The 72,089-nt window shown below is 33.0% G+C and overlaps 1 protein-coding gene across 1 annotated transcript; it reads left to right on the forward strand.

The window, feature by feature from the left end:
• The first annotated feature begins 5,429 nt into the window (after positions 1–5,429).
• On the forward strand, positions 5,430–53,958 carry LOC133201911 (secretin receptor-like). The gene is made up of 13 exons (XM_061337703.1): positions 5,430–5,501; positions 26,622–26,721; positions 39,196–39,306; positions 40,484–40,620; positions 41,971–42,065; positions 48,249–48,417; positions 48,916–49,072; positions 50,305–50,365; positions 52,298–52,367; positions 52,657–52,748; positions 52,889–53,030; positions 53,241–53,282; positions 53,568–53,958. Exons 1-13 carry the CDS (start codon positions 5,430–5,432, stop codon positions 53,880–53,882), a joined length of 1,563 nt encoding a protein of 520 aa, XP_061193687.1. The 3' UTR covers positions 53,883–53,958.
• The last annotated feature ends 18,131 nt before the right edge of the window (positions 53,959–72,089 follow it).

Here is a 72,089-nt window from a genome sequence, read left to right on the forward strand (position 1 = left end):
GCACTTTATTGAGCAATACTAGTCTCTTACCGGCAAGTATAATCTGGTTCTCCCAAAAAATGAAAATGCCGTTATTCCGTCAAAAAATCATCGAAGGGGAACCTTATGCAAACTTGACCTCTAACTCATCAAGGCAGACCCACATACCAAAAATCAGCTCAGTATCTGCAAGCTTTTAGAAAAAAAAGTGCGGAAAACCAAGTGGGACAGACTGATAGACAGACGGAGGGACAGCTAGGCGTCCAGACAGACAGCCATACACACAGCTAGAAATAAGAGGAGGTAATCTATAGTCTCCTCCGATTTTGGCGGACTAAAGATACGTACAAATGTTTATAGGTAAACTGTAGAACCGTTTAATGACATATGGTTTATAACTTAATTTCAGCTTATTTCATGAAAATCCTTTTCATCCTCTTAAAGTCTTTCCTCAGCTTGTCCAACGGTGGAATCTTTCCAAAAATTTGTCACTAGATTTTTATGAAATTATATAAAAGTGCGCTCTTGTGAAACTTTTTAAAGACTTTGTTATGTCCTTTGATGAAATATGGGGATGCTGAACATCTGATCAAAGGCAATCGTATGACAATTGATAAAACTAAACGAAGCCCACTTTAATTTAATTCAATGCAATGTGATACTCTATATTTAATAATTTTTAATCAGCTACCTGTCTAAGGCAAATCTGGAAGTTCATACGTCAGTTACTAGTATCCCATTCTTTGAAGAGATTTTGTGAAACATAAAAAGGAATCTGATACAGTAAAAATACATGTTTTATCGATCAAAATTTATATGGCTCCAAATCATTTAGTACAAAAAGGTTGGCAGTTGATCAGCCAGTAAAAAATAACAAATTCAACCAAATAATAAATTCAACCAAAAAGGTCCTTTTTAATTTTTTTTTTTTACAAGTTACGTTATGATTATGTGATGATTGCAGTATAACCATTAGATAACCTACATTGAATGTATCTTCCTTAAACTAAATATTATTGTTAACCATACACTGTACATATATACGAGGGTTGATCAAAAAAGTAAGGTTACAAGTGTTATAAAACCTTTTATAATCAAATGTTAACAATAGAATTTTACATACTAATACCTCTATATATTTTGACTTATGCCTTAAAATTTAGTTCAGATACATGTGCATATGAAGTACTTTTTAAAATATTAAAATAAACACAACATTAGGTCTATCTATCGCCGCACAGCAAGAATGTAATTGACGTCGTTATGACGTTTTTCTTCGACATTCATTCTCAGTTCATCCACAACTAAGATCTATCCAAAAAGAATGATTTTAAAATAACATGCACAAAGTTCAAACAATTTTAATGCACCAACTCAAAACAAGAGGATTTATAGCAAAATTGCAGTTAAATTATTAAACAGAACAACGTGAGATGTTAAATAAGATATGCCGATGAACTGAAAAAGAAGTGCCGAAAAGTAACGTCATAATGCCGTCGGTAACATTCTTGCCGTGCGGCGATAGACGAGAACCAGCGTTGTATTTATTTTAACATTTCAAAAAGTGCTGCATATATCTGAATGAAATTTTTAGGTAAAAATTAAAATAGATAGGGTATTTAGTATGCAAAAATCTGTTATTAACATTCGATTATTACAGATTTTGTAGGAGTTGTGACCTTGCTTTTGGATTAACCCCTCGTACATAATACCCTTAATACCCTGCAATTGTAAGGTTAGTCAATAATCCAAATAGACTTGATCCTTAATTGTATACCAGATATATGTTACACGTAATTATTATAACACCACAGGGAACTCTAGATATTTTGCTACATCATTATACTGATTTTGTGGCGATGAATGATAAATTGACTTCGTTATACATGCATGTATGTATCCCATTACGAAAGTTCGGGAATCTTACTAATGAACTTAAACCTAATCGACTGCTCAGAATCTCGATGAAATCAAGCTGCATTTATTTCATCTTTATATATTAAGGAAAAAGTATATTGCATTTTGATATCCGGTGACAGAGTTCCAACACCTGCAGTTTTACCTGTTTCAAAAAGATTTGTGGTATACATTTCAATCATATTATTCAAGTGGTATTTGATATTGCTGTATGAATATATTTCAAATCCTGTGCTTGCTTGTAGTGTAATAGATATTAAGAGTCGATTACAAGTTCAAATCTCATTCTCCTTTAAGATGTTTACACGATCAGTTCGGACCGAAGTGATTTTATAACTTTAAATAAGATGCAATTATTAGAACGTAAAAATTCCTTAAAAAACGACGATTCGAACTTTATCAAATGGTTCCAAATTAATGGTACATGTATGCAGGGAAAGACCTCATCATAAGAAATACACATACAAAAAATAAAAGCCCTAAAGGTCTAAATTGTTGGTATCCAAACAAAGGTCTCGCTACAAGGAATATACGTGTGAAAATTAAAAGCCCTAGTGATAATTTTTCCAAAGTTATGGCAAAGGTTAAAGTTTTTAAAAAGTGGGTCAAACTCTAAGGTCAAGGTCAATAATAATTTTTATTTACACCCATAGAAAGGTCTTGTCACGATGAATACACATGTGAAATATGACAGCCCTAGCATCAACTGTTTAAAAGTTATGGGCAAGGTTAAAGTTGGGTAAATTTTTGCAAAATGGGTCAAATATGTTGGTACCCAAAGAAAGATCTTTTCACAAGGAATACACTCATGTGAAATATGAAAGCCGTAGCTCTAACCAATCAAAGTTATGGGCAAGGTTAAAATTTTTGAGAACAGACAGACAGACGGACGGACAGGCAAAACTATATATATCCCCGACACTTCTATTATGGGGGCATAAAAAACCCCTTAAAACAGTGAAGATGTTGGAATAAACAAACCGTGACAGATGTAGGTCTAGGGCCCTAATTCTTCTTTAGCTGCAGCTTTGCTTAGACAATCTTGACACTCAATATTAATCAAAGGAAGCCCAAAGATCGATAATCAACACAGAATATTTAACGTTGGATGCGTTCTGGTGTATTGAAGGTGACGCCAAATATATTGCGACCCTTTAACTTCTTCATTAGCTTGGGACAGCGTACCAATTCAGGAAGTCTATGTTAAAAATATACGAAAATGCGTTTAAACATATCATGAAAAGTATTTGTTTGAACGGTCTAGATAAGAATTTACCATGTTTTTGAAAAATAAAGTAACCTCATATTAAAATCATATGACTGCAACAGTGCATCATTGTATTGGATTCCAAAAGTATATTGTATGGCTGACCAATTAATGCCAAATGCATTACAAGTGTATTTTAAAAAGAATAAAAGTACAAATAGTATCAAATACTTTGCAGTATACCATATTTTTTTGAATGTTGATTAAAGAAACATCAACCCATCAATATTTCATGATGAGCAATCATTAGCAGGTGTCTTCGATTTGTTCAAGATTAAGCCTTAAAGATCTGTATATTTCAGCAATAAAGCTATCAAGATTTAGATAGGTGTATAAATATATAGAAGCTTTATTAAGAACAAAAGGTCTTTGTTTTTAAACTTTAAGCAGGAATAATATAATATTAAAACCTGAGACATTCAGTAAAGGGGCCAAAAGAAGGGTTTTGCATTTACTTAATAAACAAATGAATACTGTAAACCAACTATTAAATTCGCATCATCTTTTATTCGCTATTCGTTAGTTTGAAATCAATCGGCGATGATTAGTTTTCGCGATTATGAAAACATTCTCTACAAATACGAGTCAAAATATATGTTTCGCGGCGATAAATATTCGCAAGTTAATGTAGGTCCCCAAACTCGCGGATATTTCTCGCACGCGAATAAAAGTTGGTTTACAGTATACAAATGCACTCTTGTATCTAAAATAGATTGATTGATTGATTAAATGTTGTTTTACGTCCCGTGCGAGAATTTTTCAACCATATATAGCCATCATCATATACCGGTGAAGGGTTTCCAATTGAGACCTTTACTCGGCACTCAGGGCTATTGAGCAGTGAGAGTACATTTATCTTCACTGAATGTTGTTAAAAACAAATCTATAAATCTTCTAAAATTTCAAAATGAACTCTTTTCTTAATTACTATAATAAGTATTATTCAATTTTGTAAAAACATAAAATGTGTTCATAATTTACACGAGAAAGAGCTTTTACCAATCCCGATTGCACAGTAACTCAATTAAGGTCCTAAGACTGTCACAGTGCAGCAATATAATAATGGCTGATCAATTGATGCAAATGCACTGGAAACGTATTTAAAAAGAATTAAAGAATGATATTGTTACCATCTTTTATGATTTTGCCTCTCTTTTTGCCCTTGCGATTAAAAAAAGATTCTGTGTCAATAACAAAACTCAAAGGCATGTGTCTTCGATTCAAGTAGGCACGATCAAGATGTCGCCTCTAGGGTCTGCGTATAAGCAAGATTTAAACATCATCCTTTAGAGAAAAAAACCCATTAGTATCAGAATAAAGTATTAATAACGTAGGATATTTAATTAAGGGTCTATGTCCCAGGGACTAGTTAATCGAGAAATCATAAGATTAGCAAAAGACATAATACATGTACCTTGACACCTTTATTGTCTGTTGTTATAACAAATCATTAAATTTTATCACATTGATAAACTCATTTGAAAAAAGTATCCATGGCTTAAGAACATAAAACTGTACTCAGAAAAAGCTCTTACCAATCCTGATCGTTTAACATTACCTTCCTACGGCATTTATTCTATGAATATTTTTTACGCGCAGAATAATTTGATCCGTGTTTCATAGGTTCAATGTACATGTAGATGTCTAACTTCTTAGCCTTCTAATAGAACCAGATCCCCAGGCAATTAATGTTTCAATTGCTTAGCTATCTTGTTTCCAACATTCCAGAGAGAGAAAAAAAAATGATTTACAGAATTCAGGTATTGCAGCTCATTTAGAAAAGAAAAGAGCTACAGTTTTTTCCCTTCAACTTTCAAGCTATTAAGAGTCGAGCTGAAGAAATGAAATCATAGTAATGGATTGATAATAAATTTGTTAAGTGTATACTGCAAGCTTGCATCTACATGTACTTACTCTTGTATAGATTTAATTGAATATCTTGTTTGTCGAAAAAAATCAGATACTTGTATGGAATTTATTGTAAAATATTTCTAAAATATACATTTTAGTATTGGTGTTTAAATGAATCAATATTTTCTAATTTGGAGCTAATTTCATGACTTCAGCTCTCCACTCGCATTCTACAGACCATTGCCTGTGTCAGAATAGCGAATTCAGCATCTATCATAGCGCTCAATAATAAAGTATTCTAAAATGCACGAGTTTTTGTGGGAACTACGCTGTATATACATGTAAACGTTATGTTAAGATAACATACCTGAGTTTGATAATGGATTCGAGGTGTTTTTGATATATTTCAAGGACAATGGATTTCAGTCGAGTAAGCAATGTTAATATTTCTGAAAATGAAACAAGAAATGGATACTCGACCAATAATGTAAGTGTTGCACTAAATATTTAATGAGGAATTTCATTGTTATCCCTACGATTGTTTGTGTAAGCCACATTTTCTTTTTTTAAAACTATTTAAAGAATTTGAAATGTCTTACTAAGATGCATTTACAATTAAACTCTTTTTTTTAAAATTAATTTTCAAATTCTGATCGTTAACTTTTGAAGAGGCTCGAAGAACTATTGAATTGTTTAATTGGAAAGAAAAAATAGAAAAAACCAAATTTAAGTGAAGCAAAAAAATGTTAACCTCCAAAGAAAAGTGGCTAATTACTCTTACTAAGGTAATTTTTTTTAGCTTAACTGTTTACTTTTAAGTAATTTGTGTAAAATAATGAGTATAAATTTGTTTTTATCAGATGTCAGTATGCACTTTGTATTTACAAATCACCAATTTGTTTATAGATAGGCATCAGTGTACAGTTTTGTGGAACAATTCTACAACCGATTTTTACCCTGCCGTTGTGAGAATCCTGTGATATTTTAACTTCACTTTTATTTACGGCTTCGTGGTGAAATATTATAAAAGAGGTTTAATTTAAAACCGTCTACTGGCAATTAAATAATTTATGATTTACTTTGTTCCTTAACGAACGAATTTATTATGGTTATCATCAACAATACATTTAAAATAAATAGCTAATTTCCTATAATCAAACCAAAAATCAAAAGTTTAATCACACGACTATGAGAACTTTGTGGTATCGTTATTTTAAGTACCGGTATTTTTTTTTTTTTTTTTTTTTTTTTAAATGGCATTATGCTGAAATAATATAATAGAGAGTTAACTGTAAACCATATTCAACGAAAGAAGTAGTCTAAGGAAGTAAATGAAAATGCTTTATGTCAAAATTCTATTGTACCCATGAAGCAGGGAGAATCTGTAATCAGATAACGTACGTAATGGCATGCTCGTGTGTTTCTTTAAATAAGTTCAATCGAGATGAAAATTAAATTTTATGCTTCGATACTCTTAAAAGAATCAAAAGATAGCCGTACTTGATATAAAACTTGCCAGCTGATTCGGCTTGTAGATTGTTTACACAAAAGCAGCAGTTCCATGCGATTCTATTTTAAATTCTTTTACATCGAACTGTTTCTGAATGGCTGACTTAAAAGCATTTTAGGATCAAGTTCAAGTATATATGATATTCTTTTTATTCAAAATATAAGCACAACTGGTTTTAATCAGGCGCTGTACTGCTTAAAGCCAAGAATGACTGGAAGCTCTGTATGATACCGATTTTATATTATTCTTTGTACAGGGGGCAACAATGTCCCTATCTGTTGTTTATCTCTCTTCCTTCGTGATGATAAACATTTAAACTCATAATAAATTTGTAGTACGTGCTCTCTTGCATTTGTATTTTCTTTGACCTCTTCAATCGTGTTAATTAGCTGATACATATCTGGACCCTGAAATTCAAGACATTTTTTTCTTTTTGGTTGCAACATGCATCATCTTTAAGTAATCTTCACAGATACTTAAAAAAGGAACTATACCATCTGAAAACAATGTTATAGAAGACGAATTCCTCTATTTATTTGCTGTAAAATTTGACAACTAAAACATGTCTGAGGTTTAATGAAAAAAACAAGACTTAATATCCCCTATGTTTAATTAGAGTCAAACTTTGATGTGGTGTGCATACTACATAATTATCTTAAAGAAAAATGATCTTTGTCATACATGCTGACTCTCAAAATAAGTAATTCAATGAAAGTAGATTTCGATTGGTTTAGAGAGAGTTACATGATATACGAAGGTTGTCCCAGAAAAACGCGAACTTTTTGAATATTTAAAAAAAAAATTATAAATAATAATAATAATATAAATAATTTTTGGCACCTTGTTGGGAAATGAAATTTTTGCTATTTTGACAAAATATTATAATGTTGTAATGTCATTTGCATGTAAAAATAGCTTTTAAAGTGTGTCAAATATCGGTGCTCAGCGCACGGCAATTTTTTGAGTTTTAGAGAGGAATAACTCCTGATGCCCCATGAAATATTAATATTATTAAGTAGCCACCTCTTTGAATACACGTCACAGGTGGAAATATCTAGAAGTAACATTGTCAGGAAAGTTTTCTTTATTACCAGGCTATACGGAAATATAATGTGAAAAAAAAAAATTACCTCCATAAATACTCTATGACCTGAAATACTCATGTGTAAAAATTCATTTATTTAGCATCACAAGTGACAAAAAATATGACATTAGATGCAAAAACACCTTTACTTAGATATTGTCAAAAATAGAGACGTCGGGCGATAATGCGGAGCACCAAATTATCAAGCTGTACTGTTGAGCGGGATATGACTCCTGTCCATACTGGAAAAGATAAGTAAACGATGGAACGATACAAACATGTCTCGGACACAGATTTATACCTAGTTCAAGAGGTTCGAGGATGGCTTGACTGGTTATTCGATGGAAGAAGCGTTTGGTAGACCAACAAACTGAAAAGTCAGAACCTGGATGTCATACGTGGCGACGGCCGTTTAACTTACATGTAGCGAGCAGTTAGGTAAACTTATGACCAGGGTTGGGAAATTGTTAAAGTTTAATTATCAAAAGAATTAATTCCGCGAACTTTTGGAAACGCTAATTAATACTTGAGATGAATGACTTGGTAACTCCCAAAAATTCCTTGACAAGCAAAAAAAAAAAAGTCTTCAGACGTTTTTAATGAGGGGGCACAAGCATATAGTATTTATGTTTTCTATAGTAATCTATAAATCGGCTAAATTATTGGGGAGGGGGGCACGCCCCCCCCCCCCCCCCCGGTTCCTACGGCCATGTGGTAACTAAAAGAAAATTAAATACAGTGTCGAATTTATGCTTCAAACGAATTTTATCAACGATTCCATAATAAATTCACTAACGCCACGAGTTACGTTTTGACGTCGTCAGTGTTGCACTGACAACTATTTTGTAAGACTCGTTTACCTGAGAGAAAAATGTTATTTATAGAGATATTTTATTGAAATTTTTTTGCATTATTAAAAAAATGTTCATTTTGGTGTATGCCAATTTTTAACTTTATTGTATTAATGAAACAAAAGATATTGGAAATGTTCGCGTTTTTCTGGGACAACCCTCGTAACAACAAACTGTGAGCATTTATGTAACTGTGATAGGGCAATTTCTTAGAATTATATTTGGCTTTATAAAGGGGTTTCTTTACCGTTATTGCAATGCTATAATGCTAAATATCTCTATGCATTGGTACGAAATATGACAATACATGTAGCAACTTCTTCTAAGTCAAGTAGTTTTCATTAAAGAGTATGTATACAGTATGTACACTTAAGCAAGATATGGATAATTTCTTAAATATTAATAAGTTTATTCAGAATATATAGCTTTGGGCAATACAGCCCATCAGTTTACAAAAATAACATATAATAACATATATTAACAAGATGTGTTTGTGAAACACTGATGCCCCCATATGGCAGCTTATGCCGAAGGTTAAAGTTTCTCAAATGCAAGTCAAAATCCAGGCCAAAAGATAAAAAAAATGTTAAATTTGAAAGCCCTTGCTGCAACTGTTCAAGAGTTATGGCGAAGGTTAAAGTTTTTTTAAAAGTAAGTAAAACATCAAGGTCAAGGTCAAAGTTGTTGGTATCCAAAGGAAGGTCTTGTCAAAAGGATTACATATGTAAAGTATGAAAGCCCTAGCACCAACTATTCAAAAGTTATGGCCAAGATTTAAATTTTTCGAACGTAGGTCAAACTCCTATGTCAATGTCAAAGGGTCAAAGTGGTTGGTATCCAAAGGAAGGTCTTGTCACAAGGACTACGTATGTGAAGTATGAAAGCCCTAGCACCAACCATTCAAAAATTATGGCCAAGGTTCAAGTTTTTCAAAAGTAGGTCAAACTCCTATGTCAAGGTCAAAGGGTCAAAGTGGTTGGTATCCAAAGGAAGGTGATGTCACAAGGATTACATATGTGAAGTTTGAAAGCCCTAGCATCAACCATTCAAAAGTTATGGCCAAGGTTAAAGTTTTTCAAAAGTAGGTCAAACACCTAGGTCATGGTCAAAAGGTCAAAGTGGTTGGTATCCAAAGGAAGGTCTTGTCACAAGAATTACATAACTGAGGTATGAAAGCCCTAGCTTTAACCGTTCAAAAGTTATGGCCGAGGTTAAAGTTTTTCAAAAGTAGGTCACACTCCTAGGTCAAGGTCAAAGGGTCAAAGAGGTTGATATCCAGAGGAAGGTCTTGTCACAAGGAATACACATGTGAAGTTTGAAACCCCAAGCTCCAACTGTTCAAAAGTTATGGCCAAGGTTAAAGTTTTTCAAAAGTAGGTCAAACTCCAAGTTCAAGGTCAAAAGGTCAAAGTTGTTGGTATCCAAAGGAAGGCCTTGTCACAAACAATACACATGTGAAGTTTGAAACCCTAAGCTCCAACTGTTCAGAAGTTATGGCCAAGGTTAAAGTCTCATAAAATTTTGCAAAAGTGGGTCAAACTCCAAGGTCAAGGTCAAAAGGTCAAATATGATGGTATCCAAAGAAAGGTCTTGTCACAAGGAATACACATGTGAAATATGAAAGTCATAGCTCCAACCAATCAAAAGTAATGGGCAAGGTTAAAGTTGACAACAGACAGACAGACAAACAGATAAACAGACAAACAGATAAACAGACAGACAGACAGACAGACAGAAAGGACAAAAACAATATACCCCCGGGATCTTTCGATCCGGGGGCATAATAAAAGTCAAATGTCAAGGTCAAAGGGTCAAAGTGGTTGATATCCAAAGAAAGGTCTTTTCACAAGGATTACATATGTGAAGTATGAAAGCCCTAGCTCCAACCATTCAAATGTTATGGCCAAGGTTAAAGTTTTTCAAAAGTAGGTCAAACTCCTAGGTCAAGGTCAAAGAGTCAAAGGCGTTGATATCTTGAGGAAAGTCTTGTCACAAGGAATACACATGTGAAGTTTGAAACCCCAAGCACCAACTGTTCAAAAGTTATGGCCAAGGTTAAAGTTTTTCAAAAGTAGGTCAAACTCCAAGGTCAAAAGGTCAAAGTTGTTGGTATCCAAAGGAAGGCCTTGTCACAAACAATACACATGTGAAGCTTGAAACCCCAAGCACCAACTGTTCAGAAGTTATGGCCGAGGTTAAAGTCTCATAAAATTTTGCAAAAGTGGGTCAAACTCCAAGGTCAAGATCAAAAGGTCAAATATGATGGTACCCAAAGAGAGGTCTTGTCACAAGGAATACACATGTGAAATATGAAAGTCATAGCTCCAACCAATCAAAAGTTATGAGCAAGGTTAAAGTTGACAACAGACAGACAAACAGATAAACAGACAAACAGATAAACAGACAAACAGACAGACAGGACAAAAACAATATACCCCCGGGATCTTTCGATCCGGGGGCATAAAAAAATTAAGACTCAGCCTATATTGGGGAGTGGACCCCCTGGTCAAGTGTTCCTCAGCCCCACAGTTCCACCATATAGGATAAATCACTACTATAAACCTTATTGCACTGACAGTGTGTGTTTGTCTGGACTCATATATCAATTATACAACATAGATACCAGAGACAGATGTAGCCAAATCTTCCGCCTCCGTTAATTGACAAAGTTCCTTAGATTTTATCCAGTATGACCTACATGGTATAGACGTCAGTGATTACATAATATAATGTCGAATTCACAAATAAGATTAATATGACGCTGAACTTTATTTGACATCTTAAAAGAAAATGACATGCATATATTCACAGTGCACGATTGACTTTAAAGTACTGGAGGAACCTATATGTGCATGTAAATTTTGTAATATGAAGTTCGTCAAGTTTATGCCTGCATGTCTGAACTTTTACATAAACCAGTTTTTTGTCAATGGTAGTCAGACTAGCACTTAATACTTAAGAAGTACAAAAAATGTTATATTCTAAAAATACAATGGAAAGAAGGGATAGAAATAAAGATTTAATAATGTTAAAATACTTTTTCCTACATCTTTTAGAATGACATTCAGAACAATGCAAAAATTTAATCAAACTCCTATGATTATAAGTAGAATTTGTGTTAATTAGAGCGTATAGAAAAGGTTACAAGGAGGTCATGAACTTGTTACTTACCCTTGTACCGTGGAGAGGGCTTACATTGTCAGTGCCTGCTTTCCTATCCTATTATGTTCATGACATAATAAAACAAAGTTGAAATTAAATTATAATGTCCCATTTTGGGGGTCAACTTTTATTGATTTTCAAAAACTTTAGAATATGTTTCTCTTTAGAAAACATAGAGTGCACTAACATTAAATTTATACAATTTATATTTTTTATCTTCTTTTAATAGACACATTTTGTATGTCTGTGTAAAATTTAATAAAAGATAGGTTCGCTTGAACTCCTTGTTTTCACAAAGGTATCTACAACTTGACGAAAAAAATTATCAAGAAGAAGAGAAAACTAAAATATGAAATAATCTTCCATGTTCTTGTAACATCTGTATTCGTCATGACTATAAAAAGATTTTTTATTCAAACTCAGTATTGATTTTAACAAATGCGTTCAGATATAGTTTAAGCTGAATTTACAAATTTGAATAACAGTGATTTTATATGTATACTTATTTTTGTGACATCTGTGTTTATAATTTGAAAAGTCATCCGATAGAAGCTGTAGAAAGATTTGGTATATCAGACAAGTTTCCGGAGGGCTTAATCATGGCTAATTAATTACTTCAAGGCAGATCACGACTTTCGGAAACATGTTAAGTAAGTAAAAAAGGGAACATGTTTCGCATTCAGGCAATAAACATGAATGTAACTTTTATATGCTTAAACTTATTCTTAACGGATATTCTTCAATGTTAAAATAAAACTTTTATATTCAAAATCAGAAAACTTAAACTACCCTTGTTATGTTGATTGATATTTGATCATTTACCGTGACGATATACCAATCCTGACTTAATTTTAATTTAAACAATATTTTATTCACGGAAGTACATCAAGGTCAAGGTGAATACATAAATCTTTATATTAACAAACAAAGCAAAAAGTAGAAAATATAACAAAAAGAAGGGGAAAAAAAAGAAGAAAGAAAATTAAAAAAAAAAAAGGAAAAGGAAAGAAAAATATGCAAAAATACAGAGGAAATAAGCAAAATTACAGAGAAAAAGAGCAAAATTAAAGAGAAAATTCAAAATTGTTATATTTAGATCGTTTTATTGCTGCTATAAATGTATGTAATCCTGACTTGATCGTACTGTGATGGAAAAAACTAACAAACTAAATTTGACCATTTTAGTAAGAAAGCATGTGTTGTCCTTGTGTCTCTTGGCATTGTAAGTAACTCAACTGTTACAATAAGTGTATTGAATGAAATCCAGATAGTACCATATACTTTACTATCGCACCATTGCGCCATTGAGGTTTGGGTGGATGGCGCGATAGCGCAAGGACAATGATGCGATGACGATGATGTGATAGGCGATGACGATGGCGCGATGGCAAGATGGAGCGGTAGCAGAAGGACGCAATGAAAAGAAAGTGATGATGCGGTGACGATGGCACAATGTTATAATGACGATGAAGCAATTTGTTCACATAGGTCTATTTTTTTTAACCTTGTCATACAGTGATACTTTGAGTGCCATTAAAAGATTAGTACTATGCAAAACCCTTTATTTAGCAAGACATTCGTGGAACAACTTAATAAATTGTATTATTAGTATTCTAAATAAGAGTGTCCTGAGTATAGTTTAGCTCTTCCGGTGGAGCGCCAGAAGAGCTCATGCCGTAGTAAATCTCTGTTGTCCGTCTGTTTATCCGTCTCTTCCGGTGTAAACAGTTTTAAAGTCTATAGGCCTCTCCTATACAGTGTTGGTCAGATTTAAATCAAATGTGGCATACAAGTTGATTACTCCGAAGAGCTATATTGTTTTATTTATCTGTTTTTCTTTTTTTCGATGAATGGTGTTGTAGTGGTTACTAATATAAAAAAGTTACTGCATAACTCTTTCGAAACACTATTACTGCTAAAATTTGGTCAGATGTCAAAAAATATTGATAAAGATGTACACACCACGATACATAATTCTGAGTATCGGTTTTTGGTTCAATGAAGAGTTTTTTCCATGTTTACTATAAATAGAATATATGTGAATTTTTTTTTTCAGAACACTACTCACCCTACAGTAATGCTTTGTTTCAGTCTCAATAAAATTGTGTTTGTAAGTTGATAATTGAAAGCCTCATAACTTTCTTTACGCTCTAAGATATTTTAGGAATGACTCTAATTCTTGGCCAAATTATTCGAGTATAACCTGGTTTGGGTCAGTTTACGCTTTATAATCCGAGAAGCGGATTATAAAACAACGTAAACTGACCCAAACCAGGTTATACTCGAATAATTTGGCCAAGAATTAGAGTCATTCCTTATAATTTAATTTTAAAATCATTAAATAACTACGGGTGTAAAATTTCGTTGCTTTTTATTAGTTCAAATTTGCCGCTCAATAATACAACCGTAGTAACGGAAGTACGGAAGTGATGGGAAGCGAGGGGAGGTAAAAACTGCTACATAGGCCTAGCAGCCTTGTTGTTTGTTTACATGTGGTAAGATCGAATTATTGTTTGAAGTTTAGGGTACATTTATTAAATATGGAATTTTCCATGAATCCCGAGGACTGGAAATGAGAGGATTATATGGATACAGATGATACAGTTGGTTGTCGCGGGGGGGGGGGGGTGTCCACATACCAAACCAGGTTATACAAAAATAATTTGTGTTCCTTTTTGGATATTAACCAATCAGAGGCTAGAATACAAACAAAATTAAATTATTTATAAATAATGTCATGGCAACTGAAAAAGTAAATCTTTCAAAATGCCTCTCCTTCTATAGTCATAGTTCTATTTTAATGAAATATGGAACTAGTTATGAAATCATATGATTTCTGTAAAATATATTACTAAAAGAGCGTTTTAAATCCAGGTAAATGTTTTTACTTCACATAGATAAGAACGAGCAGGGTTTAAGTTTAATCAAAGCAAAGACTTTTTGTTTCATTAAAAACCAAAAAAAACCCTAAAAATTCTAATACTTTATTTCATATTTACTTACATGTAGTTGCGAATTTGCTATAATTATTACGCATTAAATAAGATATATGACTGTACGGAGGAATTTACAAAAAAAATTTAAAATTTCAATGTTTTTGAAACACTGTATTTATTTTTGTGTGAAAAGAAATCAATTTTGATTTAAGTCATATACAGCTTTCACGATATTCAAGTAAACTACAGTACCAACCAGACCCAACCTGACACCTAAGCAGTCCCAGAAAGCAGTCCCCGGGACTGCTTTGGGACTGCTCTGGGACTGCTGTGGGACTGCTCTGGGACTGCTCTAGAAAGCAGACCCAGCAGTCCCAGCAGTCCCTGGGACTGCTTTGTTCACTCATGCATGAAAAAGGTTCTGAGTGACATGATAGCTCCGCCCCTTGTGTATTCTGAATTTGCAGGCTCCCTGTTGTTGTTTTGTTTACTTTCAGCAGAGAGGTGTTTAAGATAAAGAATAAAAAAACCAAGGATTTTTTACAACATTTGATTAAGTAGAGATAGATATACAAGTAATTACTAAATGTCTTCAGGGGCTGTAAATTTACACAACTGTAGTCTAGAATTAATTTTAAAAAATGAAAGTAGTTAAAAGGGAAGTCAGGAGATGACTTCTATCTTTTAAATTAAACTTTAATACAGGTGTTTGAAAAAAAAATACATATCTAGGCCTATTTAATTAATTAATGCTAATTAAAACTTTAATACAGGTGTTTGAAAAAAAAAATATCGAGGCCTATTTAATTAATTAATGCTGTCAAGTTACGGAATGTACTCAAAGTTTGCATTAGCACTATTTAAAAACAAACAAACAAAAAAAAACAAAAAACAAAAAAAACCCTTGTCATTTCAATAAGACATTCAGAGGGACGTACTGTACTGGATTTTTTTTTTATTTGAAAAAGCTAAAACCATATGCAAGCTAAAAAAGAGCATTCCACGCTATTTTTTTACCGCCCTCAAATAAAACCTAATAATTTATTAAATGACCATGAAATAAAATTATTCTACCATTCTTCAGTCATTTAAACAATTATATTTGTGAACAATTATTGGGGGATTTATTTATGAATTTGTTTTTGATTTATAAACAAGTTATTAAAGATTAAATTTATAAACATTTTAAAATATTGGGAATTGTGATTATTTCTTATTTGTTTTGTTTGTGTTTTCCTGGCCGATTAATAAAAAGCAATACAAATGTATAAAATGTGGTCAACACCTGAGGTTTCAATCGCCTTCGGGCATGATTAGCAGAAAGTCAATGCATGTTATTTGGGTATCAGTGTTACACATCTCTGAATACGCTGGTCAACAATGACACTAATTTCAATCTATGTACTGCAAAAAATCTTCGTTTCAATAAATGTGTATAAATTTATTTCGGGATTAATTAATTTTGAACATAATCTGAGGGTTCCATTCCCGTGATTTACATATGTATACTCAAACGTTTATATAATAAAAGTATTATTGTTTTCTGTTACATAGATAATCTAACGATAATTAAATTGGCAGGTCAGTGAAAATAATCATGACTGAAATATAATACACTGACAAAGAATTTTTCAAAAGCTCCAGTACTTAAGAAAACTGCATTCAGAGTATAGTATGGAAATCGGCCTTGCTCTATAATTATAAGGCCTATTTTAAAGCTAGTTTTGATAGAAAAAAAATAACTCAAGTTTAATTTTTTTCTATAAAAAAAATAAATGAATATAGAAACCAATATCAATCACAGTAATTTAGAAATTGATTTATTTTGGTGAGAAATTATTATATCACAAAACTGTGTATAAATATTCATGTTATTAGTAGGTGTGAACGTCTTCTTTGTTCATATTTATTATTTGTTTCTGTACGCGTAGTGTGATTTTTTAACAGTTCAAAAATGACTGTCGCATGAGAATTGATACTGCTCAGAAAGAAATGGATCATCAATTTCAACTGCCTTTTATAGTTACATTGTTTATTGGTAATCTCATTTCTGAGTAAGCTCCGCCCATTAAATTAATTAACCCCGCCCACTGGGACTGCTGGGACTGCTTTCTGGGACTGCTGGGACTGCTTTCTGGGACCGCTGGGACTGCTGGGACTGCTCTGGGACCGCTGTGGGACTGCTCTGGGACCGCTGTGGGACTGCTCTGGGACTGCTTTGTGTCAGGTTGGGTCTGGTTGGTACTGTAAGATAGACATGTTACCAGAAACGTAACACCGGTTCCTAATAGAAATAGTTGAAACAGGACACAAACACAAATAGAGTGCTAGACTGAGATAAAAAGAATCACCTCAAACAGACAGACAGACAGACAATACGTCATACAGAAATTTAGATAAACCACCCACATAGTGAGCTTCTATGGAAACAATATCAGAAAATTACAAAGAAACAGACTTTCTTTTTAATAAAAAAAAAGATAAGACTCTGTCTACAAGTAGATTATTGTTATAAAAAAACTGTATTAACTGTACAGACATTGGCTAGATATATAATAAGGTGTTTAAGAGGAGTTGTTAAAATTTCTATAACTAGATCTTAAACATTTATAATAAATCAATGGTTGTAAATGTGAAAAAGTTTGAAGTAATATTTTGTACTGTTAATTGTTAGTTTTATACAATGTCCTACTGGTAACAAAGATATAAATGAACTGGGCATCAAGAATATTTCATCAGAAATATTTTTTTTATTAATTCCATAATATACAAATTCTCTAATTTCTAAATCTAAAGATTAATTCATTGGTTATTTTACTCCATAGTGTTATGCCTTGCGAACGTTTGGTTAAAGAATTACAAGTACCGTAGGTACTTATTGAAAATGAGTCGGTGTTTCAGACCTAGTGAGTGATTTAACTGTTAGAATATTGACCCTTCGTTTTTTCGCACGCTGATAGAGGAAAGGCATTTAAGTTTCATTTTTTCAGTGCTCAATTAAGTCTTTATCTCATTTCTGAACACAAAAAATATCCATATCATAATTAGTCAACACTTGAAATTTCAATATAATTACATTTTCGAAGGCCCCTGCTTTTCAACAATGTGAATACTGATTCAAAGATATTTTGTAATGAAGAATAATAGACCGAAAGCAAAAAATATCTGCAGGGAGCTTTTATTGATAAAATACAATCTGCCAGGATCTTGATATGAACTAAAAAGAATGGTTGATTTTTCTAAGTTTAAAACTAAAAATTGGCAATGTTAGGATTTCGGGTTTTTAAAATAAGCCTGATGTAAGGAATATGAGCTTTTTCTTCTTTGGCGATGGCATTATTTATTGTCAATACTTGTCTACATGCTTAGACTTTAAACGTACATTTTACTTTTTTTCAAATAAGAGATGTGGAGTATTTTTAGCAGGAAGTTGAAAAGGTTATGAAAAAAGATATGAAAAAATCTGGGAGAAAAAAGTTGCATTGTGTTTATAGATAGCGACTCGTCTGGCAATTTTATTATGCAATAATTTTTCAGAAAGATATAAACTCACTCCCGAGAATATAAATGTCATTCTATTGAAGGTGGAAAGATTCACTTTGCTTAGCTTGATAGCATTTTTAAAACCAAAGAAATATTTTAGATAATCTGTTAAAAGGATACCTACTTGTATCAATGTTAAATTTATAGATGGTTTAAACGATAGACGAAGACAAAAAATAATTTTTGGTATCTACATGTACATGTAGAAAGGTTGTTAGAGTGAAAATTATCATTATTATTGAATTATAAAAAAGGTGAGAAGAGTTACATACAGATCGATAGAGATATTTATTTATTACTAAACATGTATGATATCTTAAGAGGACAACCCGTTTATTTTTCATAAAACTCTATCTTTTTAAATCTAAATTATTTTTTTTACTAAAGGCTTGGTGGAATAGAATGAATTTTATTACACGAAAAGATTTTGTTGCAAGAAATGTTGAATCTTCTCATAAAGATTATATGTGTTTTTTGTTTGTTTTTCTCAAATTGCAATTCATTACAATTTTTAAATTGAGGATTATGGGAATGTGCGTGAGTGTCAAACTTTCACTAAGCTCTCAAACAAAACAATTTTGACAATCAAAGTGTCAGATTCTAAGAAGACTTACAATGAACATCTGATAATGCAGTGAAGAGTGGAAACACTATGATTCATTTTTTATACTGTAAACTTTTACACTGTAAACTTTTATACTGTAAACTTTTATACTGATAACTAGTAGAATTAGTAGAAATTAGAAAAAAAAATAATTTAAATATATTCTTTAACAGAATATTAAATTGGCTATCTTAGCAAACATAAGTTTGCTTAGTGATAAAAGCACCTCAGCAGTCACACGTACAGAAATACTAAGTAGACTACAACAATATTTCAATGGTAAATCAACATTGAGTATTGAATGTTGATTCATCAAGTTAACACATTTAAAATTCGAGGCAGCATTAAAGAAGGATGATGTTTCAACCAAATTCCAACTTCGTATTCTCAGAAAAAAATATTTTCATTGTCATACATTTTCTGAAGGTTAAAAAAACCCCATACTTTTGGCATTGAATCAACGTTGAAAGCACTACGTTCATAGAACGTTTAAGGTAAAACCTCATCTCTCTGCGTCTTTTTATCATAATTGATTGAAAATGCATGTCTTTCGAACGATTTTATTGATATGAACTCAGAATTTGTAAGTTTCTTTGTGATTACTACAGACTTGTAATGGTTAGACCATTTGACCTTCATGATCTAGGTTTTTATGGACAAAGACCATTAAGCACTTGTATGTTATACATATGCATTAAAATCGTGTCTATATATATATATATATATATATATATATATATATATATATATATATATATATATATATATATATATATATATATATATATATATATGCATAGACTTTATCCAAAATTCTGAGGCACAAGCTGGCAAGAAAAAATGCATACATGTATTGTCTACTTCTAATTTAAAATTCAAACTCAATCTATTTTAAAATTTTTTTTAAAGATGACATTAAATTTCTGGAATTGTTTTCATCTTCATTTTAGTTTTCTTTGGTTTTATTTTTTAAATTCATTTCAATTCACTACAGCAGTGGAATAAAATATTTCTTTTATAAATTGATTTTTTTAATTATGTACAGTTTTTCTTACAATATATCAAAATTCATTCAATTACTGAAGATAAATACATTAATATTGAAATTATTGAAAACATATATGGCGTACATGTGTTGATGATCTTCACAATTGACATCGTGTTTCTGTGTGAACGAGCATATGATAACTTGGTCTAGAAATAATCTGTGATAACATATTACCCTTTCCTGAACATTACATCCTTTACAATCGATTAATCTTTAGACCCCTACAATAAGAAGTCGCTACTTTATCGAACATATACTGTTTGAACAAATTTATCGCACTTGATTGTAAACCATTCTATCACAGAGGATGTCACATGCACATGGTTCTAAATAAAACATCATTAACCATAGTAAATAACTTGTCCTTTGATCTAGTCGATTCATTTCGTGCACTTATTTTAAGATCATTGCTGCACCTATTTATACCAGCACCGAACGTCTCTTTCTCATCTGGGGCGAAATATTTTCAGGTCAATATTCAATTTATTATGAGAGATATATCAGAGAGCTCAAGTACTTAAGTGCCTTCATTTCGCACCCTAACTGTGAATCTGCACTATTGGATATTTGAGATTTAAAGAGAATTAAAGTTTATTGCCTCAAGCTCAATGTTGGTAAGTCATGCTGTTAACTTTATGATCACATAAGCTTGATAAGGAAAGAGGGTATTTTAAGTACAATTCTTATTTGCATATTGACCAAAAAAAAAAAAAAAAAAAAAAAAAAAAGATAAGATTTTAAAAATTTTTTATACTGTTTCAAAACTATATATTTGAATATATATGTATATATGTTAGAGATAATGAAAATCGCCTCAGTTTTATTCATGTAGAACAGATATAATCACTAGACTTTTGGTATGATATATTTTTATAACTGTGATTTATAATCACGTCATATATAGGATTTTTAAAATTTTTCTATGAACATGTATGTTATGTAATTTTTTTTAAAAATGTTGTATGGATTTTCAGATCTTTACTCCTTACAGCAATATTACTCCTGAAAATGAGAAACTCTAGACGTCCTGTGCAACAGCATATTCTAGAAGTTTTGTAATTAAATCAGATGTGGAATCTCTAAAACTGAAAGAACTTTTAGAAAAATTTAAAATCACTAAATTTTCCAAAAGTCAAAAGCATCAAAACTTGCGACTTTTCTACACCTTATTCAACTTGTATGGATTTTCAGATCTTTACTCCTTACATCAATATTACTCCTGAAAATGAGAAACTCTAGACGTCCTGTGCAGCAGCATATTCTAGAAGTTTTGTAATTAAATCAGATGTTGAATCTCTAAAACTGAAAGAACTTTTAAAAAATTTAAAATTACTAAATTTTCCAAAAGTCAAAAGCATCAAAACTTACGACTTTTCTACACCTTATTCAACTATTCCTCATGATAAATTATAAACTAGGTTTTTGATATCATAGACAACTGCCTCTTCAATAAAAGTGGAACTCGAAAATTTTCGTATCTTGTAAATGGTCATGAACAAAATTACTTTGTTAAAAATTACTCTGATTCTACACACAAGTACTCTGCAGTTGATGTTAAAAAGGTGCTGGAGTTCCTATTTGACAACATTTATGTAGTCTTCGGAGATCAGGTCTTCCAACAAACTGCTGGAATTGCGATGGGAAAAATTTCCTGTATTTATCCGACCTATTTTTATATTCCTGTGAAGTAGAATTTATTCAAAACCTTCTATATGAGAAGAATTCACTGTGGCCATTAACTCAGCTTTCAGATATATCGACGTTTTATCAATTAACATTAGTTACTTTCATTCATATGTCAACTCAATATATCTCAGTTAACCTGGAATCAAAGACACCAAAGAGTCTGCCACATCTGTTTCATATTTGGATATTGTACTGAAAACAGACGATAAGCTCCAACTAACAACTAAATTGTATGACAAACGAGATGACTTCAGCTTTTTCAACGTCAGCTTTCCTTATTTATGTAATAATATTCCGCTATCACCTGTTTACGTCTCCCAACTTATCCGATACTCAAAAACATGTTCTGAGTACAATCAATTTTAAAACCGAGGCAGGCTACTGGCAGATTAGTTGAAATTACAGGGATTTAAACAAACTCTTTTAAAGTCAGCATTTGGTAAATTCTATGATAGTTATAGTGACCATGTTAGCATATATAACCTATCATTGGGTAGGTTTTTTTGGCTGAGGTGTTTCATACCAATTGTTAGGCCTTTGTTTTTATACTAAATTTGACTATGCAATGTTCCGTCTACCTGATCAGTACATAGGTCTCACGGCGGATGTGTCTGGTCAACAGGGGATGCTTACTCCTCCTAGGCACCTGATTCCACCCCTGGAATTTGCGGGGGCCCGTGTTTTATAGCCTGATTACAGAGTTGTATTGTTTGTAGATTTTTTTGAGATCGATTACCGTTCGTTTTCTTCGCCTTCTTTCATTTTATGCATGGGAAGAGGATTACCATAGTTTTTGGAACTTCTGTCCAATCACTTTGACATATAGTTAATAAAATATGTTCAAAGCAATATGTATTCAAATATTTTATAACTTATTTATTGCATTCAAAATACCAGTAGTAGTTTTGAAATATATTCATAAATTAACAGACATAAATTTTCATCAAATTAATGTCTTTTAATACAAAGGGTTTGATTTTGATTTTTGTTTGCTTTTCGTCAAAATATATACTTCAGATCTGTCCATAACAGTATACAGATAAACAAAAGTAATGAGGCTGAGAAATCTGGACATAAATTAAAATACGTCCCTAATGTATAGTTTAATATGAGAAGAAAGCTTATATATTTATCATTTAGAATACACGTTGCATTTTCTTAAAAATATACCCATGAATGAGACCCTCTGAGTTCCTGCTGTTATATTTGTGTTTATATTTGATATCTTTTAATCATTAAAACGGTAAAATGTATTATCATGCTAGGCATGGGGGCATTTAAGGACTTTCTTTTTTACATCCAGCGTTTATATGTAAAACGTTTGTAAAAACCGGACAAATATAGGCATCAACTTTGGATTGGTCACGTTTGCCATGTTTTTATGACAGATACATATATCTTTAAGTCATGCCACGTTTTCTATTACTTTAAAATAGCTGGGGATGCTATTTCTGTTAGGCTATCAAGTTAAGTTAACGTTTAGTGGATGAAAGTTTCATGGAAGGGTTAATGTATTCTTTGTAATAATAGGTATCATACGATATATGATATTGACACTTTCGTTGCAGATTAGAGTTTCCTGTAGAAATTGTGTTTTGATTGTATTACTCTCAAACAATATCTATTAATGGATGATCATGTTTCACACGATATATATTATAGTGTACTTCTGAAACGTGTGGAGATAATTAATAATTTCTTTCAGCAAAGGTTTCTTTTATCATATTAAAAAGGCTTTGTACATATAGAGTATTCACCTCATAAGTGATAGGCTCTAAGTTCGATTCTCGGACAGAACAGAACATGTAGTTTAAAATATGTTATGACACTCCCGAAACTCACTGGTTTTACGAATGAGACCTTTAAACCGTAACATTTGTGTCGTGGTAACCACAAGCACGAAAAGCTCAAGACTGCATTGGTTAATTGCTTATGTTAATTTAGTATTACACCTTTATTTATGACGATGTATCTATCTTATATATAACGCTTTTTACTGATCAGCTACATTGAATTATATATTATAATATATCTTGTGATTTTTTTTTAAATAAAAAAAAGAGTCTATATTTTTTGAGAGTATTGAAGTTGTTTTCAGGACATGGTATAATCTGAACATTTACTTTAGAAAAAAGCTTTTAAAATGATGAGATACTACATGTAGTATTGTGCACGTGGATCTTTATTCGTAATTAAGTATATATTCAGTCATAGTGGGCGTTTTTGGTTTCTGTTATGCAAAAAATATTAAAAATTGCCATAGCAACTTCATTCTTTGTCAATAAATCACATTTCCCCTATTTTTCATAGATGCCATATCATAAATTAATGAATGAAAAGTGAATATTATTTTTTTCCCTCTATCTTATGACACAGTGGTGAATAGCATGCCTGTTTCTCCGTCAATACAAACTCTTATCGTCTTCAATTTGTGACTTATCTATAAACAAGCTTCCGTCTATATCCCGATCGTTGGTAATTTATAGTAAATTAATGGAGATCTCTCGACCGAATAATGCCCACTCGACATTGGAGGTTAAGGACCCTATCTACACTGCACATTAATTGTGTATTTAGACCGATCCACCATTTGATATAAAATAGAATAATTTGCAATCAGCACTGCATTACATAATTTGTAATCAATTCAAGTATTCTTAGCATTATATTAGATCATGATATAGTAATTGAACACTTAAATTGAATATAATGTTCAGAACCAGATATTGGTAAAGAGAGTTCATGTTTCGTCTTACTTCATTATTATATTTCGTCAGCTGAATGGAAAGTATAAGAGTGCACTTAAACGGAGAATTGGAGACAAATTATCGCCTCTAATAACTCTTTTCAAAATTTGAAAATGTGAAATGATTTTTGTTTTATTAAAATCATTTGACGCATATGTTTTGAAAAACAAATATCCCACAATGTAATTCCCACCGCCTCTCATTGTCGAATTTTCAGTGAAATTGATTTGAGAAAAATGTATTTTAAAAGAAGAAAGAACGCCACCTTGTATAAAACAATGCTTGTGGCCAATTTTGGCCATCATTAATTTTAAACAATGCTTGAATAACATTTACGTCATATCCGGGCATTTAAATTTGAATTCAAGATTTCCGGATAGAGAATACCTTTGATACCCGAATTATTATTTGAAACAGATTCATTGTTGAAGAAGCGTATGGAATCGACACAGCTTTTACTGATTTCCAAGATTATTGATGTACATACATCAAGTTGTTCAATATCTGTTTCGTACTGATTTGATTTTTATATAATAGAAGTACTCTTATCTGCCTTGCTGTTGCCTCTGGTGTATTGATCTTGCACGGTTTAGAAAAAAGGATTTTTTTATCATATTAAGATGAAGGTAAAAGATTTTTGTGCATGAAAAGTAAAATCTGAAAGAGCTGTTGTATTATAATTATATTATATTACAATGTATATCATGTGTTGATATATAATTTAAAGTAACCACGAAATGAAGAGAAAAGTACCGTTTATTTAAATGGTGTCAAATTTTCATCGTTTGAAGAGAAAACAAAATTTGTTCCTGGGGATTTTATTTCATGGTTGAAGTAAAAACATGATACTGTAGTTTGAAGTTTTAACATTTTTGGAGGATATGAATTTGTTCGTTTCTTCATTCCATGAAAACAACCCACCCCCTTCCCTACCCCACCCCACCCCTACCAAATTAGAATTAAGATTTCACAACTAGATGCAAGTTTTGCCTCAGTCTATCAGTTGTTATTATTCTCTCGACTATTGCTGCTTTATGTTTTATCAGTGGGTTTTTTTTTTTGTTTATTTGTTGGAATTTCTTTGTTTCTTTTTTATTTTTTTTGTGGAGAGGGGGTTCAAACAGGCTAGAGAATCCCGAGGGAGCATTTGATTGGTCGCCATGACCTGTAAGGTATTTGTTCTATTGCCCTGCTGTGGGAAGTCATAATGTATATAAACTTTGAAGAAATTTAGTTTTTACCAAGGGAGAAAAGTTCCCTACATGCTCTTTAGTTCCTGATTTTTCAATTTGCCAACCATCGTTTGTCATTTAACGATTTAAAAATTTAGGAACTCAAGTTGGATAAAAAACCGTACCTAAATCAACGATTTGAGGAGCGTCTGTTTCTCTGTGCCCATCCTCCTTCCTACAAACTGTAAATGATAACATTGCATTGACAGGTTGGGAAATGGTTTTAAAAAATAAACACTAAAGATGAGTATAAAGTATTGTGTATTGTAATCTTTTAAGACTGTAAAGAAGACATACATATTCATCCCTTTGGAGAATACAAAGAGTCTCTCAGCTCATCCAAGGACAATTCTGTTTACTCTAAATTAAAGCTGGGGATTTAACTCTTTCTCTTCTCTTCTCTCTCTCTCTCTCTCTCTCTCTCTCTCTCTCTCTCTCTGTAAAAAATTAATGCTTCGAATTCACATATTTTAAGTAACGGATGTATTAATTATTTTGTTCAAAACACATTACGCAAGAGAGAAAGAGAGAAAGATATGTATCAACATTTTATTGAAAGAAATAATAAAGGAAGATCCTCAATTTACTTAAAAATTTTCTTAAGAATACTGTGGAATCATTTAAATTTGTTGAGGTCAATGTTCGTAGGTAAGCAAAATTTTCTTGGTTCGATGGTACGAAATTTTGTGGGTAACTCATAAATACATAAATCAGTTAATAAATATGTTGAAAACAATTGTTGGCGGGGATGTAAATTCATGGATAAGTTTGACCCAAGAAGGCCATGAACATTGGTCCTCCACAAACAATGAAGATTCCACATTACGTTATTGTGCCTAGCTACTTTTTCTTTGCGTTATTATGCCTACTTTTTCATTGTGTTATTATGCCTACTTTTTCATTACGTTATTGTGCCTACTTTTTCATTGCGCTATTGTGCCTACTTTTTTTCATTGTGTTATTGTGCCTACTTTTTCAATGCGTTATTGTATACCTACTTTTTCATTGAGTTATTGAGCCTACTTTTTTATTGCGTTATTGTGCCTACATTTTTATTGCGTTATTGTGCCTACTTTTTCATTGAATAATTGTTTCTACTTTTTCATTGAGATTGAGCCTACTTTTTCATTGCGTTATTGTGCCTACTTTTTCATTGTGTTATTGTGCCTACTTTTTCATTGCATTATTGTTCCTACTTTTTCAGGGTCAAGTGGTCATAAGTCTAGAGGAACAGGAAAGGAGGAGAGACAAAGAGCAAATCAAATGTCTCAGGAAAATGTTGTTTGGGCCCCATTTGAAAAGAGGTAAATTGTATATCTCTATACATTCAGATTTAGTTCCAGGTCGTAAGTTAAACACCTGTGAAAATCACTTAACATCCTTATCAACAGTTACTGTCTATCATGATATTGACTTGTACGATATAATGAAACTGAAAATTATATTCACATGCATTGTTACAACGCACTTTGAAAAATTACGCACTTTGAAAAAAATTTTCAAAGTGCGTTAATTTTGGGACCACGTTAACGCACTTTGAAAAAAAAAAAATTCTTTTCAAAGTGCGTTAATATCGACCATATTAACGCACTTTGAAAAAAAAATGTGCAAGGCTTGGTCAATATTCTTGCAATTTTAGGTATGATAAATAATTATTTGAACCTGGTTGGATAACTTTTCGGTGATGACGTCAGGATCTGAGATATAGACGTTTTAAAGATTTTTAGGAGTTGTCTTGTTTCCAAAGGTTCTCGTAACTGTCATAAAAGGGAAATGGGTCCTAGGAATAATGGAGGAATGATTGTTTAATAGCACAGTTTCTTTCTTTTTTTTTTCTTTTCTTTTTTAAATTTTATCCAGTCTCTAATAAGTTTGGTAGATGTAGGTGTCGATAAGTGACTTAAAGCATCGCATTTTTCTTAGGGAAAAGGGAGCAATTATGATTTTTCAATACCATGAAAATTCTCTCTCTCTCTCTCTCTCTCTCATCTTTTTCTATCATATTCGGTTATCTATCTATTGTGAACATATATGAAACAATGGTTGACTCATTTATTTGATAGTAAGAAAATAAACCTTAAAATTAAGCACATTACTCACTCCACTGAAACTTTTACCTCGTTCACTAATAAATTTTTCTCAAAAGCTTTATGCAGTCAGATTACTTCTAAATCTGTAATTTGATATCAAAAAAAGCGCTAGACATGTCAAATAGCATGTTTTAATTATCATGTAAATGCATTTTTTCTGGGGAATCATTGTGGATACATTTTGAATAAAGGTTATGCGGCTCTCTTCTTTAATATAATAGGGTGCGTAATTTTTTTTTCTTCAGGAAAGCTTATTTCAATTTTTTCATCTATTTTACGTTAACTCAAATTTTTTGAGAGAAATAATATCAATGTCATACCAGTAATGTAAATACATATAATTGTGTACGAAAGATAGAGAGTTAAAATCTAAGTCCAGGATTTTTGATTTATACGTATTTTTTCAAAGTGCGTTAAGTGTCTCCATGGTAAAAAATGTTGATGTACACTCTTAACGCACTTTGAAAAAAAAATTTCAAAGTGCGTTGATTTTGTCCAAAATTTGACGCACTTTGAAAAAAATTTTCAAAGTGCGTTGATTTTGTCCCAATTTTAACGCACTTTGAAAATGTTTTTCAAAGTGCGTTGCCACAATGCATTTACAATATATCCTCATCACCCTCATCAACTGCATACGGGGTTTATATCTTTTAGTTTATATCTCTCGCAAGAGCATGCTCAACGTATGAACAATTTCTAAAACGGGCTAAGTTATTGACAAACAAATTGATGAAACAAGAATATCAGCAGTCTCGTTTAAAGTGGTCGTTTCGTAAGTTCTATGGTCGATACAATGACATTGTCAGCATATACAATTTATCATTAAGTCAAATGCTGACTGACGTCTTTCATACTAATTGTTAGGCCATTATTTACACACTGAATTATCGACGGATTTTTCCGTTATTACCCGATCATGACAAGGAGCACACGGCGGGTGTGACCGGTCGGCAGGGGATGCTCACTCCTCCATGGCACCTGATCCCACCTCTGATGTCCGTGTTTGCTCTGCTCCAAAATTTGTATTGTTTAATGGACTTTTGAGCTTGAATACTGTTAGTTATCTCCATATATGTCATGCATAGATCATAATGAGATATTTTTTTTCTTCAGGATATATCAATGTTATACTTTCTTATTATTGATTTTGTGAATATCATTAAGGGAACAAATTAGACCTATTGAGAAACATAATTTAGAATCAAAATAAATCTAAAGAGAGTGATTCAAATAATGACATGATGAACGTTTTTTAAATAATAAAATCTGTAAAAAAACAATACTGATCATTAATTCATTAACTTAACGAATTACAAAAATGATGAATTTCGTTTTTGTTCTGCTGAATTATCGTGAACTTCAAGAAGAAATTCATCATAACAATTTCACCTTTCAAATGAATTCAGAGGGGAAAAATATGATGTAATAATTGTTTTCGACATAGGAATGTGAAGAGCATTGCAGATATCTAAACTAAATGCCTGTCAAACATAGTTCGTTATCAATGCTTTTACATGTAGTAAGGTGCACATGATTGTGTACATTCAATAAGCAAAGTGATTTGAAATGGACTAAAGATTAAAGAAATTAAAGAAACATAATACATATACGAGGGTTGTTAGAAAAGTTCGCGGACAAGTTCTACTGTGTGCGCGCTATTTGCATGAAACCAGTAAAACTCTGCAGATAAAAACTATGCGTATTTTCCAATAAATATGCAAAAATTTGGTGTTTTCCGATGATCCTAAAAAATATGCAGCTATATTATTTAGGTAAAACATGCTTCACGGAGCATGTCACTTTTTCGCACATTTATTACATATACATTTTTTTGAAATTAAAAATTGCACTGTTGTGGCGCATAAAGATTTATGATATTTCACCTGTCGCTACAATATTCATGAAACAAAATTCGGCGAAAATTTGAATTAAATTGAAGGGGATATGACTGTTTTTATCGATAATCATAGATAATCAATGCGTAAAAACAAAGTTAAGAATGGCAACGTCATTGAACGTCTTGGAGCACCAAGTTATTGAAAAATTATGTGTGCTGACAGGAAAATGCCCCAAAGAGGCTAAGATTTTTTAGATGCTGCTGGGGATTGCCTACAAATACCTAGGACCAAAGTGTTCAAAGGGTAGTAGTTTTGTAAAAATGGAAGGATAGACATATTTTATCAACTCCTGAGATACCCTAAAACCCACATATCGCACGGACTAAGGATTTTGCATTGTTTCCATACCTGATCGATTAACTGTGTAGACATCCTTTTCAAGATCTCACTATCCGACACTCCACAAAAGACTTTTTAGAAAAAAGTATCATGTCTTGATATAGTTATATAATTTTTAAGTAGGAAAAAAAACATGAAAAGTCTATTGAAATGAAAGATATTTTAAACTGTGATTGTCAGGTTTGGAATCAGGTTGTCACGTCACCTAACGTTAAAAAAAGTCTCGTGAACCCTGTGACCGCACAGTAAAAAATCATTGTATATTTTCAAAATTTTAGTAAATGCACCTAATTTTTTACATACTTATAAACAAAAGATAAGAATTTAATCAGATATATATCATTCTTCAAAGTATACAACAAACTTTCCGTAAATCAATGCGTCCGCGAACTTTTCTAACAATCCTCGTATATGTATCAAATTTCTGATTTAAAATTTGTTTCCTTGAATCAACAGCCAATATTACAACATAGCTGCGAGGAAAATTGTGATCCCCTGCAAACGAAACTAAAAGTTAAAAAAAAAAATTGCTAATTAGAAATTTTTAAGTCTAGGGGAACAGCTTTCAAAAAATGGGTATATCAACATGAATATCTAGTTTGATTTACAAGTTCTAAAAATAAAGAGGCATGTAAAAATTCAGCTTAATATATACAAGCACATTAAGGAAAGTAAGAAACAGGTACAAAAATCTTTTTAAAATTTTCAAGGTCTTTAGTCAACTTTCGTGAAAATGGGTCAATCGACATAAACTCAAAGTTGATCTGTAAGTCTCGGTATATAAAGAGACGTATAAAATCAGCCCATTATCTACAGCCACAGCAAAAAAAAGGTGCAAACTGTGAATGGGTGACAGAATGAAGAAATAATGGACGGAAAGGGTACATGTAACACTATATGCCCCGGCCTTTTCATGATGGGGGCATAAAAACGACGGAATCATTTTAAGCTTCGAGATCAAAATACATATTTTTCTATATCGCTGTTTTATTTCCGCCTTAAAGTGAATGACAGTGAAGCTTACATTGAACATTTGTTTTTAGATAAAAGTACTTTTTTTTTCTCTCTAGCAAAGTAAAAATAAAAGGAAATCAGTTTCAAACAGAAAGGAAACATAAATTCAAAGAGTTCAAGGCCGTACGCCAACAGCAAATGCAGTAATTTTGGAATTGTTGCAAATCAATCTTTCAAAATGAAGATTAGCACAGTATGTAGCCATCAAAGACTGTTAACCGTATTTATAAATATTTAATGCCTCTCCACTCCAATTAGACTGACGTTTATTAAATTGGTTAAAAAAGAAAAGAAACATTCCCCAAAACATCATTTTTATTTTGAAAAATGAGAAATGTTAACAATGATAAAGAATATCATATGCTTTTTCATCATTGTAAAAAAAGACGAAGGAAACTTGTTTGCAGTAGTTTGTATTTAAGCTAGAAACTGTCAAAATTGGATGTTATTCAGAGAAAAATAAACAAGACCTCAGTAGATTCCATTATTAAATTACTTTGTTGAAGTCTAAATTGTGCGTCCTGTATAAACTATCGGCATTTTCTTTGTAAATGGTTTCTGTCAGATTAGGGCATGCTGTTTAGTTCCGAGATATAGAGTACCTGTAACCATGCAAAGTCAAGTTGAGGCATTCCATCCCAGGATAATCTTGTCATTAGACAATAAGCTACTTTAAACTTTTCTAAGATCCAGCAAACATTTGATAATTGATAAAGGCATTTATGACAGAGGAGGGGGTGATTCTAATTTCCGCCCTTATAACAATCATGGATTCTCATAAACACACTCAACCCGTTGTAAGAAGATGGACGTTTTATTTCGATAACTGGCTCACCCATTCATCATTATTTAACAACCCTGTCAAAATTAATTACCCATATTTCTGAATTTGCCAGTTCCAGCCTTCCTTTATTCATTGCCAGGATATGCTCTCTGTGATACATAAAAGCCGCTCTCCACCTAGTCTGAATCCAGGCATTAATTGTCTATTTGTTCTGCTTATGTCCTTTCTTACTTAGTAATGCTGTATAATTTATTGCAAGAAATCTTTCCTGGCAGCCATTTTCACCACTCACGTTTTTGTAGAGTTTCATGATAAGTATATATAAAAACGAACACGATTAAGACGTGCGTGACGGGTTTCTTGCTTGTATAATTTATCATCTTAACATCCTCACCAGAAAAGCTAATCAATTTAATATGGAATATGTCTTGTATATTTCATGAGTTTGATAACTGGCATGCTCCTATGTCAATAAACAAATAAAATTGATATGAAAAAATACGTTTTTATTGATTCATGCATTTTAATAATTTACACGTCTGTGAGTACAATGATTTCACATTTTAATACAATACAAAATTTATTTCACAACTTTTTATTACAGTATCTTCTTTTTATGTAGAAGAGAAACATTCCGCTTTAATTCCCCTCTAAGAATCTCTACACATTAGAGCTAAATCAACCATTCTTTGACAATCTGACAATCCTAGCTCATTCATGAATTAGCATTTCATTGGATGATCCTAAGTTTAATTTAAACAATAAGAATTAAGCTGATGAAGTTTCATAAACAAATATTTTTTCTGCAAAAGTAAAGTGTTTATCTATATAACTATCTTATAAAAGAGTGACCGTTCACAAACTTTTTAGGGAACCCTCTTATGCACAATACGAAGAGACCTAATGAATTGAACCGTAACTGCCTTACGGATATTTGATCGATTGATTGTACGTTGTTTATGTCCAATACATTAAATTTTCATTCATAGAGATTTCATCATGTACAGGTGAAGGGCTTCAAACTTAGACCTATACTCGGCACTTAGGGCCATTGAGCAGTGCGGGTTTTTATTTTATCGGGCCAACGCCTACTGTGACACGGGACCTCGGTTCTTTAAGTCTCATCTCTTGACTTTCACTTCCGATGCCGGGCGCTTGGCGAAGGAGCAGTCACTCCCTCCGGTTTGACACGGCGCGGCGAAAGAATCGAACCCGGCCTCCCGACCGCGAAGCGAAAGCCATTACGCCTTGTGGATATATGTATAACTTGGGTACAAGTATTTAAGATTTTATGTTGTTACGAAAGATCCGAATCAAAATATAAATTATCCCCAACATACCCCACCCCACTCCCCTCACTCCACAAAAAATGAATTCCCTTGGTAAACTCATGTGATGAAAAATCTTTTCTAATTTATTTAGCATACATATGTATATATGTACGAGCAGGCTCCGGGGCCATAAAACTTAGACGAGCTCACTTTTGATCTCAGTCTCACTTTTAACAAGGGAATTAATAGCAGAAAAGTGAGATTCAGATCAAAAATGAGCTCATCCAAGTTTTATGGCCCTAACCACTGTCGTATAGATAGCAATGTAATATAATATTATAATCTTAAGGCACGTGTACTATACGAGTAATCAGAATAATCTTTGCGGTTATGCAAAGTGAATTTCTAAGAAATTATTTTAGATCGAATCAATCCAAAAAAGTAGGAAAACCCAACAAATAATGTCTTTCTAGCAATACATTATGAATTCTTTAGGTCTGTGATTAGATTGTGTATGAGAGGGTTTGTTCAAAAAAGATTGTGAACGACCGTAACCTATTTTAAACATATATAAATATTTTAATTTAGAATCCTCCGAATGATATACTTATTTCTGAACGAGCTAGGATAACAAGAGGAAGGTTAAGGTTTCAAAATATTTGAATTCATTCAGTAAAAAAATGAAATATGGAGAAATAATAATTATGAAGAAACAATAATTAAGCTCAAAAAGTCTATTGAAAAAATACTAATCGGAAGCAGAGAAAACAGGGATCTCCATAAAACGAGGAGGGATAACGCGATGAAGTGTGAAAAATAAGCTTCCCCTGTTTGCTTTGAAGCCCTTAGTGTAATGTGCTAGCACTAGGAATAATACCGCAAATAAAATTCTCAAAGTAGCTAAATTAGAGGATGATTATCTTTTCAATATGGGCTTGAAGGATTACTGGCAAATATAATTACATTTATTAAAAGATAAATTAACGAAAACTAAGATCATAAGATATTGAAATCGCAGCATAACTTTTTACACAAAATTTGAAAAAATAAAATATTTGAAAAAATAAATATACATGCAACTTCAAAATACTGAATTGATAGGTAAACTGACCTTCTTTTTTAGTGAAATCAGAAAAGAGTGTGCGTTCAAACTTAACAACGCTTAGATTTTCTGCACGTCCTTCAGAAAATGAAACTGGAAGTTATTTGAAACCTTGCACACCAAGGTTTTCTAGGTTATTTTCATTTTGTAAAGATTTTGTAAAGATGAATAACACATACCTTCCTTACATAAAATGCACAAAGATATAATAGAAAAAATTTAATTCAAATATATGCAACATATGTAACAAATTTAAGTTTGTGAAAGAGATCATGGTAAAGAATTGTGTAACCCTAGTTTTGTTATCCGAGCTAGGAAATGATGTGAATGTTTACAAGAGTGCTTTAAACCATTTAAACAATACAAATCAGGAGCAGAGCAAACACGGTTCTCTTAAACATCAGAGGTTGGAACAGGTGCCATGGAGTAGTGAGCATCCCCGCCGAACGGTCACCCAGCCGTGTGCTCCTTGGTGTGATCGGGAAGAACGGAAAAATCCGTAGACAATTTAGTGTGTAAATAATGGCTTAACTATTAGTATGAAAAACGTCAGTCAGCATTTGGCTTAATGAAAAATTGACAAGGTCATTGTATCGACCATAACGCTTGCGAAATGATGACTTCATATACTTGTTTCAACAACTTGATTGTCAATAGAAATTGTTCGTACATAGAGCATGCTCTTGCGTATCAAAAACTGAAAGAGATAAACCCCATATAAAGTAGATAAGGGTATGTTGCTACATAAGTAAGGGAATTTGACGTCTGAAAATATAAAGTCATCATGCTTATCATAATGTTTTGTTGTTAGGTTACCATTAACGTATTTTTCTTGTAAAATATCCGAATATGAAACGTATGTGTGAGTCTCTGTGTTATCTCAAGCTCACTCGGGTATATCGAGTCGACAAATGAATAGGAGTTATGAAATATATGGAAAGAACGAACAGTATTCAAGCTCAAAAGTCCATTAAACAAATTTTGAAGCAGAGCAAACACGGACCTCTAAAACATCAGAGGTGGGATCAGGTGCCGTGAAGGAGTGAGCATCCCTTGCCGACCGGTCACACCCGGCGTGTGCTCCTTGTCTTGATCTTGTAATAACGGAAAAATCCGCCAACAATTCAGTGTGTAAACAGTTTTAACTATTTTTAATTGATTATACGTCATCGATATGTCTAAATATCGGGTAAAACATTAACGAGTTTTGAAGATTCAACATTTTCTTCACCAAATAATGAATTTTCGGATAATGCTTAGGCTAAATAAAAAAATGGAATATAACTTCAAATTAATGTTTTTTAATAAGGTCAGATAAGATCTGTGGTTTATAAGGTTTTTATCATGTTCTATAAAATTTTACAAAATATATGCATATTGGGAAAAAAACACTTTAAAAAATCTTCCCCAGAACAGCAGAAGTATGTTAATTATCTTACTATTCAGCCTGATAATAAGGTGTGAATTCACATTTGATGAAGTCTTGACTCACAGAGTGGGGTCACAATATCTGGTCTTTTTCACATGGGATTATAGCGGAAATTATTTTGTAACTCTGAAGATGGACAGAAGGACCGATAAACGTGTACCTCAGATGAACGTTGTACCCATTTACCCCATGTTTAGTATCGTTATCCAGGAACTTGCCATGACCCAGTTTGCGACAGATATGTCCCTTTCAACTGTATTTCCTGACGAATTCTAAATGATATGAATCCAATAAAGAAGCACTTTTTGCGTAAATTTGTGTTGAAAAATTAAATGCTTTGTCGCTGTAGCCATCACGTAAACGTGACAAAACTGATCCACGCAAAGCACATGTATATAGTACAAACGAGTATACTACCCGCTCAGCTGTGATCATCACATTAAACTGCCTTATTTATTCATTTGTGCATTACATTCGGCCTGTTATGAAAGAGAATAAAAAATAGTGTTTATCTAATTTTGAACAGTCACGAATAAATGTAGACAAACTTTTATTTAAGCTTTGGGTTCTAACTACGGCGTAAATCAAAATCACATGTGTTTCTACATGTATTTCTCTCATTTCATAAGTAGTAATTTGTCATTCCTCAGTTTGTTTCTTTCTGTTTTGAACATATTTTATTGCTTAAATCAAAAGGATTAGAGACAAGTTCTAAAATAACTTACTAGTTCCTCTCCTTATATAATACAACATGTCATACAAATTAGAGAAAAGTAATACAAATGATACAAATAAAGTTTAGCATATCAACTAGGAAAATCTACATGTTTCATCAATAAATTTATGAACAGCAGCAAAAATACCGTTATTTATCTTTCTCAAAGACAAACGCAGGACGACCTTGATTGTCTAAAAAGTACAACCTTTATAATATTCATACACTTATAAAAATTTTTAAATTTTAAATTCCTTTTCAATCTCTTTCTTTTAATAGAAGTAAAATTATTAAGAACAAGATGTGTTTGTGAAGCACTGATGCTCCCGTATGGCAGCTTATGGCGAAGGTTAAAGTTTCTCAAATGCAAGTCAAAGTCCAGATCAAGAGATCAAAAATGTTGGTACCCGAAGAAAGGTCTTGTCTCGAGGAAAAAACTTGTGAAATTTGAAAGCCCTAGCTCCAACTGTTCAAAAGTTATGGCGAAGGTTAAAGTTTTTTAAAAGTAAGTAAAATGTCAAGGTCAAATGGGGCGCCAAGGGAAGGTCTTGTCACAAGTGTTAGACATGTTCGTGAAATGTGAAAGCCCTAGAGCCAAACGTTCATATGTTATGGCCAAGGTTAAAGTTTTCTTTTTAAAAGTAGGTCAAACTTCAAGGTCAATGCCAAAATTGTTGGTATCCAATGGAAAGTCTTGTCCCAAGAAATGCACATGTGAAGTATGAAAGCCATAGCACCAAATGTTTAAAAGGTATAGCCAAGATTAAAGTTTTTCAAAAGTAGGTCAAACTCCAAGGTCAAGGTCAAAGGGTCAAAGTTGTTGGTATCCGAACGAAGGTCTTGTCACAAGAATTACATATGTGAAGTATGAAAGCCTAAGCACCAACCACTCAAAAGTTATGGCCAAGGTTAAAGTTTTTCAAAACTAGGTCAAACTCCTAGGTCAAGGTCAAAGGGTAAAAGTGGTTGGTATCCAAAGAATGGTCTTGTCACAAGGATTACATATGTGAAGTATGAAAGCTCTAGTTTCAAACGTTCAAAAGTTATGGCCAAGGTTAAAGTTTTTCAAAAGTAAGTGAAACTCCAAGGTTAAGGCAAAGAGGTCAAAGTGGTTGATATCCAAAGAAAGGCCTTGGCACAAGGAATACACTTGTGAAGTTTGAAATCCGAAGCACCAACTTTTCAAAAGTAAATGGCCAAGGTTAAAGTTTCATAAAATTTTGCAAAAGTGGGTCAAACTCCAAGGTCAAAAGGTCTTGTCACAAGGAATACACATGTGAAATATGAAATTCATAGCTCCAACCAATCAAAAGTTATGGGGAAGGTTAAAGTTTTTGCGGACAAACAGACAGACAGACAGACAGACAGACGGACAGACACTGCAAAAACTATATACCCCCGAATCTTCGATACGGGGGCATAAAATTAATTTTGCATACATTTCCTCGTTTCCATCGCCTAGGGGATGTCTACTCCTCCTAAGCATCTGATCCTCCCTCTTGAATTTCCAGGGTCTGTGTTGTATGTCCTGTTCACAGAAATCAACTGTTTGTTACAATTATCAATGTATAACCTTTTTCATATGAAAGAAATCAGATCTACTTCAAATTTTGATTTACATATTAAAGCTTATATAGTTACGTAGAATTTGTCTGTTAGTGAGAGGTAATATATTACAAAGGTGCTAGATGCATTTTACACCATTTTAAGAAACAAAACATGCAAACATGTGCAGACATATATGATTGATAAATGGGAGGCTATCTTTCAATTAAGTGTTTTGAAGGGTATTTGTTGATAAATTTCTTAAGCAGAAAAATACGAGAAGCATGTATATTATGATTAAAGTGAAGATAACGAACAGTTAACAAACTCATAATCCCTTAAAGAATACGGATTGTGAGCAAGGCAAAAACAAGGGCCAATGGAAACATGGAGGTGGGATCAGATGCCGCGGAGGAGTGAGCATCCTCTGCCGAAAAGTTAATTGTACACAGAACGTACTCTTGAGTATCGAATCCATTGGAAGAAATAAACACCATACGCAGGTGATTGTGGAATAACTCTACTTAAACTGGGAAAAATTGAGGATGGAAAGGTGAAGTTATCTCGATTGTCATATAGTTTATCTGTTAGTTGTCCATTATAGTCTACAGTCAGTAAACTATACAAGTATGAAACAAATGTAGCAGGCTATATGGTGTTTTTTATTTCGAGTTCACTAGGATATGTCGAGTTGATATATGAATGAAAGGAATCATTGGTAATTGACAAAACAACGTCGACATATAATTGAAAGCGACAGCAATAAGTTCTCCCTCTCATGTATAAGTGTGTACTTATTACTGCCATTGTTGAAGATATTTTAGATGCTCTTTACACCAGTATACAAGTATTAAGGGGTAAATTTTTAGGCATTTTAAAAAAGAACTAAACATCCAAAATCTGTAATTATATTCATCTTTTTAAATGCGTGATACTTATCAGTTTTTCGTCTCAAGAAATAGTTTTATCTAATAAACTCATTTATTTGTCAGATCACATCACAAAAGAAATTAAAAGGGATAATGTAACGTTACATAAAATTAAGTATCACAAACTTCTCTGTTAAAGATGAATTTTGATACTTGTCTTGAACTGTTTAAATGATATAATTACTGATTAATTTGTTAATTTAAATAAAATATTAATTTTTAAACGTCTCAAGGATTCTTTCTTTAATGAACTGTGACAGAACATAATCGGACGTGATATCCTTTATCATATTTATATTTACTTCATATGAAAAAATTTTAATGCTGTAATACACTGTTAATACGTAAAACTTCCTATGGCATATTCTGACGCTTAATCTTCAACTTTCTCCACTATATAATAAGTAGCCAGTGAACTACTTGAATCTTTTTAATCAGTACTTTATGGACACTTATTTCTCGTAGGCACCTGATCCCACCTCTGGGATTTTCAGGGGTCCGTGTTTTATTGTCTTTTTCATAGATTTGTATTGTTTGTAGGTTTTTGAGATCGATCACTGTTCGTTATCTTCATCTATTTCGTATATGTAAGCTAGTCCATAATTGTGCTATTTTATAGTCGTTTTCACGTCTTAAAGTTTGATTTTCCTTCTTCTTACCAGATCTGTATTGTAACAGTACGTGGGATGAAATCACGTGTTGGCCAGATACAGCGCCTAATAAAACAGTTTATATACAGTGTGCCAACTATATAAATGGATTCTATGTCAATAGTAAGTATTCTGTAACATTAACAACAAAGAATTTCATCTAATATAATAGACTTCTTTCAATGGTCTAACAACGTCATGTGAGGTATCTGAAAGCTATGAATGAATTATTTAAACCTGAATACATTATACTAACACTATAAAAAAAGCAGAAAATCTGAAAATTTATATTTGATAAGAAACATTCAACTGAAATACATCCCATCGCGAGGCCATATGTTTATACATGTGTAAAGTGGACTTCAAGAAGATAATCCTAAAGTTTACTTAGAGGTCCAATCAAGCAAATCAGATATAATTACTTTTTTGTTATAAAATTAATGATTGTTCAAACTGAGTTTTGTAGGTATGTATGAATCCCCTTTTCCACCTCAATACCTCTAGTAAACCTTCTGAAGGGAACATCAGTACGGATAGTTTCAGTAATTCTGTGAGAAGGCCTTTTTTCTTCTTCTGAGATGTACACACAGATGTGGCTAGTCATCACTTAACTTTATAAAAGAAGAAGAATTTGATCGAAGAAAAAATTGATAAGGGATTTGAAATTGATTTTCCTTGTCCTTTAATTAACAGGATATTATAGCCAGTAAATGAGACAAGGGATCATTTAATAAATATTTTCTCATTTTCTTGTTATCCATTAAAGCATGTGATAATTGTTTCCTAGTTGACAGGGTAACAAGTATTTGCTTATGGGTAGGGTATAGGGTTATGTACCAAAGATATGTGCATTGCTTGACGTCATAAATGCATTTTAAACTGATTGGGTTACCTTGAAAATAAAAGCATTAGAGATATGCAATGCAGAAAAGTTTTCATCAATAAAATGATTTCTGTTTAAATCTGATCAAGAAATAGGAAAGCCCTTTCTGACCAAATCGACTTGCGATTGTAAATAATAAGGATTGAATACAGTGCTTCATCTGTTTTTCTTTTTTGTAAAATTTTTCGTGTCCTGAAGCGTTCTCCTTATCTTTCAAGTACTTGAATCAAGTATTTTCAAGCAATTTTGTTCTTAACAAAGCCCACTGAAAACTATTGTTTACATTCTCCGATTAGACTTTTAAACAATTTACTTTCCGTGAAAGTTAAGTATTTCCTTTAATGGATAAATATTTTCAGAAACCTTTATATCTGCTTTTTCGATATTTTTTTCTTTGTTTTGTATTTTTTTTTTTAGATTTTGCTTCAAAGAGATGTATGCCGGACGGTCAATGGTACACCCATCCAACTCACAATCGATCCTGGACGAATTATACTCAGTGTTTTAATAAACGCACCGTCACTAATGATCCGAGGGTTGGAACTCTTGTTCAGGTAGCAATCCATGTAACAGACTAACGTCACACTATAAACTAGTCCCTCAGATACACTCATAGGTTATGACTAATATCACAAATAAACTCGAATTATAAATAAAATAAAAATCAAAATTACACTTTATATGGCAAATTCAAATAAGATATATAATGTAATATCATTATAAAAAGTAATACATTCACATTTGATATTAAGTTTCACATTTAGAGTCAAATGTTTTCTTACATTTTAGTCACACTAATAGAGTCTCATGTTATACATTACCCTAAAAATACATTTGCATATTGTGGACTAGTCTACTAAAGACATTCAAATATTATACATAAACGTCTTCTTACAAGTAAATTCATATGGTGTTTATGTCTCCTAACTGATTCGATACGCAAGAGTCTGCTATGAGTTCGATAAATTTTTAAACCGAGGAAGGCTACTGCCAACTAAGTCGATGTTGCAAGGATTTAAACAACCCCGCTTTTAACAACTTAGCTATTGGCAGATTATATAGTCGTTATAATGACTTTGATTGTAAATACACAAACTGTCGTTTGGTCTGAAATGTTTCATGCCATTTGTTAGCTTTAGGCTTGCTTTTATATTAAAATTGACTACGTAGCACTCAGTATACCTGATCAATACATTGGGTTCACGGCGGATGTGACCTGTCAACAGGGGATGCTTACTCCTCCTAGGCACCTAATCCCACCTCTGGTGTTTCCTGGGGCCCGTTTTTGCCTTGTTCACGATTTGTTTTGTTTACTATTGAACACTGTTCGTTATTTTCACCTTTTACATTATAGACTGATCTCAAACATACACGCACATGCATGTTATAAACAAGTTTTAAAAACTCCTAAATGCATGTTATAGACTATTCTTAAAATACACACAGATATATACATGTTACAGATTTGCCTAACAAATTGTTCCCATACACTCTATACACTCTACAAATATTTAATCTTACAAATGCTTACATGTACGTTCACTTTAATTTTATAGACAATTCTCGTAATTATGTTCGTGTTCATTTTATAAATAAGACTTAGAAGTACACTTGGGAACTTTTTTCCTATATATTTTTTTTAATAAGTTACCGTAGGGGTTGCTTTGACCTTTATTGATTCAATTTGAAATGAATGCATAACATTCATTTTCCAAATATGTTTTACAGTATGTCATTAATTTGTTCTTCCAAGGATTAATTGTTCATTTTATTTTAGTTTCTAGGGCGGGGTGGTGGGTGGAAGGCATATTACACAGAAATAAATACGTTTCATTATTTTTTTAAAGATTATTTTGACTTTAGTTGGGAATAAATGAATTACTTACCACTCTTTTATATTGTAGACACATATGGAACACATTCGTCTGATGTACAATATAGGATATGGCTTGTCATTTGCAACACTCTCTGTCGCTGTCTTCATTATGGTCTATTTCAAGTAAGATTCAACTTCAAATTCAAGTGAAACATCAATAATTCAATGTACAATCATCTTAATCATCTTTGCCAGATGCTGGGTATTGGTTCGAGATTTCAGCTACTATTACATATATATAAAAATCAAAAGGTATTTACTAATAATATTACTAAGATGGACATTTCATGCCTCACCTTTTCACACTTTAGAGGTGTATCGTGATAACTGTAATGTGAAAATACTTCTTGATTGATTAAATTAAAAGTCAATTCCCTGGAAGAAACTCTATTTTTTTTAATTGAGGTTCACTGACCCTCTGTTAAGAGAAATAACTCTCACTGGAATAGACAATTCTTTTTAAAAAAATTGCCGGGCTTAAAGGTCATTCGGTTTCTTTTAAATTTTGCCCAACAAGGTATACTTATTTCGCATTTTAACTATAAATTATATTTCATTTTGAGAATATTATGCATCCGAGCAAAATTTTTCATGAATGATCAGAGGAATGATGAATCTCAAATCAAGACGGCTTCCAACTTAATTTGCAATTGGGGAACCTTTTAATTCAATTTGACATATCAGACACATACGTACTTGTATTGCAGAATCAGCTGATAAAATTACAGAGCTTGCATTAAAAAAATTATACGGCATATTTATTGATTCTGTACAAATTACCACTCCAACGTAAAATCATGTGATTTTTTCTGTATTTCCGAACCAAAGTAATCTTTTAACCAGATTTGGGACTCTCCAATTATTTTTTAATCAATGTCTAATCCGTTAGAGAGGAATTTTGTTTAATAGTCACCATGGTATCTATTACCTTGATGTCAGCAAAACAAAAGAGAGCTCGCTAGACACAAAAGTGGGCAAATCAAACGTTATTGTTATAAAGCAGGATGGAATATGGAGCTGCCATACATTATTTTTTTTTTTACAAACAAATCTCAAATAATGGTAAATTAACAACAAAAGATGGACTGTGTGAATTAATTTGCCAACATCAAAACATCTGTAGCAATCAAAGAGAGTTAATAACAAGGTGGGATTTCTTTCTTTTTTGTAAATCAAGAAGACATTATTCAGACGAAAGGCTTACATGCATTTAGTTGTGGACTCACAGGTACACGGTTCATTAAAGGCATTCAAAAGGATTTGATTTGAGCTTCTTAACATATAAATCATATACGATAAAAAAACCCAGTTCAGTGCCTTTATTCTAAACATTGTATTTGTAGCAGGCTTTTTTCGTAGACGTATTTTAGACGAAAAACAATAGTTAATATAAATTTGTAGTGCAATAAATTTATTGAAAGTTATAAAATGATTAGGTATATAACGGTTAATATAAGAGGGTAAGATGAAGTTTAGAGATCGGGAAAATAAGTCTATTAGAAGCAAAACCTATGAATACAGTTAAATACAAGCAATCACAATCACACATAGTAACTATGTGTATAATTACCTAGCATGGGAATATATATAATATATATATACAAACTCAGATTTTAACTGATATGATTTTATAAACAACATGTATGCTTAATTGTTAAGTATAGTTATTAGTCTAATGAGCACTGGTGTTGTTGCAATGAATATACCTATTAATACAATAGATATGTGCATTGGTACAATAATAATACATATTGCTACAGTAGATATAGATACTGGTACAAAAAGTATATTGTATTTGGTACGAAAGGAATAGATGCCCCTACAATAAGTACTGTTAGAACAATTTTGTGACCTCATTTTTTCTTTAACCTGGTCCAGCAGATTTCTTATTGTCCCGCACTCCGTCCAATAAGTTACCTGTAGGTATCCAATAAGATTCAACTAATTGGAAAGCTACAGGTAACATTGAAAAATAAACAAAGGGCGACGCAGATAAATAATCAGCACAGAAAGAACTTTGATAAATCAAACAATTTAGTATATGAGCAATGTAGAAATTATAAATATTTCACAAAATAATCCTTTGCAAATTTGCATGAATAATCCACGGTGAAAATGTCTCAAAGGAAATGTAAAGGAATCCGTGACACCGATCTTTATATCCATTAATTCACCGTTCATTACTCACTATTTCACATTGTTTGATTCACGGAACATTCTCAGAAGTGTGGACACAAAAGAAGAAAAAAATGTATGTATTTCCTTACATACATCCTTGGGCTTTTTTGCTTACTTGAACATCCATTTTCCTTCCTTTAACTATTCCGTTCACCAAATTTTGACTGATTCTTAGAAAAAAAATCAAGCTTCAAGAATGGTTGTAGTAAAATTCTTGAAATCCTGGGTCCGCCGTCATAAAACATACTTAAGTCTGAGAATGTTCTCAAGTCTGAGAATTTTTTTGAGAATTCTCAAAGTTTTATGACGGCGGACCTTGTTGTTTTCACAATCGAGAAACTGTTTCTTGCAAACTCGGAAATATAAGAATATCTCCGGATATCACGATAGAAAACTTCATGCTTTAGCTTGCGTTTTGCTGTTCTTCATAACATTGTCATAAATATATAAATCTGAAAAAGTCGTTGTTTTAAAATATACAACCTCATCCATAGTGTTGCGTTGTAAAATGAATAAATTGTCAAGAATTTAATAGAACTAACTTTAAAGCATGCGTAGTATATATATAGGATCCCATGTTTAATACTTCACAACCAATGTTTTACACTGTTTTATATAGGACTCCACTTTATTTTACTTCATCGCGCTAACGCAAAAACCATTGTGACGTCACAACTGTGGATTATGAAAAATTTATCCAATGAGTCAAATCCACGGGATAAAGGGGTAAACATGGGATAAATCTAAATATATTGCAATGCGGATAAATAAGACTAAACAAAATTAGTGTTCATATTTATAATTAAAACATTTTTGTGACGCCATCTTTTGTTAAACCTGGTTCATTAAATGTCTTATTGTCCTGCACTCCGTCCAATAAGTTACCTGTAGGTGTCCAATAAGATTCAACTTATTGGACAGGTACAGGTAACATTCAAATGAGAACAAAGGGCAACAAATAAATAAACAGCACTGAAAAGGCAATGGTAAATCAAACAATTTAATATGAACAATGTAGGAAATTAATAGCGTAAAATGTAAATATTTCACAAAAAAATCTATTGGAAACGGCACATATAATCCACAGTGAATTGAATGTCTCACATGCTCCTATTTTGTATTGTTTGATGGACTTTTGAGCCTGAATACTGTTCGATATTTCATTCATGATTGTAGAAGAATCCGTGGCCCCGGTCATAAATTTCCTAAATTCACCTTTCATTACTAGATTCATGTCACAATGATTGATACACGGAACATTCACAGAATCTTGGGGACACAACAGAAGAATCAGTTATCCATAACCTTGGACTTTTTTGCTTATTTAAACATCTATTTTTCCGCCTTTAACTATTCCGCTCACGAAATTTCAACTGATTCTGTATTTTCGTTCGGTGATTTATGACCATTTGTCCATCTTGTCCCGCGTTGTTTGAGCGAGTGTCTGTCGTTACTTTAAGGAGTGGGCTGGAGTAAAATCCTTCCGAGTTTAATAGAGAAACTGTTTGTTGCATTTTGAAGAAAAAAAATACATCAGAAATAATCTCCCAATTTCACAGAAAATGCTTAAAGAATGGTTGGAGTAAAATCCTTTAAATCCTGTTGCTTTACAAAAATTACATGTAAATGAGAAACTGTTTCTTGCAAATTCCGAAATATAAGAATATATACGAATTTCACAGTAGAAAACTTGAACTTAAGTTTTCATTTTGGTGTTCTCAATTAATGGCATTGTCAAAACATCTGAATCTGAAGAAGTCTTTGTTTAAAATGTACGTCGTCATCCGTGGTTGTTGCGTTGTAAAATGAATAAATTGTCACGAATTTAATAGAACTAACTTTTACGCATGCGTAGCATATATCAAAATGTCGCAATGCGTTATCGATATATAACATGTCTCGATGATTCCTACTATTGAAAAAGTACAGAAGAAAAACCAAAACCAAAACTAGTTTTCTTTGTCCTAACTTAACGAACAGTGCCAGGTAAAGTAATCCAAGCTGAACGAGACCGGTTTACTTGTGGCTGTAAAATAAGTTAACAATGGAAGTGTTCGACATTGGTGAAATGTTTTAAGTACGTTATAAACCTCAAACTGACCATTATGTCCGATATTAGATTATGTCCGAGATTAGACTGTCTAATAGCTGACATAATGGACATTTTTAGGCTTATAACCATTACATATAAAACGGTGACTCAATGATTCCTACTATTTGGTTACTACAGTTATAAATTTAAAAACTCGTTTTCTTTGGCCTAATTTAATGAACAGCCCAGGTAAAGTCTCCAAAGCAGAACGAGACCAGTTTACCTGTAGGTGTCCAATAAGCTAACAATGGGAGTATTCGACATTGCTGAAATGTTTTAAGTAAGTTATAAGCCGAAAACTGACCATTATGTCAGATATTACACTTTCCTCGGCGCTAAAGCGCCTCGAGCCGTTTAATGTCTGACATATTGGACAGTTTTCGGCTTATAACCATTACATACTGCTTCACTAAGCATAGCACTGGTGCCATAAGTAAAGGTACTGGTTCAATGAGTACAGTTGACAGTACAGTAAGTATAAGACTAGTATGTAGTTTATTTATAGTGACATGCGTACATTCTCGGACATTATGTTAACAGGCAGATTAATTGAAAATGAATCGAACACCCGGACATCTGGCCTATATGCCACTTCGAACACACAATTTGAGTACAATACCTAAAGGAAAGAAAATTAGCACAGCGTTAAGCAAGTGATTTCAACAAAAAAACCACTCAAATATACATATTAAAAGAACAAACACGTTGTAAGTATACACTCTGTGTGCTAAGTATAGCAGTGTCCGTTATGAGATTTGACAATAAATATGGTCATTAAATTATAATTTACATTCTTATTTACTGAAAATAACTGAGTATCTGGGCATAAAGGAAGAATTAATACTTTGCAACCTGGCGAGGATAATTCGAAATTAACATACAGTATATATAATAAATCGGTACAGTAATTATAGGTACAGCTAGATCTCACTATCTCAAACTCAATTAATGGGACCGAGAAAAACTTCAAAATATCCGAGGGTTCGAGATATTGAGGGCAAAGAACTTAAAGAAAAAGTACTTTGGACTTCCAAATCAATTCGACTTTACCCATAGTATTCGAGATAACCGTGTTCGAGATACCGATGTTCATTACTTATACAATAAGTATTAGAACATATATTCATTTTGATTATGTGAATGTATAAATTTAAAGCTAAAATCTATTTCCAGCAGATCATCTTTCTCCTTAAATTTTAACATTGAATGTCATTTTCAAAAGTAACCAAGCCGTTGAAATCTAATATAAATATTTAGTCTCACTCGGCGTGGTATTTGAACAAGTAATTTAATAAAGACATTAACTGAAAAGGTGTTGTATATATTTCCAGTGTATAACAGTGAGCGAAATAACAATGCTATCTATGTTCGCTGGGATTACCGTGTGCAAATATCGTTTTCTCTGATTTAGACGCTTTCACTGGCGTAGTTTCTGTCACTACGTCCTTGCACATCATTAATGTGTGCCAAAAGGGAAGTGTCTTCCTTTTCATAAATAGGATAACAGATAAGTGAAATAACTGCAAAAACAGAAACCCTATCGAAGCAGTTTTAATGATGGTCGTGATTTCTAGTGAGAAAAGAAACAATAAAACTTGATGACAAAATCCGGGTCATGACAAGGAAACCAATAGGATCATTTGGGATTACATTCATTGATGGAATTAATTTATTAAGCATGACGTTTTCAACTCCACAATTTATTCCAGTAACACTTTATTTGATATTATAGTCATGTAAATTGTAGTGAATTGTAATCGCTATCCTTGGTTTATTTTACGTGAATCACAAAGAGAATTCTTTGACATCAGAACACACTTGATTACAAACATGATCAAAGGCCAAACTTGCATATGCTACAGGTTCTAATGAAATATCACAGTGTTTAAAATTCTGTAAACAATCCCAGAATATCGACATGTGCTATTCTCTTTTGTTAGCTAACAATTACTATATTTCCGTAGCATCTTAATTACTACTATGGAAACTTCAGACTCTTATTTGTTGTACAGATAGGTTTTTTCTTCATGTTGTAGACGTCTTCATTGTCCAAGAAACACAGTTCATCTCAATCTCTTTATTGCCTTCATGCTAAGGGCACTTATTTCTCTGCTAAAAGAAAACCTTCTGGTGCAAGGCCTGGGTCTGCCATTTGATGTTGAAGAAACACCATATGAAAGAGTAATATTCATTGAAGAAGGGCCGGTAGGTAGTTTTGATATAAAATCTAAAAAAATAAGTATTTTGAACATAACTTTTTTAAAAAATGCACATGTATACATGTACATGTACATTGCAACATATGGTTTAACATCCATTGATACAAAACTGGATGAAACCAATATACCAATTCCTGTAAAATGCGTGATTAAATGTTCAAATGTTTATTCCTTAATGGAATAATGTATGATTATCGTGTCTTATCCCTGTTGTGTTCTTAGCACATGCTGTAAATAAAATGATTAATGTTTATAATCGGCATTATGAGCAATTCGATTTAAAATCTATAGGTTCATGTAGTGGTGGCAAGTAAAACAGAGATATGATTTTAAAAAAATTACAAGAAAAGTTAAACAATTTAGATGTGTTCCAAATTCTACATTATATCGTTAAAAAAATTAGCTTTAAGCCCTCAATCAATCATCAAACTATTCTTAATCTTCAGGCTGATTATAATGATGGTACCTGTATTTCTTTTTGCAGCATTGGGAGTGTAAGATGCTGTTTACGGTGTTTCATTACGTTCTGATGGCTAGTTATATGTGGATATTTGTTGAAGGTCTACACTTACATACACTCATCATGGTGTCTGTCTTCTCCGAGCGGAGTAGTGTCAAGTGGTACCTCTGTATTGGATGGGGTGAGTGTAACCTCTGTTAAGGATTGAAAAGTGGTCCCTCTGTTTAAGACTGGGTAAGTGGTACCTCTGTATTGGATGGGGTGAGTGTAACCTCTGTTAAGGATTGGAAAAGTGGTCCCTCTAAGACTGGGTGAGTGGACCCTGAGTTTAAGATAGGGTAAGTGGTACCTCTATGTAGGGTTTGATATGTCTATGTGGTACATTTGTATATCATGGGATAAATTTTATCTCTGAATAGATTTGGTAGGAGGCAACTCTGTATTGGATGGACTAAGTGGTGCCACTGTATAAGATGGCATAACTTGTAGAAGTAAATTTGTATTGAATTAGGTAAGTGGCATCCCTGTTAAAGATCGGGTAACTGATACATCTGTAAAGGATAAAGTAAGTGTTACTTTGGTATAGGGTGGGTTAAGTAGTATATCTCTATATTAAATAGGGTAGGCGTGTATATGTTTAGAATGAGGTACTTTGTACTTCTGTATAGAATGGATGCCTCTGCAGGAAATTAAAATGTTACCTCAGTAAAAGGATGGGAAAGTGATACCTTTGTATTGGCTTGGATAAGTGGTACTTGTGTAAAGGATGGAGTGATACCTCTGTTTAGGATGGGGTACGTGCTAACTTCTGTATAGGACCGAGTAATTGATACTTTCATTTAGGATGGGAAATTAGTATTTCTTTATGGGATGGGGTAAGAGATAACTCTGTAATGGATGGGATGAATGGTATACCTCTGTACATATGTAGGGTGGGATAGGTGGTACCTCTTTATAGGATGACGTAAGTGGTACAATATGTACCTCTGTATAGGATGACGTAAGTGGTACATCTGAATAGGATGGAAAAGTGGTACCTCTATATAAGATGATAATTGGTTAAACCTTTGTTTAGGATGAGGTAAGTGGTACCTCTGAATAGGATGAAGTAAATAGTAACCCTGTAAAGGACATAGTAACCGTACAGAATGAGGTTAGTGGTACCTCTATATAGATTGTGGTGTACGAAGTTTATATTCTTAATCTCCTAATCATAAAAATGTACCATTGATGTCCATGGCTTCATTAGAAGAGCCATTTGAAAGGAAGAATTCCCCTTCCTTTCTATATGAAATTAGAACTTATTATCTGAATAAAAGATGCTTAATCAAGGGGATATTGAGGGACAAAAATTATTAGATTTTATGTGAATATCACAACGAACTAAATCTGGTTAACATTTTCTTATTTCAGTTGTACCCATCGTTTTTATCATTCCATGGATTATCATACGAGTACTCCTGGAGAATGTCTAGTAAGTGTTTACTACTTTTAATGCAGTAACAAGGCGTTTTCTTTTAAACTCTTGCAAAGTAATTAATTTTAGAACAAAATATGTCTTGTAATTACAATTCCTTCATTCTTATGGCAGTCTGAATATATAGATGACCTTTTCTATCAATTTTGATCCTATTTAATGTTTTACTGGGGGAAATTGTGATGTGACTTTGAATAATAATGATTTAACTATATATTTGGGATAAGTGTTCAATCCTAATTTGATAGTACAATCACTCCTATTCGCACTGTTATCATGTGTTCCTTATGAAACAGGAAGAAAATGTGAAGGAATTAAATACTGACGCATACATGTAACTTTAACATAAACAGACATTTGTAAACACTCTCTACGGGTTCATTTATAAATGTCTCTCAAATAGTCGGTATAACAATGATATATAAATAAACTTAATCTTAATCTATAATACAAAAGAAAAGTACTGTTATGTAACTGAATTATTACAACATTGCTTTTTCTATTAGAAGACATACAAAGAATTAGATAGTTATTTCCCATGCATCAATTCTCAACAAACAGCTCTCAAATTCCAATGTTTTTCTTTTACGTTGGACCCAGGTGCTCTAATATCAGAAGACATTATTGTTCTAAATAAAATTATCAGCTAATTTTTTCCTGTTGATTACTCAAATAATTGATGTTTGAGGTATTTTTTCAGACAAAATTGATGCATCAGTTAAAATAGAAACTATAACAACTACCTTATAAATATCACAGTCTGGTGCCTAAAACTAAATCCGTGTGCGTGATTGCTGCACATATATATTTTGAACAATTGTAACATGCATCATCAATTTATACGTTTTAATAAAACAATAATCGAAGATGATTGTAGTTGAGAAAAATAATGCAGTAATTTGAAACATTTTAAATTTTAGCTAGGACCTACATGTAAAGAGCGGCAAACTTCTTTTTTTCAGATAAAAATAAAATTTAGTGGCGGTACTTGTATAAAATTATATAAAACATCTTGTGTGATTGAAATTAACGCTAAATGAATATAAGCTATAAAACCAAAGCTAAGTTGGAATGTGGACAGCCCAAGATGAACATTTTACCCTAAGACTACTTTGTAAATGTAGAGATAGCTGTGAAAAACAAGGTTGATAAAAAACTGAAGATGATGAAGCAATCTTTAGATAATTATATTCTTGCTAGAATACTTTAATAAACTACATTTAGTGACATTCTTTGATTCTCATTTTTGCAAAATTTTCGACAAATTACAATACACAATATGTAATTGTTTTGATATCATTTTAAGATTTACATATATGTCAATACAAGGTAAGTACCACCTTCCTATCACATGCATTTAGTAGGTATTACATGGTACGTATTTCATGATTCATGCATATATTGCATAGTGCGTTTTACATATTTATTTATATATTCACAATACATGGTAGTATAACATGGTGTGTTTTACGTAGTTTATATTACATATTACATATTACATGATGCGTATAACTTTCTACATATATTACGTATTACATGGTGTGTAATAGATAGTTTTCATATGACATATTTTCTCTCCGAGTTATTTCCTTTGACTGCTATCTTGGTGGTCAACCTGGTAATTTTTCCTCTTTGTCTTACCAAATCTAAGAGGGTGTAGCAGATATATTTAGGGAAAAATCTTTATAGAATAACAATCATGAAATAAAGGAGGCTTTAATAAATGTATATTTTTCAGAAAAACAATGCTTCCTACCTCACAATGGCCAGTATAAAAAAGTTAAAGTTGGTTGAAAAATGAAGGAATATGAGCATGTTGACCTCCAATATGGCGGCCAACGGGAAATAACTCTTGCTAATTTGGGCCTACTGAAAACTATCTATACATAGTTCGTGACATTTCTTCTAAATGTCCCACCTCCTTTTCAGCTGTTGGAATACGAATCCCTCACCTGGGTATCGGTGGATCCTCCAAGCTCCCGTGGTGCTCGTTACCGTTGTACGTATTTTGGCATCATTTTAATTTACATTTAATTTTTATACGGAATTCAATCAAAGTATGACAACCTTAGTAATGGGGGGGGGGGGGGGGTAATCAGATCAAAAACACTCTGTTTTTTGATTGAAAATTTAATTTCAATTCAGACTTCCGATTCTTCTCTGTATTTGTTTTTATTGTTAATGACGGTATGTGAATTAGATTTATTTCTTACACTAGTGATATGCAGTAAAATTCTTTCATATTTTTTTCTTGATTTTAATTCTTTTTTACGTTCTCTTATTTGCAGATAAATTTCATATTTTTTATAAATATTCTACGTGCATTATTTACCAAAATGAAGACGCCGATTTCAAAGACAGCTAAAAGACATAAATACAGGTTAGTCTAGTTTACAATAAATCCGGTCAATTCGAATTAGGATTAAAAAAGATTTCCTAGATAATGATGCTTTACAAAAATAAATGATAACATTCCAATGTGGTTGCTCTTTAAGTTTGCTAAGTCAGAAAATTTTACAGGCGACTGGCGAAATCAACACTGGTGCTTATTCCATTATTTGGTGTCCATTACGTGGTGTTTTTGGGACTTCCGGATGAACATATCTCCCCGGAAGCAGAAGTTGTAAAGCTTTATTTCGAAATGTTTCTAAATTCTTTTCAGGTGAGAAATTTAGATAAATAAAAGATACATAAGCATAATATAAAAGGTTCAACATTGAAACACCTTCATGTTATTATTATATATTTTTAAGTATTTTTCCTGTTTAATGACTGTGAAATATATATGATACTTAAACATTTAGAAAAAAAATTAAACATAATTCTATAAGAAAATGAGTGATTAATTTATCCGGACCATTTAATTTTTTAGGGACTACTTGTGGCAATTTTATTTTGCTTTATGAACAATGAGGTAAGTATGACAACTAAATGGTTACATCATTTTAATGTACTAACATTAGCATTAACAGTAAAATCACTTTGAAAAATATTTTTTATGTGTACATGTATGTTTACAAAAAAAAAAAAAAAAAAAAAAAAAAAAATGAAATCTTTATATTTGACCTTTCTTATCATTAGATCTTGACATCTGCGTAAACAGTACAAGCCGTTTGGAGATTTATTTTTTTTTTATATCTATAAAACGATCAAGTCCAGTAATTAAATTCAGTGGTGTTTTTTTTCTTTTCGTTTAAAGGTTCAAATGGAAATCATGAAAAGATTATGTAACCGTGGACCATACTACAGATATAGAAGATATTATAGACATTCAAGTCAAGGCGGATCATTAAGGTGTATCTGTCAAAATAAAAATAGTCACCCACCAAATAGTTACCAATTAGACACTGCTAGGAGGTCCTCTGCGGATAATAGCAGCAGCCTGCTATTGCAATCAGCTAAATACCCGCCAGAGTCCTGTTATTGTATGTGGCAAGTGGATTCCAAAGGTCATCTTTGTAGAAATTTTGTGAAACATGATGACAAATTAAGACGAGCACAAAGCTGTTTGTAGCCTTTTGTTGTTAGTTACAAACTTTAGAAAATTTTATGTTTTATCTATTTTATGTTTTGTGTCACTTGTTGGAAAATTAAACACTATTTTTTTTTTACATTTCTGTCTCCATTGATTTATAGCCAGCAATTAACCAGTGAAGCAAAAACACTGGTGTATACAATGTACTGTGGAATCATCATTCTTCGTGGGGAACCAATGTTCGTGGATTTTGTGTGTCACCTAAGCCACGAATATACATCCCTACGAGCATTTATTTTATTTTGAAAACAATTGATTCATTGAATCCACTGTATAAGCGAGTAACCCACGATTTAACCCCCCCCCCCCAAAAAAAAAAAAAAAACACAAGTAAAATTTTGGTTGCCTAAGAATATTGACCCCCATGAATTAAAATGATTACACGGTAAGTATTGCATTTCATGTAAATTTAAGTAGACGTACAGAGGGCAAATGAGAATACCTACAGCCGGCACACATTGAAATGATAATAATGAAAGAAAAAGTGAGCAAGCTCACATACCCCACGCTCCCCCCATAACTCAAAAATGCAACACGTAATGAATGGCACAGTGCACTTTAAATACACAGTACATGAATAATTCAAAAAGGGGCATTACTTGCAAAAAATCATCACATCAAAACTCCTTGCATATAAGGACATTCAAATCTTTGTATGTTACAAATTTAATTGGGCTGAAGTTTCTAGATAAATAATGGAATCAAAATTTCTTGGTTATACATGTATATCTATACATTATGTCTGAAATACCTACAAAGTTTCAGGAAATTCAGTGCAGGAGTTATGCTGACAAACTGTTATTTAAATTCCTCATTGATTTCGATTTGTTAATGAGTGTAAGTCCATGTCCAACACATGACAACTTACACATTTAAATAATTGATGGTAACAAAATTATGATGTAGTCATAAGAATTTGTTTATATACTGTACTTATGAAATTATTTAAGGCAAAGCACCAATTTGAATGGGGGGGGGGGGGGGGTTAGAACTATCCAAGATTGTGTGTGTGAGGGTGTGTGTGTGTGTGTGTGTTAAATCATTAATATATTGATCTCAAAATCAATAGGGGTCTTTCAAGGTCATAAAATATTTCACATAAAATTTCATTACAAAAGCTAACTATAAAGCTGATTCCAGTGGATTTCCTTATTACCTAGCTGGAAAGTTTCTTCAATAATAGGCAAAACTCTTAAGGGAAAAATAAAGGAATTGGAATTTCCTGGTAATATGCACATCTGTACATTGTGTCCTAAATATCTGCAAAGTTTGACGAAATTCTGTGCAGCGGTTTACGAGGAGTTGCGCTGACAAAAAAACAGGACTGACGGACTGACTGACTGACGGACGGGTCAAAAACATTATACCTCACGCAACTTGTTGCGTGGGGTATAATAATTAGACGAGCTTGTTGCAAAGCTACAAATAAGTCTCCCGTCTAAATTTCAAGGAAATGAGATCGAGGTTGCAGTATGACCGGAAGTAACGTCATTTTTACAACTTTTAATTAATTCTCTAGCCGCTACTTGTCATTTTGAATAACTTTGCTTCTATGATGCTATACGAATTCGAAATCGGTAAGAAAAAAAAAATAATTAACAATAACTAGTGCAAAGTTCGTTGCAAAGCAACCAGTAGGTCTCCCAACGGACGACGTATGTCGAAAGTAAAGTGTTTAGAGTTTTTATTCTAAATAAATAAAAATAAAATTTAGGCAAATTACAAAAAAAAATAACATGAAAAATTGTTTCTTGACAAATTCCAGTTCGATCCAGACATTTCTGGACTTTAAGGCGTCACTTCCGGTTGAATTCATATAAGACAACTATGTAAATAATTGCAATTAGACGTGTTGCAGATACCCTGATAATTATAATGGTAACATTTATTGCGGGGATGCATTGACTACTGACTTGATACAAGGGTTAGTAGAAGCAGTGAAAGTTTTATATAAATCATCCACAACTCTGTATCAACAGAGGCCCAACTCAAAGAGGTGTTGGAAGATTTTTGAGCCTGAAATGAATATCATAACCTGTCCAATTGCCTTTGATTTTTTTGCTCCCCTCTTTATCAATGCTATATATCTAAACAATGAAATTGCTCGAGATGGATGCTTAACTAAATAAGCTGATACAAAAATTGCAAAAGCATCTAGTAATTGGGACAGGTTTGAATTTTTTTTACTCCTTATACTTGGGTTAGACCTGAGATACTCCATCTTCAAACACAACCTGATTTTGCTGCGTTAAGTTGGGTCATGAAAAAGAAGAATACCAAAATTAATGAACTGATTGTTGTAATTTTTTTCCTTTACGTTTTTTTTTTGGTCAAATGCACTGCGAAGGGGTGATACTGCACTGATAAATGGATTTGGCAAAATATCCAGAGGGTCAAATTGAACTGTACCTTTATTATTTTGAGCGGGAACAATTTCAGCAGGTTGCAAGGGAAGTAAAGGTGCTGCAGTGGATACAGTCTGACTCTGTGTCACAATCGGTGCCTGCTCCACGATGATGACTTCATGTTCAGCACCTGAATGAATTGCTTCGGCTACACGCTGCTTTTTTGGCCTAGAGGCAGAATTCTTAATCCTTTTCCCAGATTAAGGGTTCCTTGCCTTCGAAGATCTGGATGCACGAAGCATACTAATGTCTATTTGACAATAAATCACCAGATGATGATTGATTAATTCTTATAAAAATTTTATCTTCTACTTTATTCAAATTACGGAATGAAAAGGAATATTCTAGAAAACATGTGCACACAAGGAATTCAGAACGCCAAGTCCGATGACTTTCCAACCTAATAAGAAAAGGAGTTATTGGTCTTTGGATTTGAAATAAGCTGCACGAAATAACCAGGTTTAGCCACAGTAAAGTACACCACAGTGCTATCATCGCTACACACTGTACCTGGGTTTTAAAATGACAAGAAGACACATCATTTGCACAATGCGATTATTCTGGAAAAAGTTAAAAAGTATTATAGTCTCTGGGTCTTCTCTCAATTTTTTTTTTTGTTTTTAAAAATGTTTGTTCGTTTCTCTCAGTTTAATTGCACACAAATAACGCTTTAAAATCTTAGAAGGATGACCCTGAGATGGCAAATTTATATAAAACGTGTGAAAAAAAGCAACATTTTGTACTAAATGTCTCGTCTAGCCATATTTCAAGAAATATTTTGGCAAATCAAAACGTATCGGGATATTTCCTTTCCTTTTTGTGTATTACAAGAACCCGAATCATCAATAGAATGCTAAATTATCATGTGTCTCATCTATGAAATTTTCACTTTTCAAGTGCGTCCTGATTCCTGCCGAATCCAAATCAAAGGTGCTCTTGTTCTTTGTTAAAGCCTTTTTATGCCCCGGGATCGAAAGATCCCGGGGATATATTGTTTTTGTCCTGTCTGTCTGTTTGTCTGTTTATCTGTTTGTCCGTTTGTCTGTTTGTCTGTTTGTCTGTCTGCCTGTTGTCAACTTTAACCTTGCCCATAACTTTTGATTGGTTGGAGCTATGACTTTCATATTTCACATGTGCATTCCTTGTGACATGACCTTTCTTTGGGTACCATCATATTTGACCTTTTGACCTTGATCTTGGAGTTTGACCCACTTTGCAAAATTTTATGAGACTTTAACCTTGGCCATAACTTCTGAACAGTTGGTGCTTGGGGTTTCAACTTCACATGTGTATTCTTTGTGACAAGGCCTTCCTTTGGATGCCAACAACTTTGACCTTTTGACCTTGACCTTTGAGTTTGACCTACTTTTGAAAAACTTTAACCTTGGCCATAACTTTTGAACAGTTGGTGCTTGGGGTTTCAAACTTCACATGTGTATTTTTTGTGACAAGGCCTTCCTTTGGATACCAACAATTTTGACCTTGACCTTGGAGTTTCACCTACTTCTGAAAAAACTTTAACCTTGGCCATAACTTTTGAACAGTTGGTGCTTAGGGTTTCAAACTTCACATGTGTATTCCTTGTGACAAGACCTTCCTCTGGATTTCAACCACTTTGACCCTTTGACCTTGACCTAAGAGTTTGACCTACTTTTGAAAAACTTTAACCTTGGCCATAACTTTTGAATGGTTGGACCTAGGGCTTTCATACTTCACATATGTAATCCTTGCGACAAGACCTTCCTTAGGATACCAACCACCACTTTGACCTTTTGACCTTGACCTTGGAGTTTCACCTACTTTTGAAAAAGCTTAAACCTTGGCCATAACTTTTGAATTGTTGATGCTAGGGCTTTCATACTTCACATATGTAATACTTGTGACAAGACCTTCTTTCAATACCAACCACTTTGACCCTTTGACCTTGACCTAGGAGTTTGACCTACTTTTGAAAAACTTTAACCTTGGCCATAACTTTTGAGTAGTTGGTGCTAGGGCTTTCATACTTCACATATGTAATCCTTGTGACAAGATCTTCCTTTGGATACCAACCACTTTGACCTTGATCTTGACTTTTATTTAAAAAACTTTAACCTTCACCATTACTTTTGAACAGTTGTATCTAGGTCTTTCAAATTTTACAGGTGTATTCCTCGAGACAAGACCTTTCTTAGGGTATCAACATTTTTTTATCTTTTGGCCTGGATTTTGACTTGCATTTGAAGAAACTTTAACCTTCGCCATAAGCTGCCATCAGTGTTTCACAAACACATCTTGTTTCGAATTTAGAATTCCAACTTATATATACATATTCATAATATCATCAACAAATTTTACTTCTAAGAAAACAAGAGAGGCAACGACAAATTAGCAATGAAAGCTTTACCTTTTGTTCCAGTAAGGATTGGAAGCTAAACAAAATCTTGCTTGCAAAAAAAAAAAAAAGCCACTCATTTGATTAGAAATTTATTCAAGAAGTATTTAAGTAATTATGCTCCAAGAATATCCGAAATTTCTTTACATATATAGTGCAGGAAAAGAATTTTCGATATTTTTGTTGTGAAGGGGTTGTGTTTGTTTTCCAAATAAATATACATGTACCTCCAGATTTAAGATTGGATGAAATCTTATTGCTATACCAACATATTGTACATAAAAGAAATGAATGTAAAGTTTCCATTAGAGATATGACGGGTATTCAAAGAATCCTTTTGCGACCTCATGTCGTCTATATGTAAATGTTCTAACAAAAACTGTAAAACCTGAAGTGTTCTGATTACAAACTGTTCTTTTACTAGTAATCTTACTGGACAAAGCTTCTGTACTAAATTTAGGCAAAATCTTTCAAATTCTCTAATGTTGTCTACGGAATAGAGCGTGCCCTTTTTGGGCCTATTTATATTGGTGAAGGCCAGGGATTCACTTGAAAAAAGAATTTCGGGGCACCGATTTCAACGGGGAACAGCAACATATCTACAAGCATTTTTTTAAATTTACCCAGTCATTTTAAATTGTCACTCAAAAGTTCGAATTCTAGAAAAGATTTACCATCAAACTAATTACTCATTATCAAGTACACCATTCCGTGGACAACGAGAAAAATACTGAATAAGGAAACTAGGCAAAAATACTGAATAAGGAAACTAGGCAATGTTTCTCCCTATGTTTGCAGTGACAACGTCGATAGTGTTGGGAATCTTTCAAGTCCATAGTTTAGCAATTAACAATACACAGAGACATAAGCGTAGTCATAGAAATAAGTTTTACAATAAACTATTATTGCCTGACGCCACGTGCGTCCGGCAGTATAAGGATAAAAATTTCCATGGTCCGAAACTAAGCGATCATACTTAGTGAGCTAGATTTTGTGCCATCTGATTTACATCGGAATTTGTTACCTGCATAAAAACAAACACAGTTTGCAGAAGAAAGAGTCGTATTACTGATGCAAAATAATGATGTGTTTACTTCCTCCTTCAGTTTTTTTTTTTTTTTTTTTTTTTTTTTTTTTTACTTGCACCTGTTTATTCTTTGCGCTTCGATATACGTGTAACATTTTTTCTGCGTTTTTAAACTGCAGCCCATTTTGTCATCTACAAAAGAGTTAACTCAATCAATTCGCGCCAAATGTCACAAATAAATTATCTTCGCGCCTTTTTTTGGATTGTTCTATTGAATGGGTGTGATAATTCTATAGAAATAGATAAAGTTTGTTCTTTAACCTGAATCTCAAGCTTCAGATTTTTTTATTAACTGCATATGTTATCTCATTTTTAAACAAAAAAAAAACACACATTGTATATGGGCAAAAATACAAAAGCAATGGATTTGCTGATTATTCTTACTATTTTGTTTCCCGGTTACCCCTAAAGTGTACTAGTCCAATCATAAACAAACTCCCTCCACCTAGTAAATGGGACATCCCTTCTTGATTCAGTCTGTTTTCCTCCTTTTCTTTCAATATTACATGATTTCAGAGGACATCATGATCTGTACTGGTTTTCATTTCATAAAAAACAGGTTATTATAGAGGAAATGAGGAAAATCCTGATATCGACAAAAAGAAAAACTGTAAACGATTATAAAACTGTACATAAAGATACATTTTAAACTCATTCATAATATATGGTTGCAGGTGAGTTTTGTCCGGGGGGATTATTAGTATCTTGTTTTGCTCTAGCTATAAAGTATGCAGGCCATTTACTTTGCGTCCTAGGGCAGCATTTTTGTCTCAAACACTTTAAGACAACTTTCCTAGATAAACCTTTTCACAATTTACTTAGTCGTCGAAACGACGGAGAAGAAACCAGTCTATAAATTAATAAAGGCCGTCCTTCAATCTGTCACTGACCAGAGAGTGTGCATGAAGAAGAGCGCCCTCTGGTAAGTTCTTTAGAAAACGCATTTAACTATTTTGCCCAGAATTCCAATCTACGCAAGTGCACTTGCAGTTTCATCCCAGCGTAACTAGTCAGCCCGTGGGCTAACTAATAAATGACCAAACAGTGGCATGTCTTACATATTCGTTAATCTGTAATTATTGGTTATGACATTTGAAAAATTCAATTGTACATCTTGTGTAATGAAGTATCGCAACTATGTCGCTCCTTGATGATGAGAATGTTTAGCACTTCTCTTGTCTATACGTTCCATAGATATTGATTGATTTAGTGAGACAAGCTATTTCAATAGCTATTACTTGTACAGTCTCTTTTGATTCACTAAAACCTTATAAAAATAAACAGTTCTAAAAGTCTTTCTCACATTCCCACCAAACTTAACTCTGTCCCTTTTAAATTTTTAAATGGTCTATTCGAAAAGATAAAGGAAAGTCTATATTTGGATTCTTCGACACCTGAATACAGGTTAGAATCTTTCATTATAGAAATTGCTTATCATAGGCTTTTATACTGCTCAAGTACGTTAAAGTTACCAATCTATTCCTCAATCTTAAATATGTAAACAAAGGAATTGAAGCAGTGAATATTAGTAATATTCTTAATCACAAAAGGGTATTGCCTTGTATTCCACCATATGACTGCATTTCTTACAAATATACATCGACTATTGCTTTCAAACTTTTTTATTACAAATAGTAAAAAAATGTTTTAAAGTGCCTAGATCATCTGAAACAATATCCTCCTACATATTTACGTTCTTCTACTTTCTACTATAGTCCTGTTGATCACGTCATTACTGGTGACATGAATATTGTTAATGATTAGGACTTTAAATCACTAATTTTCAAATATTCAAATATGAATTCTGTCGTAAGATTACGCCAGGCGATGGGCCAAACATGAAAAAGACTTTAACACTTTTTTCAGAATGGATTTAAAGTATCAGATGGATGTTGAAATTTCGCATTTCACGGTTGAGGAGCAATATGAAAACAATCTATCATTCCGTCTTCAATAATTCAGAGTTGAAAAAAAAAGAATTAGATTGACTACACGCTTAGTATGTACTGGTTCTAGATGACAAATCAGGTAACAACATTGTCTTTGAAAGATTCATTATTATACACTCCCCCCCCCCCCCCAAACCCGCTTGGTATATAGTGATGAGGTTCACGTCCCTCCGTCTGTAACACTTAGAGGTACCTATCTCTTTTCTGCAGCTCCACTTTTACCGCTAAATAAAATTAAATAAGTCTCTGAGAAGTTTTATTACATTTTGCTATTTTGCACTTCTAATTTTCATTTCGATCAGACAGGTATTTGGGGCTTCTTGTTCCTACTTTTCTCGTGTTAAATTTTCTTTTTTATTATCTATCTAATTTCAAAGTACGCCGTTAAAATAAGATTTATTGACGAAAGTACCATTTCCAAATACATGTGTACATTTAAGTGAACATCTATAGCAATTATAATACAATATAATATCATAGCATGCAAGGAATCACACAGATATGATTAATTGTAACAAATGTCATTTATAAAAGCAAGTAGTATTTCGAACGGTATACTTTCTCATAAAAACACGCTAAGACGAAACATGATAATAGGCGAATAGACAAATAAAAATCACTTCGATTACAATAAATCATGTCTAAGATGCAATGCGTTTATTTATACAATCGTCAATATGTCTGGAAAAAAATGGTATAAAAATTAAATAAATACTTATTCCATTACTTCATACTGACTAATACTTTTTCACTGAGTGTATCATATTCTTTACAGTTAAGTTAAAAAAATCTTTTCATCGCTATCTTTTAGTTAAAAAATGTAGATATATCATGTTCTTGCTAATATTGTGCGCTAGATATCCAACAGATCAATTTTTCCAAATTATTGATCAAAATTATTTATTTCAGAAGCAAATAAGAAAAATAATTGAAGACGATCATTTTATTAACAAATCTCTTTTTCCTAATCTTGTTAGAGAATATACACAAAGAGTTGTAAGACACATTGTTTTGCCACAACTTGAATTTGTGTTTAATTTACAAATTTCGTTTTTATTTTTTTAATTTTGGTAAATAGTAAATGATTCACATTAAATAAAAAAAGAATTAGACCAATGATGAAGAAATGTATTTTAATGGAAGTCAAAATAACAGTTAAACATTTCCACTGAAAACAGACATACAGAAAAGCATGATGTTCCTAAACATTCTAGGTTTCAGTGTTTTATAATTGTTTGTCCCTCTTTTATTTACAACAAAATATTTTTTTCAGATTCTTTGAGAAGGTTCTGCTGAGACTAGAGTAGATCATCAAATCGACTGGTTTACCAAGACAGAATGAGAGTGACATGGCCGTTATTACAAAACCCTGATAGAAGGACGAGTAGTCAAACTGCAGTTGAATAAGGTTAAACAATATGATAGGCATTTCCTGCACAAAGAAAAATATTCCTAAACCTAAATTTACCTTCAAGAGGGCAATGTATTTGATTCGCTCGACAGAACCGGATATTTGATTGGTCAATACAGAGAGAACGCGGAGATGTTTTGTTAATAAAAATACCAAAATAGACATAGTAACTGAGTGAATAATTAACGGTAATACTTGAAAATATATCAAGTATGAAGCAGAAAAGACAATTGAGAATTCAGAAAAGAAAGCATCCCCTACCACGAACGAGCCTCTTGCTTGACAGCCTAGTATTTTTCGCAAAGGAAACCCTTCCCTATAGTGCTGTATTAATGGGATTGCTCTTAACCGTGGAGTTGAGATAGTGATTGTTATGAACATTGTTAGAGCCATGTGGATCGAAAAGAACACTAGGAACATATACATTTAAGGTTCATTTGTTTAACTTTCAACGGCAATCCAACGAGCAAGGCTTGGTGTAGGCACATCAGTGTTTTCAGCCACATGGATGTTGAATGGAGCTGCGTTTGTATCCAGAAATAAACCAGGACAATTGCACACACTCGATGTTCCAAAAATCCATAATCCATGTTGAACAAAGCCAACAACCCATCGCGAGAGGCTGTAATCGTTGTGTAGCATATGTCTAGAAACATGATAGCGAGAACAAACTTTTGGGTGACTCCAAAGAGTTTAGCTCTTTTGAAAACAACGGTCATTATGACTGTAACCAGGGGAGGCAAGAGGCAAAGAAATGGACCGACACTGAAGGCAAAAACCATTCCCCAGTCTCCGTAAAGGTCCTTTACAGTTATAGCTTGGTAGTCTTCGATTCCAGCTTTCTTTAAGCTCACAAATAGTTCGTCCATCTTCTGTTTGTAAAAACTATCATTTCCCATTTTTTCCTTTTCCTATCAATATTACCCGTCGTTAAACTTTTGAATTATTATACTGGTCTAAGTATTTATATACTGGTCTAAGTATTTATACACTTGTATTACGTATGCTTCAACATGTGACTTAAATTGTTGGTGTCGCGAAGTTTGTCTACCACCAAAAACGGTAGATGGAGACACTGAAAATTTGAATAATTATAGAGAACAATTTCAAACAGATAAAAATGTAGAATGCTATTTTATTCATCTTAATATCCATGATGTTATACCGAAAATAAAACCCTCAGTGAATAGGCTTGCTCTCTCAGAATGAAATACCCTTTATTTCAGATCAACTCGTAAAACTTGCTGCACATAGCCTATGATATGGACTGGGTCATTGTAAAATAATGCCTTCGCGTTGTATAAGAAGAGAAAAATGTAACATCAAGTAAATATGATCAGATTTAAAGAGGAACAAATCTTGAGCTGAAAAAAATCTAGTCAATGAATTTTTTTCTTATTTTGTATATTTTTAATTTAGTATGTCCTACATATCTTAAAGCAATTCTGTCATCACTTTTCTTGACTTGTTTAAGAGATATCGCCATACAAATATCGCTCCGTACAGTGTCTGTATTAAGTTTTGGTTCTTCGTGTTTACGGGTCCATTATTGAGTCTATAATGGGAATTTTTAAACACAAACAAAAAAAAAAATGTTTAAGGAAATGCAGCTCTTCAAATATTAAGAATATAAATAGTGTTTAGAATTCTTACGGCATTTTTCATATTTCACAATATATATGGACTGGATAAATTTCGCACTTTTCAAGACGGCTTCAACGACAAAAAACGCACTTGGGAAAAAATTCTGTCAATAAATATTTTAAAATTTACGATTGAACTGAGGTCCTTCTTCGTAGTAATTAATTGTAGCAATATCCTAAGGTGAAGCTTACCTCATTATCACACAGGACATAGTTGAAAAAGACGTAAGCATGGTAAAAACGCTTTATGTTTACATTTTCCGAGTACGGGAAAACAACTGTGACGTCACACGGAAACTTACCCAAGCGAAATGGAATATTAATTCAGATAATCTCTGCTACCAAACACGTAAAAATATTATTGTAAGTTCTGCTTCAAAAAAATTATCACGTTGCATTGACTGCAATCTGTTTTAATGTTTTAAAACTGACCAGGTAATTAACGTGTACTTGAGCTCGCTGCACTGAGAGATCATATATGACGTCACGACGGTCACGGACATGTTAGAGATCAGCGTAAAGAATCAATCGATTTCACAATTTTTATATATTTACATGATCGTTTAAAATTTTTAAATATTTTACATAAAATGTTTAAGCTCAACAATTTGAACAAAATTATATAAATATAGGTGATTATAACAACGTTTAACACTTAGTCTAACATTAACGGTGACTATGACGTAGTCAATTGAGTCATGTGACATGTGTCCTTGTCTCCTCTTAAACTTGACAAACCAGTTAACAGTTACCCTGGTACATGTATCATATTATTAAAAAAAATATTTCCCATTTATAATTGATGATATAAATTTGAATTTGTTCTCAACAAAAGAAGAAAAGTTTGAATTAAGGGAACACTCTGTTCTCCTTTGTACAACCTAAGTGGGGATAATAAAAGTAATGCAAAATGGAAAGCCGTACCAATTCTGCTCGGTACTAAGGTTACACAAAACACACCCAATCTCGTGTCACTGTGTGTGTATGTGTGTGTGTGTGTGTGTGTGTGTGTGTGTGAGGGAGAGGGAATGTGTGTGAGAGAGAGTGTGACTGTGTGTCTGTGCAGATAATTAACGTTTTAAATAGCTAAAGTATATTCATGGCCGTAGGAACCGGGGGGGGCCGTGCCCCCCCCATAATATTGCCGATATATAGATTACTATAGAAAACATAGATACTATATGCCTGTGCCCCCTCAATAAAAACGTATGATGACCTTTTTTTTTTTTTTTTTTTTTTGGCTTGTCAAGAAATTTTTGGTAGTTGATAGTGCCCCCTCAACTGAAAATGTATGGTTGTGCCCCCCCCCCCCCCCCCCCAAACTGAAATTGCTTCCTACGGGCCTGATATTAAAAAAAATACTAAAAGTCTAGATCGATACTTTTAGCGTTCAATATCTTGACGTTTTATTGAACTCTGAGTTCGAGTATATCTCGAAATATTCCGAATGGTGAAGTTCAATATCGAACACCCCATTGTTTAAGCAAAAACTGTTTAGTGAAAATGGACAAGATGTCTATTTTCACACAAAATTGAAATTATTTCTGATAAAATAATTTAGTTTCATTAAAAACCTCACTATGAAATCATAACGCTTTGTAGGAATATAGGAATGATGTAATATTGAACACTTTCAAGACAGACGCTGATGTTGAACAACTTTAATTTAAATACAGATACTGAAATTTTTTCATTCATTTTGAGTTGGTTTATTTAATTTAAATAATTAATATAAATAAATGGGAAAGTATTTTAGCTACATAATAAAGAAGAAACAACTTATATCGCAAAATCGTGCATTTGTACAAGTACAGCCAACTCGTGCCAATTTTCATCAGAATAAGTTCAACAACCCTTTAATATTAAAACGTTTACAGAAAGCTTATTTATTGTATATTTTTATGCAGAAAAGTCATACCAAATTAATGTGTAACTTAAGATGGAGTTCGAAATCCAGCAAGTAATTCATTAAATTGTCGAAAAGAGACGTAAAAATATGAAAATAGCCTGGTGCCAGATCTGGTTATGTATTGAACTTTTAATTCATATACTATCATCGTGTTTCAATTAATGAACATTACAAGAATAATAATATACAAAATACTTTGACATGAGGTTTTGTGATCAATGTTCTCAGATTACCTGTATTTTAGGAAACATTTTCATGTACCAATAGTCGTTTAGTTATAACAGATTAAAACATTATAGAAAATCTAAAATTAATTCTACTAATATAAGTGTAAAGTCTGCAAAGTTGTTAAGATATTATGTACATAGACTGTTATTTTATCAGAACTTCAAACTTAGCAGAATCACAAAGCTACTGTTAGAATACTTGTATGTGAAATATTTTCAGCAAAAACAGAATATTAACGAATCACCATCAAATCGTGTATATGGAACTCTCGACAACCTGAGCCTTCTTTCCCAAAGTGGGCAATTTTTCCTTGCTGAATGATGTGACGTCTGAGCTGGAACCGGGTTTCACATTATGTACATGGTACCTCACTCCATTGGAGTGGATTAAATTGGTCACACTTGTGATAGAAACGGCTGGGAACGGCTTGGTTGTGGTGGCCATCATCGCCGACAAAAGAACCTCACACTAAGACTTAATACTGTTCATCCGCATATAATCCCAGCTGTGGATGGAAGAACGCATGTCTACATACCCAATTATACAGCGAGAAATTTATTTTTGCAAATTTCTAAAAAATACCGCCATGCGCTAACATTGGTCCCCTTCCCACAACGCCGTTGAATGTTTCCATCTAGATGAGTGCGAACCAAAACACTGCATTGCGCACATTGCGATATTGTAATTTATGAAATAAATAGGTGTTTAAAGTGATATATATATATATATATATATATATATATATATATATATATATATATATATATATATATATATATATATATATATATATATATATATATATATATATATATAAACATTTCAAGCACTGCATAATAAAGTGCAGTCCTATAGTATATATAAATTTACATACATGTAGGCCCTGAAAGGGCCTGTACATGTTGATCTATTCTTAGCTATGTAGACAACTTGTTCCTGTACGATTCTCAGAAATTATTTCATAAAATAGAATTGAATATAGCAAGGAGCTTACTTTTCTTTATACCAAATGACAAGATTTGATATGTTAGAAATTCTCCCATTCAAACTTTTTCACAATATTTCAATATTTGTAGCTATCCAAAAAGTACGTTTATGACCTGCTGACCCCTAGATATAGGGGCCAGCCCCCTTTTCTTGATATCTTAAAGCTCTCGTTTGTTTGTTTGTATGTTGTTTAACGTCCCTCTCGAGAATTTTTCACTCATATGGAGACGCCACCGCTTGCTTGTGGAGAGCTGCAAATTTTGTCCTATGCTCGGCACTCAGGGCCATTGAGCAGTGAGCCAGGGATCTTTTTCATGCCAGCACCTACATGTACTGCGACACGGGACCTCAGTTTATACGGTCTCATCCGAAGGACCGGTCTCCACGTCCCACAGTGGGATTCGAGAACCCGCGACGTAAGGATCATCGACTCTAGAGCAGACGCTCTAACCACCGCGCCACGCGGACGACTAAAAGCTCTAGTAATTAAACACAACTTTTGTTCTACATGTCTTACCAAATTCTTATCAGTTTAAAAGTTATTTTAAAAAAGCAGCAAAATTTCATGGAAAAAAAATCCATGTGCACCAGCCGAGACGAAAGTGCCCGGTATTTTCGGGCGTCATCATTAAGTGTTAAGTCATTCGGAACATAAAATGCGAGAGAGAAAAAATCCCGAATTTTCTCTTCATGTTACATGTAACGGTAAGTTATGTGTATAACAAGATAAATTAACTGTAACTAGCAGATTCTGATGGATGAAGACTAACATTTAACATATGACCTAGACAACCAAATTTCAGAATATTTTTATTACAAAGCATGGATTTTTGTAATTACTGTTATTGCACTTCCGTCCCAGCTGGTGCACATCAACAAAATATACCCTAGATGCAGGTAGTTTAATCGAAATATTTACAAATTGGGGGCACATAAAAATTAAATGGAAGTATGAAAAGGAAGAAGAATGTGTAACAAATTTATTGACGTATACATATTCCATGTGTTCTTATGCTTTAGATAAATAATCAGGCGAAGTTAAATCGAGGTGAGGCAGACGACGAGAAAAGAGTTGCAAGCCTTCTGTCTTTTTATGTATCAGTCGAAAACGATATATTTAAAAACAGCTTATAGAGACAAAGGAGTTACATTTTGGATAACATATAGTGCATATTAGAATATAAAAATAGGAAAAAGGAGACTCGACCCCATATATAAAAAGAAAAAAAAAGGAAAGGGGGGAGGGGTCCATACCCCAAGTGCCTGTGCACAAAATCGGTAAGAAAAACTAGAGCCGAGCTCGTTGCAATGCAACGAATAGGTCTTCCGTCGGAGCTCCAGACAGGACAGAGTGACCTTGAGTCAAGGTCATGCAACATTTTAAGGTTATAAACAATCCTGTAAGGGGCATCAACTTTCAATGTTTCAACAGTAGAAAGACAGTAAAGGAATGTACATATATGTAAAATTCCCCTGTCAGTGAACTTGAACTTGTCCAAATAACCTTGCGTCAAGCCATAACACATTCTGCAGCTTGTTAAGAGCAAACACCATCTTTATGTCACCGACATAAAAAAAATTCACAGTCACGTATTCTTTCAGACTATTCATCCAAAACATCATATTCTAAGTGACCTCGAATTTAAGCCAAGGCCATTACACACTCTGGATGATATATTTATCATCTTTTCAGTGAAATGCAAATGCATGCAATTTTTTCTATTACAAAATTATAGACCTTTTTGTTTATTTGTTCGTATGTTGTTTAACGTCCCTTTCGAGAATTTTTCAATCATATGGAGACGCCACCATTTGCCGATGGAGATCTGCAAATTTTGACCTATACTTGGCACACATGGCCATTGAGCAGTGAAGGATCTTTTTCGTGCCAGCACCTACTGCCTGACAGGACCTCAGTTTGTACGGTCTCATCCGAAGGATCAGTCTCTGCGTCCCACAGTGGGATTCGAACCTGTGACGTAAGGATCAACTCCTTAATCCACGACTCTAGAGCAGACACTATTACCACTGCGCCACTTGGGCGACTAGACCTTTTTGAATTTTACACTTATTATATCAGTGACCTTGAACTTGCCTAAATGACCTATGTTAAGGTCAAAAACAACCTTTGAACAAATTATAAGCTTCCAGTGATACTCAATGACAAAGATATACCTGAAAAAGAATATTGCACTTTTCTGTCAGTGACCTTGAACTTGCCAGAAAGACCTTGGATCAAGGTCAAAACACATTTTTGGATCATAAGCAATCTCTGTATCAAGTAAAAGCTTCCAGTGATTTTATATTACAAAGTTATAGCATGGAAAAAAATTAATATTTATCTGCCAGTGACCTTGACCCTTATAAATTTATAATCCAGGCACGAATTTTGCCACTTCTTCTGCCAGTCTAGTACTATGTTATCTCAAACCGGTGGATCATAAGCAATCTTTGTTCCAAGTATGAGCTTCCAAAATTATAGCACATACAGTAATCTTACACTTTTCTGTCAGTGACCTTGAACTTACAGGAATGACCTTGGATGAAGGTCGTGTCAAACTCTTTAATTTTGTCATAAGTAATTTCTGTATCAAGTATGATACTTGCTATTTTTTTTCCAGTGACCTTGAACTTGCCGGAATAATGTTGGATCAAAACTATGACACACCTTCGGATCATTAGAAATCTTTGTACCAAGTATGACCTTCCAGTTTCTTCATAACAAAGTTATAATATCCTTGGCAAACAATCACGTACAGACGGACAGCTAGGCAGACGGACAGTGTGATTCCAAAAGACTCAAAACACCCCACCCCAAACCCACACACTTCGTTTGGGGGGATATATAAATTCCTGTGTAAAATTATGGACATTCTTTCCGGCCCAAACTTTCTCCCTGGAATCAATATTTGAAGAAAAAAAAATGAATGTATGCTATGTTGGAAATTTTCTTTCTAGTCCAGGGATTCTTGAGAATACTATTTTCAAATGACCCCATGTGCGGATCTAGAGGGGGCTGGGGGCAGTTAAATGTATATACTAAACAAGTAAAAGTGACCATGCTCCCCCCCCCCCCCCCAGAAAACGCGAACCCTTCCTCGAAAACGCGGATCTGTGTTAAATTGGTATGAAAAGTCTTAGGTATGAAGATTTAAAAGTCAACGACCCCCCCCCCCCCATACACACACACAAACACACACACGAAATAGGTTTTTCACGTTTTGGAAAAGAGTTTCTTTTTTTTTTTTTTTTTTTTGGCTCGTCAAGGAATTTCTGGGTTGAAATATTTTTTTATGGGCATACCCCCCCCCCCCTCCGTGGAAAAAAATTCCTTGATCTGCGCCTGGACCCCATCTAATTTTTACTACATGTATCCGTTAAAAGAGGATGTGACCCTTCATTTGAACAAAACTTTACCAAAAATATTCTGTGTTAATTTTCGTTGTTATGGTCCAGTGGTTCTTGATAAGATAAAAATGAGAAAAATTTACGAGTAGCTTTAGAACAACAATGACGATAATGTTTATATACACCAAGATAGCAAACAAAGATGAACAATTATGAACAGCAAAAGCTTACTTGTGTCTTTGGCTTGGGAGATGAGATACTTATTAAAAATTGAAATTATTTTGTTATTTTTTTTTTTTTACAATCGACGGGCCTGCATTTCAGAGAGAGAGAGAGAGAGAGAGTTTCTAACTAGGTCTTTGAATAACAGTGAGATCGGTTCAGAAAACCAGGTCCCTAGGAATGTACATGTATATAAAATAGGCAGTGCCTTTCTCTCGGAATTCATCACCTGCTTCTGTAAAGCTCCATCCTCACCTGTACTTACATGTACCTGGTTAAACCAACCGACTGCGAAGGAAAACATTCTATTTATTTCGAGGATGGGGGTTTATGTATAGTGATGAGAGGAAATATATTCACCTATACGTTCATTAAATATGAAAGATTGCTTCTGAGTATTTGTATACGATCGCACGACTTTCGTGTTAATTTATAAAAGTTAGATTATGAAAGCAAAGAACTAAACTAACATTTGTTACAGTAGTAGATGAATTAAATACATGTAATTATTTAGCCGTTTATAAGGTTTTTTATAACATCCGTAAGAACCACTTTATTTTAAACAAGAGGCCCATGGGCCACATCGCTCACCTGAGCACATTAGCTAGACACAAATCAGTTCA

The sequence above is a fragment of the Saccostrea echinata genome, unplaced genomic scaffold (assembly GCF_033153115.1).
Source record: "Saccostrea echinata isolate AGI-Se365-2 ecotype Australia unplaced genomic scaffold, CSIRO_AGI_Sech_v1 ptg000046l, whole genome shotgun sequence".
NCBI classification, from domain to species: Eukaryota; Metazoa; Mollusca; class Bivalvia; order Ostreida; family Ostreidae; genus Saccostrea; species Saccostrea echinata.

Coding starts and splice junctions, on each gene's coding strand:
- LOC133201911 (XM_061337703.1), top strand. CDS start 5,430: ATGGATTTCAGTCGAGTAAGCAATGTTAATATTTCTGAAAATGAAACA. Junction 40,621..41,970: donor GGGTTGGAACTCTTGTTCAG/GTAGCAATCCAT, acceptor TTTATATTGTAG/ACACATATGGAACACATTCG. Junction 52,749..52,888: donor GCTAAAAGACATAAATACAG/GTTAGTCTAGTT, acceptor AAAATTTTACAG/GCGACTGGCGAAATCAACAC.